The sequence below is a fragment of the Meriones unguiculatus genome, assembly GCF_030254825.1.
Source record: "Meriones unguiculatus strain TT.TT164.6M chromosome X unlocalized genomic scaffold, Bangor_MerUng_6.1 ChrX_unordered_Scaffold_30, whole genome shotgun sequence".
Taxonomy (NCBI): domain Eukaryota; kingdom Metazoa; phylum Chordata; class Mammalia; order Rodentia; family Muridae; genus Meriones; species Meriones unguiculatus.
Window position 1 is genome coordinate 10,569,029 of NW_026843706.1, and position 72,089 is coordinate 10,641,117.

General features: G+C 38.1%; 1 protein-coding gene and 1 pseudogene across 1 annotated transcript; both read left to right on the forward strand.

Annotated features, from left to right (window-relative positions):
- The first annotated feature begins 20,551 nt into the window (after positions 1 to 20,551).
- LOC132651513 (melanoma-associated antigen B4-like) lies at positions 20,552 to 25,934 on the forward strand (annotated as a pseudogene).
- Positions 25,935 to 66,363: 40,429 nt separating this feature from the next.
- On the forward strand, positions 66,364 to 67,362 carry LOC132651462 (melanoma-associated antigen B4-like). Its single transcript, XM_060376675.1, has one exon. The coding sequence runs from the start codon at positions 66,364 to 66,366 to the stop codon at positions 67,360 to 67,362; it is 999 nt and encodes a 332-aa protein (XP_060232658.1).
- Positions 67,363 to 72,089: the final 4,727 nt, after the last annotated feature.

Consider the following 72,089-nt stretch of genomic DNA (forward strand, 5'->3'; position numbering starts at 1 on the left):
CTCTAGATATTAGGAAATAACATTTAGAAATGGTTTGAGAAGGGAGACTGGGGAAAACTATAGGAAGGAGGAAAACGGGTTTAACCACCATGATATGCTTAGTCCTCTGGGAACCGAGGCAGAGAGTGTGGAGGAGTGCCAAGAGTCAGTCTGCTGCAGAGCTGGAAGGCTACTGGGGAATTGGATTTGGAGGACTGGAGCGAGAGCAAAGGTCCAAAGAAGTTCGCCCACAGGCTTCACTGGCCTATTTCCTTTTCTGGCAGGCTTAGCTGATAGGTACTCAGAGAAAGCCTACTGGAGTTGGGGGCTAGGATAACAGGAAAAATTGGGAGGATGGTTGTTGGAAAAGATCTGTAGGATCCACTGGCGATTCCTGCAGATGTGTGGGGGAGGCTGCAGCAATTGGTCTGCTACAGAGTTTGGGGTGAGATTCCTCACCTAGCCTGAGTGCCCTCTGGCTTCCCAGGGAATGCATGCTTCCATGAACTTTCATTTCATCAGCATCTGTACTTCTCGCTGATACTTTTATACATCTTTTATCTTTTGTTTGTCATTTAATATGCTCTAGATTTCAGACACTCATTGGGTTTTTGTCATCAAGGAACAACTGGTTTTGCTTTCTCCTTCCATGAACTCTGCTTTGTTTTTTCATATTTTGATATAAACTGTCTTTCATCAAGAACTTAAAGCCATGAAATTGTTAATTCTATGAATTTTTGGCTTGAGTAATACATTTTACATAATCCAAGGTTTAAATCTTCTGTTTCTTGTTTACAAATATTGATATCTAAATTTTAGTCAAAAATGTCACATCAAATCCATTTCATTAAATAAGTAAAAAATGTATTTGGGTTACTTGGCTAGTAGGTGTTTAATTGGTGTTAAGACTTGGAGGGGAAAAATCCATGCATTTTTATACTATATTTAATCTGTCAATCACTGATAAAATTTGAAGTTCAAACTGTGATGTCATTTTTTGTGTGTGTTTCCTCCTTTATTCTTGCCCTTGGAGTACTCTCTGCAATCTTGGTGCCATTTTTCTTCACAGGGATCTTTCTTAAAAAATAGGGGTATTGCCAAATGCTTAGACAAAACAGTGCAGCAGTCAAATCAATGCATAACCAATGGATGAAGAAAAGAAGAAGCTGAGTTTCTTAACCCATTTGCAAACTGAAAAGAAGTATCTAGATGGCAGGCTCCTGTTATGGTTCATAGGTAGTTTGTGGATGCATAGTTCTTTGTTTTAGACTTCTTCTAAAGTTTGTTAGTCACAAAATTTAAAACACTTTGAAAATAGCGCTAGCTCTGAGTGGGACAGATTATGCTATTTTGACAATTTTGCTTAATAGTTATTTGAAAATGTCCTGCCTCCTTTCAATGATAATTTTGAACAATAAACATAAATAGTTTTTAAGAGGCTTTTGTTACAAAGTGAAAACTCTGGTAGAAGAAATAGAAATATATTCTATACAATAAACTGGCACTGAAAATTTGAAATACATTTATACATTAATGTTTAATTTATTTTTTACTTTTTTACTCTATGATAAAAGAATAGCATGTGTTTGCCCAAAATTATAAAACTTGAAGTTGTTTTCTACTTGTAGTAGTTACTCTGTGAATACATTCCAACTGCAACATTTTTTTTAGCAAAATTACAATGCTCTGCCACATTTCTATGATACTTTTGTAACATATTAAATATTATGGAGGAAAGTAGTAAAATTCTAAAAACCAGTGAAAGAGACAATGCTAAAATATATGCTGGATTAACAGATTTTAGAAATTTCTATATTTAATATCTTTATTAGTTAGCTAGAAGGTTTCTGAAACAATATACAAATGACTTTTATGGGATTTATTCCATTGGAAGACATAGCCACTTGTGATCACTAAAACTGCTCAGATATGATAGTCTTAAGTATCAGCTGTTCTTCAAAATGCCAAATGTCTTTAGTCATTTCATTTCCTTGTACTTAATAATGTTTTGAAATGTACCATTTAAGAAAGTAACTCCATAAACTCTACAACTAATTGCCTAACATTTTAAGCACAAAACCACAAAATAAATATTTTTATTGGTTCGCATCTTAATCTGAGATATTATTATATTTTATATATTCATTTGAAGTCTGGGGGGAAAAAAGATGTGCTTCTTCCAAATCAGTTTCTGTTTTAATAGACAATATCTGGAACATTGCTCTGAATCCCAAACCCCATTCTCTAACTTTCTCTTTTCTAAACAAATATATGGTACATCATTTCTGAATGGTGTATCTATCTATATTTTCTGAACTAATCATTATTGACGTGAGAAAAAGAATATCAATAATCTCAGTTTCAATGTACACAGGGAGCCAGAATCAAGCAGTCTTTTGAGGGAAGTATATACCACATTATTTGGACAAAGTACAAGCACTTGTGTGGCTTCTATGTTATTATAATCTCATAGTTCCCTCTTTCTAAATAAAGCCATGTCATAAATTATTACTTTTTCTCTTTCAAATATTTTTTCTGTACTGAGGATAAATATTTGCCCTGAGCTTAATCTTTTCATTAAGAGTCCCTGAAGTTTAGTTGCTATGCCCCTGTGGAACTGAGAACATAGATATGTGCTTTGCTTACAATAGCCTTTGCACTGAATCATTTTAGAAGTGAGAATCTCACTATTGTGACTATATCTCTTAATAATCATTCATCTAAAGTAAATTTTAGATGTGCTGGAATTCTACTGTGTTTCCAAATTGAATTATTAGAAAGAAACTGGTATTTCATGTCATTTATTAAAATATCTTTTGTACTTCAGATATTCTCCTTATGGAGACTAAAAAATACATTTGGTTCTGAAAATGCACTTGAACTGTGTCCTTCTTCCTTCAAGGATCACTGAACTTTCACTGAAAATATTTGGAAAAGACAAAAACTGACTATCTCTTAAGAAAATCCACATTTTAATCTACAAATAAGCCTTAAGATGCCATGTGGAAAAACAGTAGAGGAGCATGGTTTTCATGGTCAGCTAAGGTTAGAAAACTCATACTCAAGGTATGTTGTCACCTTGAGAGTTTACCAGCACATAGAGATATATGGAGAGGTCAGGGAGGCCTTGAGGTGAAAACAAAATTGGAAGCAAAAACATATTCAACATTGATCAAACTTCTTACTCTAAAATTATTTGACTTTGTGTGTGGGGTGTGTGTGTGTATGTATGTATGTAGCCAAATATACTGTCTTCCCTATTATAAGAAATGCTGGTCCCATTTATTCATTGATGCTCTTAGAGCCTGTGCTGTTGGTGCTCTGTTCAAGAAGTTGTCTCCCGTGCCAATGAGTTCAAGGCTTTTCCCCAAATTTTCTTCTAACAGATTTAATGTGTCTGGTTTTATGTTGAGGTCTTTTATCCACTTGGACTTTAGTTTTGTGCAGGGTGATAAGTATGGATCTATTTGTATTTTCTACATGTAGACATCCAGTTAGACCAGCACCATTTGTTGAAGATGCTATCTTTTTTTCCATTGTATAAGAGTCTGGGCACAGGGGTCTTTTCTGAAACTGATACGTGAGCCAAGGACCACTCATGGAGATGGCCAGGAACCCCTGCACAGAGGTAGACTATGGCAGTAGTATCCAAGTGGCCTCCACAATAATGGGGACATGAAGTGATTGGCCTGCTCTTTGATCACCTCCCCCTGAGGGGGGAGCAGCCTTAGCAGGCCACAGAAGAAGACAATGCAGCCACTCCTTATGAGACCTGATAGACTAGAGTCAGAAGGAAGGGGAGAAGGACCTCTCTTTTCAGTGGACTTGGAGAGAGACATGGGTGGAGAAGAGGGAAGGTGAGATTGGGAGGGGAGGAATTAGGGATGTACAGGGGGGAAAGAAAGTGAATAAACTGTAATTAATAAAAATAAAAATAATTAAAAAATAAAAAAGAAATGCTGGTATAAATATCATTTCAATACTTATTGAGTGCTATATTTGAGTCTCAATATGTTTCCAAGATACCCATTGACTTCAACCCCTCCTTAATTCACTTGGAGGTCCTCAAACATGCTTGGATCTGAGTCCCATGATTTCTTCATATATTTGACCTTCCCATAAGAACTGAGAAAAAATATAGCTCCAGTGTCCTGCTTCACCATTGTTGTGAGACTTAAGAGTCCCAAGCAGAATTACAAGATGAAGTCTTTCCTATCCTTCTCAGGTAGGGTGCCAAGCGTCAGGAAGACATAGACACTTGTGATCACTAAAATTCTACATAGATACATTGTTTCTTTATCCAACATTATTTTCTCTTTATGGAGCATCAGTCCTTTGTCTGAAGGATTCCAAATTACTGGATGGAAAAAATTCTTATTATTTTTGAGAAGCAAGACAACGATTCTGATTGATGGCTCCAACAATATCAGAACAAATGATGCCACATAAAATTACACCCCAACTGTCAACCCAGAATTGACACAGAAAGAAGTCATATGAAATGTCTCCTCACTAGGGTCTTAAAGAAGAAACGACCTTGATCGGTAGAAAGATGATTTCAGGTCACAGAATGAATATCAAAAAGTAAGAGAATCGGGGCTATGACATGGACTATTTTGTCTACTTTTCGATCTTTTTCACCTGGTGGGGCTGCCTTGCCAGGCCACAGGGGAAGAAGATATACTCAGTCCTGATGTGACCTAAAATGCTGGATTGTGTGGCTGGGGAAGCTGAGGAGTTAGGGGAGGGGGTTTAGGGGAAACAAGGAGGGAAGTTGGGATGGGGAAGAGATGAGGGAGGGGACTATGATCAGGATGTGAAGTGAATTAATAAATACTGATTAAAAAATATTAAAAAGGAGCTACCTGGAATTGCAATGAATACCATAAATTACCAAAATTAAAACTGATCAGAGTACATAGAATTCAAATGTTATACCTAAAGTTGATCTCTGGAAAAATCTGCAGATGATTGAATGAGTACACCTTCCCGATGGTGAGTGCTCTCTGTCACGAACAACTCCACATTTGGCTAAGGCCGAGGATCTGGCTTGCTTCCATGTATGTGGACCTATCTGCATTGCCCCCGTGGCACGCCTGGGTTGGCTACCCAGAGGCTATTTAAGCTGTGGGCTGGCTTTCCCCAGGATCAGAAGATTGTTCAAGGTTCCTGAATAAACTGCATTGAAAAAAAAAATCCAAAAGCAAACAACAAACAAAAACAAAATCTCCTTTCTTCTTCCTTTAACTTCCTTTAAGTACTTATGGGGGAAAAAACAACAGGAGAATTATTAGTCAGATCAACAAAGTTGATTGTACTAGCTAAGTTTATTCACCTACTGCTTGTTCTTAGGCTATCATCTCCCTTTGCCATGCTTTCAACCAATACTTCTGACTGTGATCACCAAAAAGATATCATTAACTGTGTGCAAGAAACATTAGTAACAATTTGTAAAAGTACCTGGGCCATGGGAGGATCTCAATCCTGGAGGGCCTGTGGTCTTATGCAGTACTTAATTAATGAGTACTCAGAGCTCAAGAAGAAGATGAACTAGGAAGTCAAAGAAAGTTGCAGGCTATGTCAAACACTGAGAATTTTCTTAGCTCCCTTCTAGACTAGAAAATTGTTTTATCAGTGAATGACTGCTTTCTTCTCAGTAACCTAAGGAAAGAGACATACTGAAAAAAATACCATAAAAATGTAAAGGACACTTTCTGAGTTTCTCAGGAGAACCTTCAAGCTTATTCATATGGTCTTCTAAGATGTAGCAAAATGAGTAGGTCACTCTTAAGGCCCTGTCAAAAAACTGAACTTCATCTATAATCATCTATAATCATCAATTTTTTTTCTTTTCACAAGGATAAAACTACCTTCCAGATGACTGTCTTGAGTCTGATATTCTTACAGGACAACTGAGAAGATATTCTTGGAAGAGCTAAATAGAATGAAGATAAATTTTAGAGAGAAGTACTTCATCTTTAGCCATCCCAGGAAGCAAGATTTGGTCCAGGAAAGGTCACTGGAATATCAGCAAGTGTGTAGCATTGACCTACCACATTTCCAATACTGTGTGGTCAAAGAGCCCATACTCAAGCCACGAAAGTTAGAGGTTTAAAAGTTTCTACCCAATACTAGTGTCATAACTGCACCTTGCGATCCTGGTGTGAGTTTTGAGAGATTGGAGGGACACTGAGACAAATTTGGAGACAATCCTGTCAAAACTGAAACATGTTCTAGAGCCATGTCCATAAGCTTCTTCCAAGTCTAATAAATGCTATGAAAAATTTTCTGTTTGTGGTTGTTGTTCTTTCCTGGGGAGTCATTACATACATGTCTATACACCACAGATAGGAAATTCACATCAGTACAAATACCACCCGAGTATAAGTTGGTGAACCGATGAGTCTCATTTTTTTTTATTTTAATAGGGTTGTAGGTGAGAGGTTATTCACAAGACAGCCCACCCCAGCTTGTGTGACAGCTTACAAGAACTAGGAATCTAGAGTACACTGTATAGCCTTCAGGCAGCTCAACAAGTTGAATAGTGCCTTTTCCAGTGAATTTAGCTGTTCTGAATCTCTTCCAGACAGATTGTCTGGTCAGAGTGTTAGTAGCATGGATTGTGTGAGGGAGGTTCTCAGCAATTTTATTGTTACTTTGGAAGAGAGAGGCCTGGTGAATATGGTGCATTTCAAGAGCCTCCTGAAGCTGTTTTGATTGTTTACCTTATGGCTTAAGGAGCTTCCCTGCAGGATGGAATATTTCAATCTCAGAGGAAACTGCTACACAACAGTTCTTAGCAATGCAGGATGAGCAGGGTATGGTGGAGCAGCCTGTGATCCAAGTACTCCTGGAGGCAGAGTCAGGGAGATCTCTGTGAGTTCAAGGCCAGCCTGGTCTACAAAGCAAGTCCAGGACAGCAAAGGCTACACAAATAAACCCTGTCTCGAAACAACAACAACAACAACAAAAACAAAACCAAACAAAAAAACAAAACCAAAGAGAAAAGCAATACAAGATGCCTAGCACATAAGTCCTTTGTGTTATTGGTGTATATTGCTTTATGTATTTATCTATCTATTCATTCATTCATTTATATTTTTAATTATTTTTTTCTTTTTAAAGTTAGAATCTTGTTTAGATAGGGTCTCATTCTGTAGTCCAAGGTAGCTAAGAAGGCTGGTTTTCAACTCTCAGCAAACCTCCTCCCTCAGTCACCCTAATACTGGGATTATAAGCAAGAGTCATTATACCTGGCTTTAATGGATGATTTTCTTAACTCAGAATCTTATGTTTTGAGGTGGCATGGGTCACATGTTTATTTCTCTTTAACAAATTTAAAAATAAGACTTTTAGGGACTGGAGCTATAGTTCCACGGTAGGTCACTTACCTGATATTCTTGAAGAACACGGTTCAGTTCTCATTATGGAGAGAGAGAGAGATAGAGAATGAATTCTGGTTTGTAGCAAAACAGTGAAAATACTTGATCCACAACCCCCAACCAAAGTACAGAAATGAGGTAAACATTTTCTTGGAAATATGGAATAATGCTGAAAAGGAGTTCATTCCCCCTGCCTCTCTCCCAGAATATTCATATATACATTCATATGTATGTATATATCTATGCATATATATACACATATATGTGTCTGTGCGTGTGAATGTGTGTGTGTGTGCGTTATCAGGCCCACTTGAGGTGGTCAGTTATTGATTTACCTTATTCTACTTGGTGTTTCTTACTTTAAAATTGAAATATATGTATGTGTCTGAATTCATTTGGTTTATTCCACAGTGTAGAATAAATTACTCTGCTTTGATATAAACCTCTTGATCACTAGTCCATATCGCCCCCAGATTAATCAAACATCTGTTCTTTAGAAGAACTTTGTGTTGTAACCAAGTGTGGAGGACACTTCCTCTTAAGCATAAGAAAACAGCAACAGCCACATCAGCAACAAATCCCCCCAGGGGAAATGCTGGCTATTTCTTTCTTAAATAGCATCTTCTCTGAGTACAGTTATTTTGCTTTGGGGTTAGAGCATGTGGTCAGGTTCACAAGATTAGCTATCATCAGCATTTAGTGCAGGTTCTCAGTCTGGATTATTCTTTAGCCTACACGATTCCTTGCATACCCCTTGCACCTGAGTTAAAGTTACACCCCTTAATTCATGTTTCTTCATATTCATATTCTCAAGCACGGTGACTCTTAGGAGTATCCAAGGTCTTATTGGAAATTTGAAATATTGGTAAAAACCAGTATGCCCTTACTTAAACTTAGGTCTAACCTTTTTAAAAGATTTTGAATAATTCAACTCATAAAGCATTGAATTAGAATACAGACCCAAAAGAATTAAATATTATCATAAATAAAACTTTCAATAAAAGAGAGAAATAAAAAGACGATACATGGTGACAGTGGCATTACCCGAAAAGCAATGTTAAATGATTGCAAATTTAGGGACCACACAAGCATTCTGCACAGATATTTTGCATGACGAAGCTAAGTCAATCCAAGCAGGGGTACTGTAAAATGTATATTAATTGTTGTAAAGGAGTGTACATTGCCATCACCTTTCTTTGTGACCTCTGTACCTGTGGCTTAGAGTAGTGTGACACCTTCCCTGGAGATATCCCCATTTCAGATTAGACCCAGCGTACCAGCAGGCAACTTTACTGTAGAGACAATACTCAAAAAGTTTCACGGACACCCCATTTTCAAAAACAAATAAACAAAAACAAAACAAAACAAAAACCTCTAAGGCAAGGAGAAAAAGAACTCTGCACTAAAAATACACCAAACACCTCAAAAAATTATAGCCTCATTCAGTGATTCTGCACTTAGCCCTCAATTGCCTTAAGCAGGATATTCAAACTAAGCATCTCCCTTGAGCTGAGACAGAACATTTGCCTAGGGTGATAGCTACAGTTCAGCACAGCTATGATGCCTAGGGTGATAGCTACAGTTCAGCAGAGCTACGATCCTGAGGTTGTTAGATACCCCGTAGAAACCCTAATGGACACTATTTGAGGAAAGTGACAAGTGAGGTCTCTTGTGACATTGACTCTAATATCAGCTCTGTTAAAACAGAAACATCCCTGGACTAATTTGTCTTACCCAATGGGAAAATAGAGGGAAAAAATCATATCTGGAAAGAACTCACAGCAGGGGCAACAGGAGTTGCTGGCCTGCCCCAGTTCTTCTCTGTGGGAGAACACAAGGAAACTATGAGCTGAGATATGTGCTCAGTTGTGTTTTTTTTGTTTGTTTGTTTGTTTTGTTTTGTTTTCTGTATGGTATCTGAGAATAATAAAGATGTAAAAGAGTGAATTGGAGTCTTAAAAGTCATAAAAATGTCACTATATGGAGTCACAGTGAGAAGAGCCACCAGCACTCACTGCAGGACACCCCTGAAAAGAATGCTATACTAAAGCATCTGCCCTAAGTGGGTCACACAATGAAATCAAATGGCCTGATTCTGGGAAACAGACATATAGGGTAGGAAGTACGTGAGGGTGGTGGAGAACTAACTTAAATTTAGAGGAGGAAAAAAAAAAGCTCATACCAGAAACATCAATAGATTTTTCTATATCTGTGAGTGCTGAGAAAACAGTCTTTGCTTTCTTTTCTGAGACAGGGAATCTCTGTGTAGCCTTGGCTATCCTAGACTCATTTTATAGACCTCAGAATCACAGAGATCTGCATGCTTCTACCTCCCAAGCACTGAGATTACATCGTAGACAGTCTTAACTGAGGCAAATGTATACTTCCACTCACAAGAGTTAATAATATGTAGGTGGACTGAAAGAAACAGAAGAAATCCCAGGATCCTCAAAATCCAATCTATTGATCTTGCACAGAGACAAGATGTTGCCATTTCTATCCTGAAGGTACCAGCAAGGAGACTCATAGGATGTAGTGACCAAGGCCTCATTTCTGCAAGTTTTTTTTCAAAACTCAAGGACCATAAGTAGAAATGAGAGGGACTGCCCCCAAACAAGGAAACTCAAAGTCCTGTGGTCTGGCCTGAGAAACTCCACCTCATGTAAGGCTAGGCCAAAGTCTGGCTCTGCAACCTAGGAAGGTGTGGGCTTCTGTAAAGGTTGGAGGGCTCCAAAAAGTACAGTGAAAAATTACTCAGGCCTGCTAGACCACTCAAAAGAAAAATAAAAGAATACTAGGAAGATATGAAAAGACTTAATTCTATTTTCAGCCCTGTGAATCCAGAGAGAAGGCTGTGAAGCTTTATGTCATATCTAGACTTGCACTCCAAAGATAAAGAAATAGGAGGGCATTGTTTTCTGCTGGTGATTTTGAATCAATAGGGGAAAGGAGTCTAGGACATGCAGAAATTGTCCTTGATTGTGATATAACAGACAGCATTGCAATCTTGTTATTCTCACCTCTCTCAGAAAGCAGAGATGTTTATCTAAAGCTGAGAGGAAAGCTCCAATGAGTGAAGAGACATGCACTATGGGGAAGGGCTTCCAAAATGAGGGGGTTTGGGAGGATTTAAGAAACAGATGGACACATAGTAGGGAAAGTGGGACCTAAGATGCAATGGAGCTTTGGAGGCTCACACGAGGAGCTTTGGAGCCATGGACTGAGGGAAGTGTGAAGGTTTGAGGAGGCTCTGTCATTTATGAATAGAGGCAGGAATTCAGGTTTCCTTCCACATTGAACTGACAATGGGATTCCTAAGCAACCTGGCCCTACTGTGAACCTTCAGAGGCAGACCCTGACAGATGTGGTCAACTCTCTCTTCCTGTTGGAATGGAAGAAACTGGGTTGTCGATGCCCTTTGGCAGAGGTGCTGTATTGTATGCCTGTCCATAGAACTGCTGTCAGCAAGTCCAAGAGGAGTTTTCAGTAAAGACAGGAGCCTGAAGATGTACTAAGAAGAGCATGTCCCTCTGGTTATGAAAGGGGATTCATTCAGTTCTATCCCTAGGCATGTTCTGAGAAAGCTATGGGTTGCAATGTATCTTTTAAAGTCTCAGTATATGGAGGGTATCTTGTTCTTAGAAAGGAGCCCTCACACTGAAGATGGCGTGGTGTCCATGATTAAAGTCACACTTTGGACCCTAAGTGATGTTTTTCCACACTCAGCCACCTTTGTAATGGTGCCTAGGACCTCCCAGGTAGATTAGATGAATAAACGTGGAACACACTGACTAAATCCTCAGGCATTAGGGAGTGGAAACACTCCCTAACCCCCAAAAAGAAAAAGGAAAACAAAACCCAAACCGTAACCATAAGAGGAAAATAATTCAGAAAAACAATACAAAACAAACAAACAAAAAACAGAAGAAGAAAACTACTAAAAAGGCCCAAATATTTTGTGTTTAGAGAGACCTCAGGAGTCTTTGGTAGGTATTCGGAGGCAAGAGGAAATATCTTGAAGCACCAAGGCCATCCTGAATTGTGCAATGTTGAAATGTTGACAGCACATTGATATAATGTTTCAAGTACAAGATATAGAATAAAGAAAGCACAGTAGGATTTAAGCCTTTATTTAAGAACTACAAATTTATATGTAAGAGGTGCATTAGAAACAACAATCTCTGCAGAAAAGGAGGCTGGGGAACGAGAGGACAATGGCAGATGAATATGATCAAAGTATGATATATGTATGTGTAAAATTTTGTGATGAAACACATTTTTATTATAATCAGAATATCCAAAAAAGAAATGTCTCAGTTAAGAATGTTTAAGCACAGCAGTATTTTACATGTACTGGAAACAAAATAAAACACTTAAAGCAGCATATGAGTTTTTAAGTCTTTTGAAGGATCTGACAAAATAAAGTGCTGTCTCATGTCCTCCAGAGGGAGTTTCACAAAATCAGCTACTTTGGCCTACTGGAGTAGTCTCACTTAAGCCTTGGTATGCAGTACCTAATAGGAGTGAAGTATGTAACAATGAACTATGGTGAGGGACAATTTTCAGGAAGAAGAGACCCATTTAGAGCCCCAGATCGATTGTAAGCTGTGGACACACTAGCATTAATAGCCAGAAACACTGTTCCCAGGACATTTTCACCTTCAGAAAGCAAAGAGAAGAGCTGCAAGATTCAACACTTTCCTCATCTCCTTTTTAGTCCCAAGGGTGAATACCCTAAGTCTGAAAGTATAGTGTAGGGTGGATGGTGCCAACATTTACAGGAAGCCTAGGTAAGGAACCTGAAGGAAGAACAAAGACCCTAAAGAGTCCAAAGCAGAGCTTTGCTAACTTCTCAGGACTTTGTGTATCCAGTTAGTACAGTATACTGAAACTCCCTGAAGCACTCTCCCTCAGGGGTACAAAGGAACCTTTAAGCTGTCAAATCAGAGTAGTAGAGAGGAGTGGCCCAGAAGCTAAAAAAAAAAAAAATGTTGATATAATCCCAGAACTGAGGTTGTTCTAACAGTAGAAGACAGGGAGTCTTGTTGATCTCTGCAGTACCAGCAGACTAATCAGGTAAACAGGAGCCCTGTGGGTTTGGGGGAAGTTAAAGGAATATTGATAAAACAAAATGTATTCAAAACATAAGGTGCTCATATTATCTCATTCTCTCTATCCAGGTATCCACATCACCTGCTCTACAGTCTAGTCCTGCGTGATCATGTCCATCATGCCGATGGGACACATGAGTAAGTCCCAGGCAATATGATTTGAAATTTCTTATTGAAGGCAACATGGAACTAGAATACAAACATGCTTCGAAGTAGGAGAGAAAAGAAGACAGAGAAAAGGTAATAATAGGCTTTCAGTTCATGTTTTGTTTTACACCATACTCTCTTTTCAAACATGTAAGAAATGCATGTCTGCTTCTCTTACATTATTAAAGGATGTACAGGAAACTAAAAATTACATTGAATTGGATTTCTTGGTCAAGGTTTGTACTTTACCAAAACATTTAATTGAACATCACTTCTTGAGGAGTCTAACTAAAGATGTTTAGCAAAACAAGACCCAATATCTGCCTACACAACGTCAGGTTGTAGAAGAAGCTTTCATTACAGATGAGGGTCAAATGTAGTTTACTTCCTAAAAAAGAATTGGGAATGTATACTTGAATATAAAGCATTTTTTATTTTCCCCTTGCAGTGTGACAGAATGTTGTGGTTGTTTTTACTCTCTGTTTTGGCGCTCCCAGACTATATTTTTTTATGGCATCTCTTAGGTTAAACATGAAGAAAAATAATCACAGGTAGATAATAGCAATGAAATGGCTCAAAAAGCTCATATTAATTACTGCCACTCTTCAATAAGTGCATATAAGATGAATCAGATACTAATGCCACAGATTCAATACAAATCTTGCTGGTCCTTAGAGAAGGACTCTGTTAAATTCACTTCTTCTTAATGGAAAGTTTGAAAGTTATAGAATATCCCAATATTTCCAAGTTCAAAGGGATAGTAAGTAACAAAGTTTATACTGCACCCCTGATCTAGAGCTGACAATACTTTACTCCTTAGCTTAAAAACCCAAACTGAGGCTATTTTTTCAGTACTCCAACACACATTTTGATAAATGTAAAGAAAGAACTTGTGTGCAAATTGTGGAATTAGAAGCAAGGAGAGTCCCAAAGTAGAATGGAGGGCCTTCAAGATGGCTCAGCACCTGCTACCATACCTGGCAACCAGGTTTTATCTCTAGGATCCACATTGTGGAAGGAGAGCAGATTTCTATAAATTGTCCTGTGACCTCAATAAGCATGCCAACACATGCTTCCCGATTCCCCAAATAATTTTAATGAAAGATGTCTAATAATGAAATCATAAATTGTGAAAAAGTGAACATTTAAAGACATTGTAAATATTTAAATTTGGAATATTATGAAACTTCAAGTGATTAGATACTTCATGTCAGGATGGGGAACACATTATTGTAGAGCTATCGCCTAGCTGACATGTAGCCTTGTTTCACTCGGCATCTACTATGGACATCTGATTTACTCTGGAAACGTCTCTCATGGCAGAAGTTAACGTAGAGCTATGTAAACGTGCACGCACGCGCGTGCACACACACAAGCATACATAGAAGGCATAAGAAGGGGAGAGGTGATAGAAGGGACAGAAATGTGTCTTGGCCTGCCTATGAGGCTTTTCGATCATCTTTATATAAGATCTAGGGAAGAAAAAAATATTCAGCTGGAAAACATAGCCACCAAAAAGATCTAGTATATGCCAGTTACCATGCCATTTTTTATTTTATTTTATTACATTCTTTTTATTTCATTACAGGTTATAGAGAATGACTTTCATTTAATTTCATAGGTTTGGAACCTGAAGTTCAGAGGGTTTAAAAAATTATACAGTTTGTAGTTCCTTCAGTGACTGCACTAACATATCATCCATATTGTGAAATAATCTAATTCCTCAGTTTTCTGCTCTTATAAGGCAGAGACCATACACCCCATAATTTTTTTCTTTCGATTTTTGATAATTTGTAATAATATATAGGACATCCATACTAAACTACTACATATACTATGTGGTGAGAGCAATAAAACCACCAAAATGTGTGTTAGAGAATATTATTTGTTTGTCATTAGTAATGTATAGGCTAGGCTGCCCGGTAATTCAACATATAGCTGAGAGTGGCTTCAAAGTCTTTGCAATTCATGTAACCCACCTGAGACTTAATTCTGTTGAATGCAGAGATTACCATTGTGAACCAAATATTCTGGCTAACTTGAGGACAAAAAAAAAGGGAAACAAAACAGAACACACACATACACACACAATGTTGGATTGCCTCAAAAGATTAGGGAATTTTGCAAAAATATAAAAGCTAAGATATCCTTATCATTTTATAATTAATATTTGAAACTAAAGCTACTGGAAAAGACTAAAGATATTATATGAATTCTTTTTATAGACCTTTTAAATTTATTTTTGCTCTTCTTTTATTGAAAATCATTTTTTTTCAGACAATATGTTCTTACTATGGTTTCTCCTCCACCAACCCTTTCTAGATCTTCCTTACTTCTCCACCCACCCAAATACACACTATTTCTTCCTCTCTCTCATTTGAAAATAACCAAGTATCTAATTATAATAAAATAAAGTAAAACCAATTTGGAATAAGACAAAACAAACAAAAAATAAAAGTGTCAAAAATAGCAAAAGAAAATATTCAAATACTGAGAAGCACATATTTGACTATATGTGTACATATACACCTGTGTACATATACATATGAAGATATGTATAAATATACATATATGGCATTTTGGTCCAGACCGGGTGTCACTCTATAGATGAAGCTGGCCTGGAACTCACTATATATCCTAGGCTTGACATGAACTTTCCATCCTTCATAAATTACAAGCAAGAGCAATTCTGCCATGATGTGTGTTTATGTCTATATTGTCTTGTAACCCACATCTTTTAAAGCATTATTCCTTTTAGTTTTCTGAGATTATAATATGGTTACACTATTTCCTGCTTCCATTTTTTCCCACATATCCTCCTTGCTCTCTTTCAAATACATGGCCTTCTATTTCATTAATTTTTGTTACATACATATGTGAATACACATGTACATTGCATACATACATACATATGTTTTTAGGGCTGACCACTTGGTATTGGATATTTCTTCCCTGGGTAAGACTATTTTTTTCCATTCACAGTATTTTTCAGTTGTCCAAAGGTCTTTGTGTAGGACTGAGGCTTCATGAAATTTTTTTAAAATTGATTTTACACTTTGGCATGTCTATTGGTTTCATTCTTGTTCAGTGTGTTTAGGCAGTCATGTTGTTGAGACTTAATGTGTAGCTTATGATAACATGGTCTCATAGCAAACATTCTGTTCCTATAGTTCTTACAATATTTATTTCTCCCTCTCGCACAATGATGCCTGAGCCTTAGGTCCTGGAGTTACAGTGTAGGTGTAACCACTGGGACTGCAATTGATAACTCTGTATTTTGATTGGATATAGTTTTCTGTAATGGTCTCCTTCTGTTGCAAAGAAAAATTCCCTTGATGTGGGATGAGAATGAAACTTATCTGTGGGTATAAGGGCAAATATTTAGAATGTAGTTACTGATTATGCTGGTTTGTTAAAGTGGCAGTTGTAATAGGTTCTTGTCAGGTGCAATAGAGTCTTGAGCTGGCTAGTTTTATGTTAACTTGACACAATTGAAGTTATCTGAAAGGAAGAAACCTCAATAGAGAAAATGCCTACAGAAGACCTGGCTGTTAGTTAGTGATTGATATGGAAGGGCTCTCAGCCTACTGTGGGTGGAGCCACCCCTGACTCAATGGTTCTGGCTTCTACAAGAAAGCAGTCTGAGTAATCTACAGAAGAGGCAAGCCAGTAAGCAGCACTTCTCCATGACTTCCCTTGATAATGAACAGTGCTGTGGAAAGGTAAGCCAGATAAAACTTTTGCTTTTCAGTTTGCTTTTTGGTGATGGTGTTTCATCACAGCAATAATAACCCTAACTAAGACAGTTCTCCTTCAAGTTCTATGACTTTAAAACAGTGGCTTCCATGACTGCCATGGCTGCATGGAAATGATAGTCTTAGATCAGCTGCATGCTGAGGCAGATATTTTACTGTGGTTTCCAGATGTTAACTTTTAAGTAATGAGGGGCCATTTTGAACAAGAAACATGTTGCATTTTTTTATTCCTTTTTTTATTTTATTTTTTTATTTTTTTCACAATTTATTCATTGTATATCCCAATTGCAACCCCCTCCCACAACTCCTCCCAGTCCCACACTCTCCTCCTTTTCCCACCTATCCCCTTCCCCTAGTTCACTGAAAGGGAGAGTTCTCCTTTGTCATCTGCCCATAGCTTGTTAAATCTCATCAGGAATGCCTGGATTCTCTTCCTCCTTGGCCTGGCAAAGCCTCATCACCAGGGATAAGTGATTAAAGAGCAGGCAACCAAGTTCATGACAAAGGTAGCCCCTGCCCTCCTTACTCAGGAACCCACATGGAGACTGGGCTGCAGATTAGCTTCATCTGAACTATGGGGTCTAGACCATGTCCATGCATGGCCCTTGGTTGGTGCATCAATATCTGCAGGACCCCCTGGGCTCAGATTTTTTAGCTTTGTTGTTCTCCTTGTGGGGCTCCTGTCCTCTCCATGTCCTTCTAACCCCACCTCCCTCTTTTTCATAGGACTCCCTGCACTCTGCCCAACGTCTGGCCCTGAGTCTCAGCATCTATTTTGATCCCCTGTTGAGTCTTTCAGAGGACCCTCCATAATAGGCTCCCATCCTGTTTCCTCTCTTCCACTGCTTCTGGTGTCTATCCTGTCTGCTGTTCTGAATGAGATGTAAGCATCTTCCCTAAGGTCCTCAGTGTTTAGCTTCTTTAGAAATAGAGATTTTAGTATGTTTATCCTATATTATACAGCTAATATCCATTTATAAGTAAATGTATACCATGCCTGTCTTTCTGTTTCTCGGTTAGCTCACTCAGGATGATATTTTCTAGTTCCATCCACTTGCTTACAGATTTCATGATTTCCCTGTTTTTAATAGCTGAGTAGGATTCCATTGTGTAAATGTGGCACAATTTCTGTATCCATTCCTCCATTGAGGGACATCTGGGATCTTCTGTTTAGCAAAGGATACTGTCAACAGAACAAAAGGACAGCCTACAAACTGGGAAAAGATCTTTGCATTTTTCATTCTTATTTTACTGGACTAACTGGAAGTTTTCTCTTTAAAACATAGTCACCTTATATAAAATTATATAGTTTCAGGACTTGTGATTTTGAGAAATATGGATCATGTGACTATTTTCCATTTATAACATAATATTATTATTTACATCAACAAACTGAGAATAATTGAGTATCTTTTTGTGCCCAAAACAGAAAAAAAAACATTCTGTGAATAAGAATATTACTTCATGAGGTTGGGATAACTCAGCCAGCAAGAAGGGGCACCTGCTTCCAAGCCTGAGTTGGATTCCTAAAATCCATACGGTGGGAGTTGCAGCTGTCATTGATAATACCCTGACCTCCATAAGCCCAGTACTGCACATGCTCTAAATAAATAAATGTTTCAAAAATAGTTAGAAGAAATTAAAAAATAAATACTACTTTTGAGGCAAACACTCCTACCTTTCAAGCATAGTAATTTGAGTTCAAGCCCCAGAACCAATGAAAAGACAGGAGAACAAACTCTACAAAGTTGTCTTGTGACTTCTACATGGGTGCATAACATGGGGGTACACACATATATTATGCACACATACCTCATATACACATAAGCATAAAGAGAGAAGATGATATGGCTTGAAATTTGTGAATTTAAGGTATATATCATCATATTTTGACGTATGCATAAATAATAAATAATTTACATATAGTTCGGCCATTTAATACATGCATTTTGTCATTTTTTGTTTGTTTGTCAAGACAGGGTTTCTCTGTGTAGCCTTGGATGTTCTAGACTTGCTTTGTAGAACAGGCTGCCCGCAAATTCCCAGGGATCCACTTGTCTCTGCCTCCACAAGGATTATAGGCATGCATGTGCCACCACGCCCATGTATTTTTTTCACTACTTTATGTTTTTTTTTTTTTTTTTTTTTTTTTTTTTTTTTTTGCTAAGAGCATACACAAAAAATCTGTTCTGTTAAGAGCTTTTGCAGTACAAATTGCAAAATCATTAATAATAAGGTGATCTTTGCTCTTTAGAATCAGGAGATTTGGTCTTAACTGGAGTAAATATAAGAAGAGTTGCCAGCACTCACTAGAGAATGACTGCTGAGTAGAACAGCACCTCAATACACAAACAGTAAGTAAAACCATGTTTTTTACTTGTGAGGATGCCAAACTGATACTAACAGAACACTTGATCTGAGGAAGTAACAGATGGGCTCAGATCAGTGGATTCTCACTGGAGAATCCACTCTCTATTAAGTCAGCAAATAAGAGTTTAGCTTAGTTATGTCTGAAAGATAACAGCCAAAAGCATAATAGATTGTAATTGGTAGAAAACCAGTTATATTATGGAAAGTTCTAATTCAAAACCAAATTCAAAAGGAGAGACCTGTGCGAGGAGAGGAGGAGGAGAGGAGAGGAGAGGAGAGGAGAGGAGAGGAGAGGAGAGGAGAGGAGAGGAGAGGAGAGGAGAGGAGAGGAGAGGAGAGGAGAGGAGAGGAGAGGAGAGGAGAGGAGAGGAGAGGAGAGGAGAGGAGAGGAGAGGAGAGGAATTTCCCCCCAAATAAGGAGCCTTACAAGTAGACTTCTGGCCTATCTTGGAGAGTATGAGAAATCAAGCTGTGGGTGCCATGTGAAGTTTGCCCAGATGACCCTCTGACCCCCCCATCTCTACCCCATCCCCTCTCCCCCAACCCCTGTGAGTCAGGAAGATGTGCCTTCCTAAGGTGGCCAGGGTACTTTTATCAGTACAGATAAGAATCCATTGGTTTTATGAATCCATTCTTGAAAAGATAGGAATATTAGAAGATCCAATGACATTTCTACCTCTGTGAGGTCCAAGAGAAAACTGTCAACATTTATGATGTATCTAGACTTCCTCTCTAAGGGCTAAGGAAGAAAAATATGGTGTTTGTGGCTTGTAGACAAGGTGTCATAAAGAGAGGGATGGATCCTGGGGTGCATAAAAACTACTCCCAGCTGTGAGGGACAAGGGGGGAGCATTAGGACCTTGTTACCTTCATTTTGAAGGTATAGAAGAACAGAATACTGTCTGAAAGCAGAGAGTTAAACCCCAAGGTATCTGGAATGTGTGTGTCCATGAGCCTGTGTGTGTGGGTACGTGTGCATGCACCATCAGGGATGTGGTATACAAAATGTGAAGGTTGTGGTGTGTAAGAGAGTGATAGGAGCATGGCAGGATGGGTAGGGTATGTGCTAGTGTCAGTCTTCAGAGGCATGATGTTCTGTGTGCAGTGGACTGAAGAAGGTGTGATTGTGAAGGCTAAGAAGATTTACATAAAGTACACTGAAGCAGTTCAGTTTTCCCAGATTTGGGGCCACAGGAGTGTGGTTCTATAGAAACGTGGCCCCAATATCAATTTTTTTTAATTATTAAATTCTACATTTTATTCTAATTACAGTTTATTCACTTTTTATTACATTTTTATTTTTTACTAATTACTAATTATTTATTTTACTAAATATTTATACTAATTACTCCCACTGTCAATCTTAAGGGCCAGCCCTTGCCCCTGATGTAGTTTATTCTTTCTTTCCCTTGCCCCGCATGTAGTTTATTCTTCCTCCAGGAAGTGGAGTGGGTATTAGTACTCTTGGCACAGACAACTTGTGTGTATATATAGATCAGCAACCAGGATACTTGTAGACAAGGTCTGCAACCAAAGCAAGGACCCTGAATTAAGGGCACACTGTAAAGCCCTTAGAAAAGAGCCATGATTTAACAGATGGCAGAGTCCTAAGACAAGTCAAGATTTGGGCTTGGAATTGAGTACCTCTGACTAAATGTGAGTCCACAGGGAACTGCCACTTGGCTCTAGCATGTCTTAACCTAGAGCATAAGGAAAAGCTGGGGGTGCAGCTTCATACCCAGAGAAGCAGCATTAGAGAAACAGAAACACAATTTAAAAATGTGCCTCAGTTACTCAGCCATTAGCCATGCCCAACACATTGGATAGGACAGAGCCAGGAATGAGGATACCTCAAAGTCTCGCGAAATTTGGATTCCATCATGAAAGAAAAAATAAAGAAGACCAGCAGAGTGAACAGGTGGGTTGACAGGAAGCCTGCCTCAGAATAGTGTGAGGTTTGGGTAACATCGCAGAAAAAAAAAAAAAAAAAGAAAGAAAGAAAGAAGGAGGGAGGGAGGGAGGGAGGGAGGGAGGGAGGGAGGGAGGGACGGAGGGAGGGAGGGAGGGAGGGAGAGAGAGAGAAAAGGAAAGAAAGAAAGAAAGAAAGAAAGAAAGAAAGAAAGAAAGAGAGAGAGAGAGAGAGAGAGAGAGAGAGAGAGAAAGAAAGAAAGAAAGAAAGAAAGAAAGAAAGAAAGAAAGAAAGAAAGAAAGAAAGAAAGAAAGAAAGAAAGAAAGAAAGAAAGAAAAAAAAAAAGAAAGAAAGAAAGAGAAAAAGAAAAAGAAAAGAGAAAAGAAAAAAGAAAAGACCAGATCAGACCAGACCAGCTCACCATGCACATAAGATGGGACATTGCCTCAGAATATCGCGAGGTTTGGGTTCCATTTTAGAAAAAACAAACAAACAAACAAAACAGACCAGGGCAGTATGTATATGAGGTAGGGCACTGCTTCAGAGTATAACGATAATTGGATGCCATTTTAGGGGAAAAAAAAAACAAACAGCACAGCATGCTTGATAGATGGGGGGTGCTGCCACAGATTCTCGTGATATTTTTTCTTTTTAAGGAAAAAAAAATAGCACAATGTGCTCACTCGGGTAGTGGGGGTCACTGCTACAGAGTCTAACTAGGTTTGGGTGTCATTTAAAAAAAACAGCACAGTATGTACAGTAGGGTTTGGTGGGCTACTGCCACAGACCCTCATAAGGTTTGGGTGCCATCTTAAAAAACAAAAACCAGCACAGTTTGCACACAAAGAAGGGTCCCATTGCCACAAACTCCCCTGAGGTTTGGGTACCATCTTAACAAAAAAAAAAGTACTAGCACAGTATGAGACATGAAGTAGCAGGGACTGCCAGAGTCTGTCTTGGAGTTTAAGTTCCGTTTTTAAAATAAAAAAAGCTGATTGTATCTGCTTGGAAGACTGGCAGTTCCCACACTCAGGCTCCCACATTCGAACCAACTGGATTGTTTTTGTGCACTAGGTTCTATTTTATGAGAAAGAGATAAATCACAAGTAACCGAGTTAATGTGGAGAATTTGTTTAGAAGCACATCCCACGGCTAGTCTGTGGGAAGTGAGTTTATTCTCCCAAAGCTCTTAAAAAACGACATGTTTAATGTCGGCCCAGAGGCTTGTTACCCTCAAAGGCGCCTTCTGCTCAACATGGTTTTAATACTAGGTGTGCACACTGCCTTCTGTCTTTTTAAAAATTAGTCATCTCTGTATAGGACGAGTGTGAATCTTACGAAAGCAAAGGAGACAACGAAGCAGACAGCACGCTCTCACACTTTATGGTTAATCTGAGAATTGCAGTCTTATGGAAGCAAGTTTTGTTCACTTAAGAAATTAATTTTTTATTAATATTTACTTAATAAGTGGATCTTACTTGGCTCCAAGCAGACTCCCACATAAGAAGGTCTATGTGTAAATAATGAGAATAAACCAGTGTCTTTGGGCAACTTCAAATATCAGCCCCTGCCAACTCTGAAGGGACAATTCCCACTGTTAACAAACGGGACAGCGAGACTAGAGGCAGACTAACACGGAAAAATAACTGTTTTATTTTTATTTTTATTTTTATTTAACTGCCGATGTTGGTGCGTTTTACCTGTCCTTGAACTCTTTTTTGTCAGTATTTTATAATTACTATGTAATGTTGCCTCAGGTAAATCAGCTGTGCCATACTGTGACAACTTCCCAATCTGAACTGAATGATTTCAATTATTTCTATCATTTAGCTGTATTCTTGAGATAATTATTTAGCGGGAGAACTTTTCTCTGATCATTCTCCTAAAGAAATTCCTAAGAATTGAACTATAATCAGTGTCTTTAAGATAGCTTCTGAATACCTCCATGTCTCTATATGTGCATATGTTTTCCAAATCTGTTCACCATTTTTAATGTTGATTTTTATCACCATTTAACACTGTTGAAGGGCCATTTAACTTGATGTTTTTAAATTTTAACTTTTAGTCATTCTTCTTACACATTTCTCCTCACGGATTATATATTTCATCAACCTATGTGATTGGTTGCCCTGTAAATTATTCTAAATAAAAATAAATAGTATGAACACTTTTCAAAAAAAATAAATAAAATAAAAAAGGACCCATGCATTACACCAAAATAATAATAATAACAATAAATGGGTAGAGGTTGTAATATTACCTCAAAGTTTCCTTAGCATTCATAAAGCCTTAGGTTGAATTTTCATGGTGCTAAAAGCACAGGTTATTAAATAAACGTGTGAAATATTTGAAACCTCTCTCTAAAACTCTGATGTACAGTTAGATATGAGAGGGAAAGGGGAAATTGACCAGGATGAGGATAAAAGGAGGTGATGAAATAGAACAATAGGTGAGGGAAGTAAGCAGCATATGATCAATGTACAAGGTATACATGTATGGACAACAGTTCCTGTAACTTAGACAAAGAAAAGGTCAGTTGTTGTAGGTGTCGATTAACATTTACTATTGATATATCTTTTAGTAAAGCTGCTGTTAGTCCTAAACTGCTGTATAACCAAATCACCACACAGAGACTATGATTTATGTAATTAACCTAAAACACAGTGCTGGGCAATAGCTACTCCATCCTGAACCTCCAAGCCCTCATAGTTTCCTCACATTTAGATTTCCCACATTATACTTGCTTTTAGGGATATATTAGGTCAAATGCATCTCTCCAAGTCATTCCAAGACCTCTCTCCCTCTCTCTCTCTCCCAGCTCTCTCCTTCCCTTTGTCTCCTCTGGATGCTCCCCTCTCTTCATGTTTTCTTTCCATTGCACAACATTGTGGCTGGTGGCTTTATTTTGGCATGTTTACACAAAGTTGAGACAGGTGATGCTTAAAATAAGCATCACAATACAATGTCCAGATTGAAACCAGAGAGTGGGGGAGAGAAATCATCATTTGAATGAACAAGGGTAAAGTGTATACATTCCAAAAGAACATTAGAGCAACAGTCAGTTTAAAATGTTTGAGCTGGATGCTGGCATTCTTGTTGAATGCATACTGAAATGTGGTGCATTGCACAGTAGTGTTTAAAATGTTCATCAGTGAGGAGCTGACAAAGGGAGAGCTCACTCTGCTCCTCTGAAAGGTTGTCTGAGAAGGGACATCATTGGTGAAGTATAGGCCCACTTTTGTCTTGTTGTCTAGTACCTAAAATGTCATTGAAGGTGAATGAAGATAAGGGGAACACTTCTACAAATAATGGGGTCACTTAAAGCCCAGGCCCTATATTAAAAACTAGACATGTAGATACAGTCACTGTGCCCAGGGTATTTTCAGTGCAAGAGGACAAAGATGAGTATGAGTTTCAGCATCTCCCTCCCATCTTTGTGTATTTGTTTTCTGTCAGTGTGCATACTTGCAGAAATTTAGAAGCCGAACAGTGGTGACTCAATGTGTTAGAGCTTTGAGTAGCTTAGCTGACAGATTAAGTCCCATGTATCTATTTATCTCTACCATCCCAGCACTGAGATTAGATGTATAAGCCAGCACATCCTACTTTTTTTTTCTTTTTCTATTTTTAAAAACAACCTTCATTTATGTAGGTCTAGCTTCCCTGGAACTCAAAAGGTAGGGCAGTAATGGCTTTGAACTTAAAGAGATTCTTCTACCTCTACTTCCTGAGTACTGCTTTTACTTTTGATTATTTTAATATCATTTATATGCACTATATTTTATCATTTCTCCCTTCCTTCTCCTTCTTCCAACTCTTCCCATGTCTCCCTGACTCCCTCTCAAATTCATGCCCTATTTTCTCTAATTATTATTGTTACATGTAAAGCCCCATTCAGCAAGGTGTCATGGTTCATAAGTATATAACATGCCTGAATAGGGAACCTGATCAAACCTTGCATCTCAAAGAATGCAAACCAGAAATGACTTCAATGAATTTTCAGTCAGTGCCTCCAGATAGGGCATTGTTCTGACTATTATGGAGCTTTCTTCCTCCTGGGTACTATGAAACATTACAGTAGCACAGTACTAGATGTGAATAGAATTGAGAGTATTCAAACACTATAGAAAGGAAGCCATACTTTACTTCAGCAAATGTGTAAGCTTACCCATATGGTGAGGAATACAATGAGTTCTTAGATACTGATATCATCATACCCTGGGAAAAGGAGGACGTAAGAATTGGTGAAAGCCAGAATGTTCTCAACATGCTCAAAGTGGTCATAGTACATTATTTCCCTTATTGCAGTTACCTGCTCTACTACCCAGATTCTTTCCTGTTGTCCTTTGACAATAGTCATTGTGCCCAGGGAACAGAAGAGTAAGGCATGAGAAATGTCTCCAGGTTCTAGGGGATCAAGGATGCTCAAGCCAAGGGAGCCAAGAAAGGAGTCACCTGCTTGCTCTGATCAAGCTTCAGGAGATACTAGACCAAGCACTTCTAATGCTGGTTCCCTATAGCAGTCTCAAAACTCATCATCCAGCAAAAGCGTGGCCTGGAGAAAGCCCACGAAAGCTGCCAGGGCCAAGAGGATGAAATTCCTCTAGGGCCCTACTCGCTACTGGCAGCCCACAGATGGATCTCCTGACAAGGAGACAGAGATGTTGATGGAGTACATGCTCTGCAAGTACAAAGTGAAACAGACTGTGAGGAAGGCAGAAATGTTCAAAGTTATTAGCAAAAGGTTCAAAGAACACTTCCCAGATATCCTCAAGAAAGCTGCCTATTGATTGGATGTGGTTTTTGGTCTTGAGTTGAGAGAAATCCAGTCCCATGGTCAATCCTACATGCTGGTCAGCAAGCTAGATTTCCAGGATGATGGAAGTAGGAGCAGTAATCTATGTCTTCCTACCAGAGGCATTCTGATTTCTCTCTTAAGTGTGGTTTACTAAAATAACTACTGTGCCCCAGAGAAAGAGGTCTGGTACTTCCTGATGTATTAGGCATCTAAGATGGGATTTCACACCTCATCTTTGAGGATGTTAGGAAGCTCATCACTGAAGACCTAGTGTGTAAAAAGTGCTTAGATACCAACCTAGTAAAAGTGATGGACTTTTAAGATAAGGTCAGTGAAACTATGCCTAGTATTTATACATCTCCTCATGAACAGGCTTTGATTAAAGAGGAAGAGAAAGTTCAAGTTGAAGCTGCAGCCAAACATGGCACTAAAGGCAAAGCTAAGGAACATTGTAAGGTGAAGTTCAGCAATGCTACTCACTAGGGAGATACAAGGTAGCTTCCACAATGGAACTGAAAAGGTCTGTTCATCTTTTTGCTTGTTATGCTCAAGTAAAGCATTGGTAACTGTTTTTTTGTTTTGTTTTGTTTTTCAAAATGCTAACTTGGAGTTAGACTGAATACTGCTACATTTTATGGACTGTGCTTTCACTGATGTTTACCAAGTTGAGTGCTCAAAATTTTTGGATTGATTTGAAATACAGTCTATAATTTGAAATGTTCTAAGTATTTCTTGATGTTCTGTAAGATAATATGGTATTAGTGCTAAGAACCATGAAAAAAAGATATTCTAAAATATTGAGTTTTCAGTGAATGTTGTCTTTTAGTCCTTATCTTTTCAATGATGTCAGAGATGTATACTGGCTTTTTCTTATGGTATTAAAGTATGTCTGAAAACTTAAATCATAGAGAAGTAGCTCTCTTTTTAAAGGTTCATGCTTTACTCAAACACCAAGTGAATAACTATTCATATGGAACTGTCACTCTCTATACTGGAAATGTTTCTTTTGAAAGAAGCAGCATGTATAGCATATGCAATGATAAATTCTCTGAGAAGCTCTCATTATTGGAGGGAATTGAATAAGGACTCTACTTCTTAAAGAAATAAACGTCTGATGTTTTGTTCAACAAAAAACATTTTATGTCTTCATTGCTAATTATCTTCAGGGAAGAAAGTTGTGGTTGTACTTTTTGTTCTTTCGTGACATGTAGCACTTTCTATAGAATCTTCTAGATAAAAAATAAAGAAAAATATGAATGGTAAATTAAGTTAAATTGCTCACATTAATAAATGGTACTTTCTGAAAGTCAGTTTGAGAGAGATATTACCAGAGATCTTTTGTATTACTTATACACTGGTATCCCTATCATATAAGAAAGAACTTACCAAAATCACTTCTGAAAGGAGAGCAAAGACTTTATGAATTTACGCGTTCACATGTTTATAAGTGAAAGAGTTGGTATTGACCATATGCTCTAGAGACTACACTACCCCATTCCTTTTATGTTGAGGCACACTGTAGCCCTTACTTCATTTTATTTTCAACATTAATAGCTTAGTGTGTCTTAGCTCATACTCCCTTCAGCTCTAGGGGTCTTATGCCCTCTTCTGGCCTCTACAAGCAGCTATACACTTAACACACACACACACACACACACACACACACACACACACCTGTTATGGAAGTTTTGGTTTCTTTAAAAACTCAGTTATGTTATGTTTTTGTTTTAATCCCAAGTGTGGGATTTCAGTTTGGGCTTTAGTTTGTCTATAGCTGATAATTGCCTCCTGCAGTGCATGCTCTTTGCCAGCTTGTAACAACCTGCTTCATGCAGCACAGAGAGGGGTATGATCTAAGACTCTGAGGGATAAAACTACAAGAGCCCAGGAAGAAAAAATGTGGCAGTTTGGAGAGACCACATGTACACTGTTGCAGCTTGGAGGAGACAGGCATTTCAGTGCAGAAGCTTAGAGGAGACTGCTTGCTGCATTTGCTGTTGATGGAGAATGGAATAGCCCCAAAGAACCCATTGACCCTAAACATCTGGGAAAAGCAAATGTATCTGCACCTCCTCTCCCCACTAACCTCTTTCTTACCTAAGGTTAAAGGGACGGTGGAAGGGAGGTAAAGGCTTAAGTACTCCAAATAAAATAAGAGTTTAAAAAAAGAGTGCAACATATACCCACACAGATTCTGAGGGATGTCGTGGCCCCAGGGTGAGTATTCTCATGTCAGGTGCAAAAAGAGTGCTGGACTCTGATAGGAATATGCTAAAAAACCTGAATTAGAATCATGCAAGATCCAAATAGAAACATTTGAAAGGCCACATTGTGGACCTAAAGATAAACAGAGAATTAGGTCATCTCACAAAGTCTCATCTATATCTTCCGGGACCTTGAGAATTAACCCCTTTGCATAGTAAGAAGTGTTTTTCAACAGTAGGATCTCCTGGGATTGACAGGGATGGGCTTAAATCAACAGAAACATGTGTGTATGTGTGTGTGTGTGTGTGTGTGTGTGTGTGTAATACTGCCTAACAGGAGTGAATATGATTCCAAATGTGAACCAAGGGAACAATACGGAGAGAAATGGATATGGTAACATAATGGAGCATGTTCACTTCCTCCTAGGGCATCACAAGACCTTCAAGAACAAAGAAAGTGTTCTGTGTCAGGGCAGCAGAGGTTAAGTTTCTAGCTTGTACCAAGAACCTGATAACTCCCTATACACATACTTCTTTGACTGCCATTCTTCTTGGGAGGTCTTAGGTATTTGAGGACAATAAGGCACACTTCACTTCTACCTAGGGTGTATCCGAGATTCGAGGCTATTGGAATGAGACCAAAGGGTATAGCAAAATATCATTAGGAATCATTTCACTGATTTTTTTTTTTTTGCCAGTCATGTTTGATTCTATCCTATGTCTCTGGACCATCCAGTCTCTAATTCCTGGCCATCCAGGCAGTATAGGGCATGCTTTCCCTCTCATTGCAAGCGTCTATTTAAATCAAACATTAGCTGGCCAACTCCCACAAGTTTTGTACCAACATTGCTCCAGTACATCTTTCAGGCAGGACAAATAGTATGTTGAGGGTTTTGGATTGAGTTAGTGTCCAAGTTTATCTTTATATAGCCTGCAGAGTAGCTTTTCTCCATTGACATGTCCAGTCATCATCACAGTGGCTTCATCGGGCAACATATGGGAGCAGTGCAGAGACCCACAGATAGACATTATGCAGAGCCCACCCTACCATATCAAATCGTTATGGACAGATTGCATCCTCTTGCCCTGTGTCCTGGCAAATGAACCCTTCCAGAGAAAAGTAATTGAAAAGCAGGCAACAGAGTCCACATGAGAGGCAGCCCCCATTCCTCTTACTAGGTTACCCCATATGTGAACCAAGATGCCAATCGGCTACATCTGTGTAAAGAACCTAGGTGCAGTCCATGTGTGGTCCTTGGTTGGTGCTTCAGTCTCTACAGGCACCCAGGGTCTGGTTATCTGTCCCTATTGGTCTTCTTCTGGAGTTTTTGTCCCTGTTGGGTCCTTCTATCCTTACCCACACTCTTCCACAAGACTCTCTGAGATCCACTCAGTGTTTGGTTGTGGGTCTCTGCACCTGTTCCTACAAAGTGCTTGTGGAACTACTCAGAGGAAAGCTATACTAGGCTCCCATTTGTAAGCATAGCAGAGTGTCATAAACTGTCAGGATTCACCTCCCATGGGGTGAATCTCATATTGGGCCAGTCATTAGTTGGTCGTTGCCTCAACCTACTTCATTTTTCCTCTGTACATGTTGTGGACAGGGTAAATTTTGGGTCAAAGTTTTGTGGATGGGTTGTTATTCCCTCCCTCCACTGGGAGTCATGTCTAGCTAGAGGGTGGTCTCTTCAGTCTCCATGACTCCAATTACTAGGAGTCTCAGGTAGATTCACGGCCATATTCTCCCAGGAGCCTACCCTATCAGAGGTCTCCAACTTGTCACAGGAAAGGCACCGCCCAAGGTTTCTCTTCTGCAGAAAGAGTCTTGATTGAACCTCAAGGACTTGGAAGAGGAAAGACTGTAGAAATCAGAAGGCATGGAGGATGCCAGGAGAACACGGTCCACTGAATCAACTGTGTCGGACTCACATGAGCACACAGCAGCATGCATGGTGCCTGCAAAGGTCTACACCAGGTCTTCTATGTATATTTTATGGCTGTTGACTTTTATGAGACTCCTAACAGTGGGAGCAGATGAATCTCTTACTCCTTTGCCTACTCTTGAGACTCTTTTCCTCTTATTGGGTTATTTTTTTCCAGCCTCAATTTGAGAGCTTTTACCTTGTATTGTTGTATCTTGTTTTGTCCTATTTGGCTGTCATCTCTTGGAGGTCTCCTCTTTTCTGAAGAGGAAATAGTGGGGGAGATTTGTGAGGATAGCTGGGAGGATTGGAGGGAGGGGAATCCAGTTGGGATGTATTATATAAGAGAAGAATATATTTTAAGTGGAAGGAAGGAAGGAAGGAAGGAAGGAAGGAAGGAAGGAAGGAAGGAAAGAAGGAAGGAAGGAAGGGTGTGTTCATTATAGTTGCACTAGAATTTTTCTTACAAAATAAATTAGTATATAATAAATTACCAAATAAAATTAACATACAAATTTAGTAAAACACAAACAAGAATAAAGATATTTAAAGTCTATCAGTTCTCATCAGAAGTGGCTGCATTGTCAGGGTTCTAGGTTACCTCCATGAATAGTCCTTGGTTGGAGTATGAGTCTCTGGGAAGGTCCCTGTGTTCAAATTTTCTTGTTCTGTTGCTCTCCTTGTAGAGTTCCTGTCCTCTCCAGCTCTTACTATTTCCCATTTCTTACATAAAATTCCATTCACTGGACTTGGGGAGGGGCATGCATGCAGAAAGGGGGGGAGGGTGGGACTGGGAGGGGTGAAGGGAGGGGCTTATGAGGGGATACAAAATTAATAAAGTGTAATTAATAAAAGTTAAATAAAAAATTTAAAAAAAGATATTGAAAGTCATTTCATATGAAAAAAAAAAAAAGTCAGGGAAGATTTCCAGGTGGTGCCAGGAGTTGGGTCAGGTTGATTAAAGAAAGAATGCATGGAATTTTATCTCACATTGATGAGTGCTACACAGAATCCTCTTTATTGTTACCATCTGGAACTCAAGGTAATGACAGGCAGAAATGCTTATCAGTTATCACTTTAGGTGAGCTGACAGTTCAAGGCTTGGTTCTTATTGTAGGGTCTGCTTAAATCAAACAACTCAAACACCAGGTCAATGCAGATGACAAAAATGTATTGTAATAAAGCTGCTATTGATCTCTCAGGGCTTCAGAACAGACTCAGGAACTGAACTGCAATGCAGAAGGGATGTTAAACAGCATATTCAAAGTAGAAAACAATAAAGTGAGGGGGTGGGGTGAGCTGTGGCATTGTCCAATCATATTTTGGCATAAAAGGTTGGACAAGGGAGTTTCGATCAATGAGGATAGGAGTTAGTTCCTGGACCTGGGAACATAAACTTAATTTGACCCTGCCAGCAAGATGGAGAAGTTGTCCTTGAGATGTCCGGACTCAGACAACTCTTTCCTTACAAGCTGTATCTGAGATGGCTGGACTCAGACAACTGTTTTCTTACAACAGAAGCTGTTCATATTGGCAAGTCCCCAGTTCCCCTAGGGCCTGAAACCTTTAACTCAGTTTCTCCCTTTGGTTAAATGGAGTCTGAAAATGAAATTATAGTCCTTAGAATAAGTTTCTTTTGCTTGTTCTCAACATCTCCCCCTTGTTTTTGTACCTTAATCAAACCTTTGATGTTATGACTTCTGTCCATTATATAAGGCATTATTATGCCCTCAACAACATAAATTTCCAAGTTCTGGCTATCACAAATAAAGCTGCTACAAACATGGTTGAGCAAATGTCCTTGTTGTGTACTTGAGCAAATTTTGGGTGTATGCCTAAGAGTAGAATAGCTGGATCTTGAGGAAGCACTATTCCTAATTGTCTGAGAAAGTGTCAGATTGATTTCCAAAGTGGTTGTACAAGTTTACATTCCCACCAGCAATGGAGGAGGGTTCCCCTTTCTCCACAACCTCTCCAGCATGTGTTGTCACTTGAGTTTTTGATGGTAGCTCAGTAACCAAGTGGGTTTTTCCTAATAAGGGGAACAGGACTGTTTTTGACAGGAACTCAATGGCAGGCTCTTTGACCTCCCCACCCCCCAAAAGGAGGAGCAGTCCTGCTAGGCCACAGAAGAGGACTTTGCAGCCAGTACTGAAGATACCTGATAAAACAGTGTCAGATGAAAGGGGAGGAGGACCTTCCCTCTCATCGGACTTGGAAAGGGGCAGGGAGGAGATGAGGGAGGGAGGGAGGGATTGGGAGGGAATGAAGGAGCAGGATACAGCTAGGATACAGAGTTAATAAAATGTAACTAATAATAAAAAGAAAAGAAAAAAAACATAAATTTCATAACATTAACGCAGTCTTTGAAAAATGTAAAATGAAACTTATGCAAGGTACATAAAGCATAACCAGCAGGAACAGGATTAAGGGCCCAATCAGACTGATGGTGAGAGTGGTTAGCCCTGGGAACCAATTGAATAAAGACTTGAACCAGTTTTGATCATTCATCTTGTCTGGTTCTCTATGCAAGTAATTCTTCTTAATTCTGGAAAGAGTGTCCTTATCAACCCTTGAATGGTTAGTATAGAAATAATTATTTCTTGTAAGCTGTATAACTTTTTGTTTAACAAAAAGCAGGTTAAGTGTCCTAGTATATTGTAGAACTATTTTAGTTAATGAATCTATCAGTTGACAAATATGGACCCATTTTTAGCATATCAGTTGGCATTATAAGTAGTCATTTGTCTCTTATTCCAGGGAGCTCCTTTTGACTTCATATTTCAACCTGTTAGGTGGGAGAATGGACGATGTGTTCTCTTTTGTAATTACTTCCAGATGACATTAGGACATTGTTAGGGGTCTGGGAAGTGTGAAATGCTTGTCAAAGGCTAGACAATAGGGCATTTATCAGAACCTGATCCAGTTGAAAGACAGGGACCAATCACATCAGCTGGACTGGTTTACATCATCTTTCAAGAAGTCCAGAGCTCAGCAGATTGCAGTCTGCCAGTGATGCCTGGATGGAGTTTGTCAGCCAAGTGAAAATCTACTGAGACTAGGGAAAGAATTAACATTTCTTAGTGAAGGATACCAAGACCAGAGGAAAAGTCCCATTTTTCAGAAACAGATAGGTATACTTATCTTGAATCCATTTGACCTGTGCAAGATAGACTCAAGTCATTTTGTGAAGCTTACAAGAATGTTTTCTTTTTAAATTTACAAAAAGAGATAAATTTTAGGTATGCTAGTATTATAATTATTTGTAATCTGTTTTGAAATCCACATTACAGAAAAAGCAATAGACTCATATCTTTGTATCATAGTAGAAGCTTGGGAATAATTTAAATTTTTGAGCTTGTGACTATGATATGATGGCTCTCTAATGTAATGTTTTAGCAGAGTTAGACCAATAACTTACCAGAATTCAACTGATCAATGTTAAAGCTCTGGACTTTGAAGTCTCAATATAATAATAGCATAGTGAGAAGAAGAAATCTGAAGTTTTAAAACTTCTTTTATATACCTGAAATTATTTTCTTATCATTTCAGGATTCATATACTTTAACCTTCATAATACGCATTTATCAATCCTAGAATATATTCTTAGACCCTAAAACATTTTCTTAGATTCTTATAATTTAAGCTTCTATATCCTCAGACTTTATAGAAACTGTAAATTTTCTAAAGAAACAGTCAATATTTTAAAGTTATCTATCTATCTATCTATCTATCTATCTATCTATCTATCTATTTATTTATATGTGTATAGTTGTTTTGCCTGCATGTATGTATGACTGTGTAATGTGTGCATGCTTGGTGCTTACAGAGGCTAGAAGAGGTGGCAAATTCCCTGGAACTGGAATTACAAATGGTTGTGAATTGAAATGTGGATTCTGGGAATTGAACCCAGGTTCTCTGGAAGAGCAGCCAGTGGTCTTAACCACTGAGCCATCTCTCTAACACAAACTTAAAATTTTTTATATCTAATTATTTACCATGTGTCACAAGTGGTTGATTGATTCTTGGGGCAGTCATTGTAAAGTGAGTTTCTTTAGGTAAAGGAATAGTTAAAATGTTACCTTGAGACCTGTTTTCTGATTCTGGGAAGAAAGCAAAATGTGTCTAGACCTAATAGTGGCAACTCTAGAGGACTGAGGCTTGAAATCTGAAATTTACACATGAAGAGGACTGAAAGGCAACTGATGCCTTGGTTTCTGTTGTTAAACTGATCTTCAAACCCCCCAGAGACCTGAGAAGTATAAATTTTACCTGAGTAAACAGGAAGTGCAGAACAATCAGCTTTTGAATCTACTAAAAATGACACACACCAGCTACCTGTAACCCAGGGTTCCTTTGTGGCTGGGGGAAGGGGGGCATTTGTCTTCTGCCATCAGGTTAAGAAGACCTGACAGGCTTTGCTGTAGAGCAGGAACTTAGGGGATTGTCATACTTTATATATGCAAAGCCAGTCAGTCATCTTCCCAGTCTCCTGTCTGTCCACAGTTTGGACAGCATAGTGACAGCAGTCAAGTTAAGGGCAGTTATTGCCCAGTGAACAGCTTTGCCACAACTGAAGCAAATTACAAGTGGAGTATCTTTGGAAGCCATCCTCTTTGGAGGAGATTTGAGGTGCTGTCAGGAGCTGGTATGTCTCTATTATGAAAAGGTTTTTTAATTACTCATTTTAAATGCCATAACTGCAGATCTCTGACGTGTCTGAGGACCGTCTGTCTATCTCAATTATATCTAAATAGACAAACATTGTTTGTTTGTTTTTTTACCTTTTTGTTTTAGCTTTGAAAACATATATAGGAGGCTAAATGAGGCTTTTTCCTATAATTAAGTACATTAGTACATTAAGTACATTCTTAGCCTGATGCTAAATATATTTTTAACATCTTAAAGAGTTTGATCATTAATAAGGTAACTGATTATTAATTTGTATAATTTTTTAATAATCCTTAACAGTTTATAATAAAATACCAATTTTTGAATTGAAGCTCTTTCAGTATCAAGATAAGATTTTTAAATATAGAGACTAGGAACTTTTTTAATCCTTAAATGGTATATCATTATAGAACGTAACAGTTACTTTTATGAGTTCACAGAAAATAGCTATATCTTAATAATGGTAGTAAAAACAAGGAAGTTAAACATCTATCTTTAATCTGTGTCTGTTAGCCTGAATAGACTTCATGAGGTACTGATTCTCATTTTCTTTAATTTACTTTTTTAAATGTTGTGCTGACATTAATTATAAAATAACCATTGAATTTGCAGACAATCCAAGGCTACCCCTGTAAAAACAAGCATTTTGACCCCCAAGGTGTCATGACCCATAGGTTGAGAAAGTGTTTCAAGTTTTTGTCAGACTGCCCAAAGTCTTTGTATTATTGCATTATAATATTCTTTAATATTATCTGGTACCTAACGGTGGCCCTATTTTTAGTTTTTTAGTCATAGATTCATAAAGATCATATATTAATAAAGACATTATAATAAAATACCTGATAAACTTTAAATTTTTCTGTCTCCTTATAAATTTGAACATTTTTAAAAGCTGTTTTTTAATCTAATTTTAATTTTCTGTAAAATTCTAAATTTTTTTAAAGACGTTGTTTAAAATCTCTCAATGGTGTATTTTTGCAAGATCAAAATAAAGTACCCCTTTAAAGAGTGAATTCACAGAGCATAACTACAATTATTAGAAGATAAAACCAAACTTTAACAGTGTAGTTAAAAACCAAATTTTAAAAGTTTAGTGCCTCTAAAGTCAATGACAAGTACATTATTTTGATGTTATAAAGTTTGGCTGCCAGCAAGAAAATTTCTTGGATAAGAGTGTATGGAGGTGCAGCTTTAATATTTCATTAATCAAGCATAGTTTTAAATCTTATTCCTTTTATAAACTTGTTTTTTAAGACAGGACAGAAATTATGTAAAATCTTATCCCAATTTAAAAGTATCTTTGGAAATCTGTTTATTTGGTTGGCTCATGCCATTTGTTGCTGCCCAGAATGGCTTCAAACTTGGGTTATGAGTTTAAACTAACTTTTTTTCCTGATGTTACAGATTTTTAACCATATCTAATAATTTATAACCAAGATATACAGAACATAGTAAATTCATACATTAAAGACCAGTCAGACATTGTTGTCCTGTGATGAACAACCTATCCTAAAGCCTTGATTTGCTTTTCACAAATTTCTTTGTGGTACGTAGCCAGGAAATGCCTTTTTTACTTCCTTTTCCTGGGTCTCAGGGAGACACAAGCCTCATTTAGAGGGTGTACCTTAACATACAGAGTGGAGGATGGCTATGGAGATGGCTTAGCTGGTAAATGTCTCTTGGCCCAAGAATGAGTACCTGAGTTCTATTCATAAGCACTCATCTTAAAACCAGGCGCTCTGGGAGGCTCATGAAGCTTCAGTACACAGAAAAAGAGAGATAGGGCATTTCCTTTGGTTTGTGATAATCATTGACTTGCAAATATTTGAAAAAGGGAAGATCTAAAGGTTCTCTAAGTGGTTCATCCTGAGTACTTAAAAAAAAAAAAGTCCTAGGCAAAGGTTAAAAAAAAAATCACAAACAGGCAGTCTGCTTTAATTAATGTGTAAAATATTGGTTAACAAAAATAAATAAATAATAAAACTGGTAATTCATTTTCAAAAAGAAAAGCTTTAAAATATGTAAGTTCAATGAGATGCTCAAAACAAAAACCCACCTTTTTTTAGAGTTTATATCAAAGCCAAAGATAAATACTAAACTATCTCTCTTTCTTTGCCTGTGCTTCTTCATCTCAATTTATTTCACAGCTCTCTTTGAGCTCCTGCCTCCCCCTTTTTACTCCCATGCTTACATTAAAGTCTCTTACACAATCCAGTCCTAAATTTCCTTTCAGCCTTAAAGCCAAATGTCTTAGTTTGGCCTGAGTGGAGGTTCCTACAGCTTAGGGGAACTTCCTCAGGCTGTAAAAGATAAACTAAAGAAGCTAGATCAGTGTTCCCACCCCAACGTTCCTGGGAATTTATGCTGAGACCCATCTTAACAGTTGGGAAGTTTCCCTGTCTGTCATTTGTCTGACAGATCTTGTTAAACATGGGTTCTGTGTTCCTTGGTTTCTGTTTTTTTTCTAACGTGAAACCCACTAAATGTTTGAGTGTCACTAAAATCAAAAATAGACCTTTCCAGCAGGGTACCGTGGCACATATTTGTAATCCCAGCACTTGGGGAGGCAGAGTCAGGCAGATCTCTGTAAATTTGAGCCCAGCCTGGTCTACAAAGCAAGTCTAGGACAGCCAAGGCTACACAGAGAAACTCGGTCTCTGGAAAACAAAACAACAACAACAACAAAAATATTTCCTAGACCCATCCATAGTCTGCTGTTGGATCATATGTAATAACACACTGATTTTTTTTTCTGGGGAACCCCTTTATAAAATCTGATTCCCCCTTGCCTATCTGACAGATATAAAGATCTAAAAAAGACATATCAAAGAATGGACCATAAGAATAATGGGATTATCCCAGGAATCTCATTCTGGGGAAAAGAAAGACAGCAGTAGAGGAGGAATTTGTCTTCCTGAGATTTCAAACAATTCTAGCAACTTCCCAGACCACCTTACATGTCATGAGATTAAACCCCAGATAATGTTGAGTCAATGGTGCCTGTAACTGCACCTTGAGTAGGAATCAGTGGGTACGCATATACTTGGCCCTCTATTAAATTCTGATCCCACTTCAGGACCCTAAAAGTTGACTTGAGGGATATACTGGATCTCTTTATCCCCCTCCTCTTCCCAGTATTACCATATTAAATCTTTGCTTTCCATTTTTTAATTGGCTTGTTGAGGAAGTGTCCCCAGACCTAACTTGACACCAATTGTAACTTCAGATTACCTGCTAGAAAGTAGTCTGTGGCACAATAAAATGTTTCCTCCCTCAGCTATTTAGAAATAGAGAGGGGAAAAAAAAGAGAAATTATCATGTCTAGAATAAACTTCACCTTTGGATCTTTTATGTTACTAAGTCTTTCCCATATCTTAAAGAAATGAGATGAAATTTCTAACATTTTTTTTCTCAACTGGGTATACCTGATTTCATGTAATTGTTTAATGTGTCTATGATAATTGTTTTTGTATGTTTCTGGTTGTGTTTCCATGTTATTTATTTATTGTTTGTCAAAATTTTAATACACTGATGATTTCAGTTCTCTTTTAAATTCATTTTATTTATTATTTATTATGTATGTTCTGCCTGAATGTATTCCTGCAAGCCAGAAGAAGTCACCAGATCCAGATCTCATTATAAACGGTTGTGAGCCACCATGTGGTTGCTGGGAATTGAACTCAGGACCTATGGAAGAATATCCAGTGCTCTTAACCTCTGAGCTATCTCTCAGATCTTTTGATAAAGATTTTGATAAAATCTTTTGATGAATATTTTCTTCCAAAAAAAGGTTCTAGTTTATATAATGGGTAAAATGAAATTAATGTGATTTCTTCAAATAAAAAGATAAAACTACTAAATGTAAGATATTTATTATGGATGAATTGTATAAATGAATAGATTTATAAGTTTACTAATGATTTCTACATAAAATTTCCTTTTCACAATGAGGATCACAGAAAATATAATACAAACAAACAATAGCATTCAAAATCTAGGTTTATTAAAATACAGCTTATATATAATTATGTATACAAACTGTCTATATGCAGTTATGGTTTATTTTTATATAATATACTTATTGCCACATTGGCTTATAAGTAAATGCTTATGTAAATTAATATTGATAATTTGTATTGTGACAGAGCAACACAATGCAGAGGTTCCTCCATCTTGTATTCTTGCTGAGGCCATTTCAGGTTTCACTAGAATTTGATCTCCTTGATGGAGAATCCCCTGAAAAATGTCCCAATTATATTTTAGCATCCAAGACCAAGAGAGCTCAGCTAACTTAGCTTAGCTTCTGTCAGACTACCTGCTTCACAAAACTCCTTCTCCAGCCTGACTTAGCTTCTGTTAAATTACTAGTTAGTGCAAACCTACCCAAGAGGCTGCAGAGCAAAGTACCAGGATGTAAGGTTTGCTTTTAAAAAGCCTTTTGCTCTAAATCATTGGTTTGTAATCTTCCTAATGCAGTAGCCCTTTACTCAAGTTTTTCATGTTGTGATGATCCCCCAGCCTAAAATTATTTTTATTACTACTTCATAACTGTATTTTTGCTACTGTTATGAATCATGATGTAAAAGTTTTTCTGATTATCTTAGGCGACCCGTATGAAAGCATCAGTCAACTCCCAAAGGGGTAGCAACCCACACATTGAAAACCACTGCTCTAAGTGAGAGAAACTACACTTAGGTCTCAAATACCTGAGTACTCCCATCTAGCTGGAATACATACTTTGAATTTCTAATAAATTATGCCTCAGTGAACATCTCAGTAGACTCTATAAGAGGTTCAGCTTCATTTTGGCTCATACTAAACTAAAACTTTAAGAAACGAAATGAAGATTCAAAGACAAAAGGATACATAATCCATGTGACCACATAGGTAAAACACATAAAGATTGATAATGCTCCTAAACCTTTCTTTGGGACAATTAACGCGGGTTTTTAAATCTAAAATTTCTAAATCTGCTTTTAAGGACAAGACATGCAAAATCATGCAACACAGACCAAGATCCTTGATCCTTATTTCAGTTATGGTTCTATACTATAGCCTCTATTGCTTGAGAATATAAATTAACTTTAAGATATGCTACTCCTGGGAAAGATTTTCCTATCAGACAATTTCCCTCCCTTGAGATACTAAATTATTTATTCCAAAGATTAAAAAAATGACTACGTTAGTGTATATATGAACACAAACATTTTAAGTAATTTAAGGATTTAAAAAAAAATCACTACTGCCTCTTTAAAAACAGACAAGCATGATTTTCAAGATCCTTATTTTATAAGAGAGTAAGAGAAAATACCAAATAATTTTAAAATGTCATTTTCAAAACCCACTTTGAGCTTATGTAGACATTAAAAGATTTTCACATCAACTTTATGTGTTATGCCATAATGATATATTTTAAATTATTCAACTTTTTAATTAAAAACTATGATAGGCATAATTGCCAGACTTTATCCTGATCTGCATGCCTTATCCTACTTTTGATTATAAACACTAATAAAAAGTAAACGCTTTTCATAATAAAAAATATTTTGAGGTACCTGTTATAATTAAAAATACTTAACAAGTAATTAAAATTAGCTAAGATAAATATACTAAAATCTGTACACCTAAGGAAGCTAAGCAAAAAGGAAGACCCTGGGTAAGATGATCAATCCTCATTCAGAAAGACAAACGGGATAGACATTGGAAGAATGAGAAAACAGGAACAGGGCAGGAGCCTACCACAAAGGGTCCAGGAGGGTATCAAAGCAGATGCTAAGTGCAGGGAATCATATGAAAGAAGGAGGAGATAGGAAGACCTGGAGAGGAGAGGAGCTCCACAAAAAGAGCGACAGAACCAAAAAATCAGGGCACATAGGCCTTTTCTGAGACTGATACTCGAACCAAGGTCCATGCATGGACATAACCTAGAATCCCTGCTCAAATGTAGCCCATGGCAGCTCAATATCTAAGTGGGTCTATAGTAAAGGGAACATGGACTGTCTCTGACATGAACTCAATGGCTGGCTCTTTGTTCACCTCCCTGTGAGTGGGAAACAGCCTTACCAGACCACAGAGGAGGTCAATGCAGCCAGTCCTGATGAGACCTGATAAGCCACGGTCAGATGGAAGGGTAAGAGTGCCTCCCCTATCAATTGACTTGGAAAGTGGCATGGGAAGAGATGAGAGGGGGGTTGGGATTGGGAGGGAATGAAGAAGGGAACTACAGCTGGGATACAAAGTACACTGTAATTAATATAAAAAAATAAAAATTTAATTAAACAATTAGTTAAGAAAAATCTATTAATGCACTTTACTTATTTTTATAAATGTGATCTAAAATACCATATGTTTTCTGTTTTTTAGATACAACCAATTGAGCTTTTATTTAAAATTACCTTCTTAAATTTATTTTCTATATTTTGTAAGAACAATCATAATGTTAAGATAACAATATATTTTAAAATATTGTTTAAAAATTAATATGGAGCCAGCATGGTGGCACATTCCTGTAATCCCAGCACTTGGGGAGGCAGGGACAGGGCGATCTTTGTGAGTTTGAGGTCAGTAACTCCAGGACAATGAAGGTTATAAAAAGAAACCCTGTCTAAAAATTAAATAAGTAGGTGGTCCAAGATGGTGGCAACCAGCAAGCACTGTATCTGAGGGGCACAGGCTCTGAAATTCAGAAATTGTTGAGTGTTTGGGGGTGGGGGTGCAGCTGAAGCCTGAACATCAACACTGAGGCTTCCTGAGTGAGAGAGGGGACAACCCGTAAGCTGAGACCATTTAGATCCAGGTCACACTTGGACAACATGGGGACTGAGAATGACAAATAATCAACCCTCCTATACTTCCCCCTGCCTAAGCATGGGCCTACCTTCTTAGCAGAGATGGCCTCCAGTGCCCTCTGCTCCAAAGATGAGCCTGCTGGCTCTGCTGATTGACCCAAGCATGAGCATCCTCCATGCTCAGTAACTGAGACAGCAGAGTCAGACAGCTGTAAGGGCCTCCCAACCGGCAGCTTACAAGCCTCCCACGGTCTCCCAGGGCATGGCGTACAAGGCTCCCAGGTCTGCAGCTGCTGCAGTGTGGCAGCAGGCCCTACAGGAGCCTCCATGCGTGGTGACTGAGACAACAGAAGTGGCTACCCCATGTAAAGGTCTCTGGGGCTAACAGACAAACAGTGGACACCACAGACCTGATGGATCTCAACACACTCATTTGCCCCTGCAGGCCAAAATCTGAGAGCAAAGAACAGGGGAACCCCTGTGCCTCCTGATTAGACATGAAGGTGAGTGCACCTTCAAGTGAGTGCATGCAGAGCCCCAAAATCAGGGTCCCTCTAATCTAGCAGTTAGACATTGGATTCCTCCAATCCACACCTCCACTGGGATTGGGCAACATAGGGATCCTAGGGTCAGCATTCTCAACTTCTCAACACAGAATACCCTGTTCTGTGGGTCTACCAGTGGATTCCAGGCAAACAATTCCTGGAGCCCAGATAGATTTGAATATCAGGAGGACAGTACAGCAGGCCTGTAGGCCACTGAGGTATTCAAGCGCATTACACCTATGAACAGCACCAGCAATCTCATACCCTCCAACTCTTAAGCTCCACATTCCAGGCATCTACATGTTTTGGCACACTGTCCTTCAAGGCACACACACGCACGTGCAGACACTTACTCACCCTCACTTGCTCTCCCGCAATTGTGCACCTGAGCCTGTGACATTCTTCCCTTAGCTATGGTGGAAACACCAACATCCACTCTCGAACTGGTGTACTTCTCTCATCTTTCTGAAAAATACTTCCGAGACCAGAGAAAGATGGACCCAAACTGAAAGACCCAGTCTGAAGTACAGACTCCAGGAACAAACAGCAAACATTACAAAGCAGAAGGCTAAGGCTCAGCTTAAGAACTCACCCCCCCAACAAAATCAGGACATCATGGATTCACCAGCAATATGCAAAATCAATGGACATGCTAATTCATTGGAAACACAGGAAAATTATCTCAATTCTAGGCTTATCTAGATATGAGAGGTACATAAAGAGGGAACAAATAAAGCTCTCAAAGAAATACAGGCAAATACAGCCAAACAAACAGAGGCAATATTAGTGGCATATGAACAAAACCACAGATGAAATGAACAAAACCATAGAGGTCATCATGGAAAGACAGGAATTCACATTCAAACACATGAAGGAAATGGTGGAAGACATGAAAACAGAATTCGAATCAATAAAGAAAACACAAACAGAGAAAACCCTGGAGCTGGAGAACTTAGACCAAAGATCAAGAACCACAAAGGTAAGCATTACCAATAGAATACAAGACATGGGAGAGAGAATCTCAGGCACTGAAGATAGAATTGCAAAAATTTATGCATCTCTCAAAGAAAGTCAAATCAGAAGAGTTCCAAACACAAAACAACCAAGAAGTAAAGGACACCATGAAAAGACAAATTCTAAGAATAATAGGAAGAGAAAAAAGAGATTCCATGCTCCTAGGTCCTGAAAATATTTTCAAGAAAATCATAGAAGAAAATTCCCCTAACTTAAAGAAAGAGATGGCCATAAAAATACAAGAGGCCTACAGAACACCAAATAGATACACCAGAAAACAAACTCCTCATGTCATGTAATAGTCAAAACACTAAATCTACAGAACAAATAAAAAATGTTAAAAGCAGCAAGGGAAAAAGGCCAAGTAACTATATAAAGGTAGAACTATAAGAATCACACCAGACTTTTCAACAGAAACCATGAAAGCCAGAGGGTCTGGGCAGAGGTAATGCAACAGATGCCAACTCAGACTACTATACCCAGCAAAGCTTTCAATCAACACAGATTGAGAAAAAAATATTCAATGACAAAACTAAACTTAAACACTATGTACAAAGCAACACAGCCCTACAGAAGATACTGGAAGGAAAACTCCAATTCAATGAAAAAAAAAATTCATCCAAGAAAACACAGGACAGAGATAACTTCACAACAAAAACAACAACAAAAATTAAAAGAAAACAAGCATTGAAACACAGTAACACCACCAACTCCACAATAAAAGGAACTGACATTAATTGGTCACTATTATTTGTCAACATCAACAGACACAACTCTGCAGTAAAAAGACACAGACTAACAGAATGGTTGTGGAAATAGGATCTAACATTCTGCTGCATCCAAGAAACACACCTTTGCAACAAAGATAAACAGTACCTAAGAGTAAAGAGCTGGAAAAATATTTTTCAAGTAAATGGTCCCAGAAAACAAGTTGGGGTAGCTATCCTAAGATCTAATAAAATAGACTTTCAACGAAAATTAACCAAAAGAGTTGAAAAGGGACACATCACTCTCATTAAAAGAAAATCCCACCAGGAAGATGTCATTATTCTGAACATCTATGCCTCAAATAGAAGAGCACCTATCTTTGTAAGTGAAATATTATTAAAGCTGAAATCACACAACAATCCCAACACTTTAACAGTAGGAGACTTCAACACTCCACTCTCAACAAGGGACAGTTCTTTTAGACAGAAGCTAAATAGGGAAATAATGACACTTACAGAGGTCCTAAATCAAATGGATCTAATAGATTTCTACAGAACTTTTCACCCAAACTTCAAATAATATGCCTTCTTTTCAGCTCTTTCTTAATGGAATCTTCTCAAAATTTGACCATATTGTTGGGCACAAAGCAAACCTCAACAAATACAAGAAGATCGAAATAATCCCTTGTATCCTACCAGAAAACTGGCTTAAAACTAGACCTTAACAACAACAGAAATAACAAAAACCTACATACATATAGAAACTAAATGACTCTCTATTCCATGACAACTTGGTCAGGAAAGAAATGAAAATAGAAATTAGACACTTCCTAAAATTCAATGAAAATGAAGGCAAAACTTATCCAAACTTAAAGGTCCATAAAAGCAGTGTTAAGAGGAAAGTTCATAGCATTATGTTCCTCCATAAAGAAGTTTGAGACGTCTCGTATAAGCAACTTAATGGCACACCTACCAGTCCTAGAAATAAAAGAAGCAGACACACACAAGAGGAATAGATAATTGGAAATAATCAAACTCAGAGCTGAAATCAATGAATTAGAAACAAAAAAAACAATTCAAAGAATCAATGAGACCAAGAGCTGGTTCTTTGAGAAAATTAACAAGATAGACAAACCATTAGCCAAACTAAATAAAAGGAGACAGAAACTATGCAAATCAACAAAATCAGAAATGGAAAAGGGGACATAACAACAGACACTGAGGAAATCCAAATAATCATTAGGTCATACTACAAAAGCCTATATGTCACAAAATTTGAAAATCTAAATGAAATGGACAATTTTCTTGATAGATTCCATTTAGCAATTAAATCAATATCAGGTAAGTAGATTGAATAGTCCTATATTTCCCAAGGAAATAGAAGGAGTCATCAAAAATCTCCCTTATAAAATAAAATAGCCCACACCCAGATGGTTTCAATGCAGAATTCAACCAGATCACCAAAGAAGTGCTAACTCCAATTCTCTTCAACGTATTCCACTAAATAGAAAAACAAGGAACATTACCAAACTCATTCTATGAAGCCACAGTCACCTAGATACCTAAACCACACAAAGACCCAATAAAAAAAAATAGAACATCGGTCTTATCTCTTTCAAGAACAATGGCGCAAAAATACTCAATAAAATACTTGCAAACTGAATCCAACAATATAAAAGATATCATCCACCATGACCAAGTAGGCTTCATCCCAGGCATGCAGGGGTGGTTCAATGTAGGGATATCCATCAATGTAATCCATCATATAAACAAACTGAAGAATAAAAACCACATGATAATCTCCTTAGACACTGAAAAAGCATTTGACAAAATCCAACACCCATTCATGTTTAAAGTCTTGGAGAGATCAGGGATACAAGGCACATACCTAAACATAGTAAAGGCAATATACAGCAAGCCTATAGCAAACATCAAACAAAATGGAGAGAAACTTCAATCAGTTCCACTGAAATAAGGGACAAGGCAAGGCTGCCTAGTCTCCATATCTCTTCAACATAGTATTTGAAGTCCTAGCTAGAGCAATAAGACAACTAAAGGAGATCAAAAGGATATAAATGGGAAAGGAAGAAGCCAATTTATCAATCACTATTTACAGATGATGTAATAGTGTAAAAGAGTGACCCCAGAAATTCTGCCAGAGATGCCCTGCGGCTGAAAAACACCTTCTGCAAAATGGCTGGATATAAAATTATCTCAAAAGATTTCAGTAGCCCTTCTATATATGAAAGACAAAAGGGCTGAGAAAGAAATTAGAGAAACTATACCCTTTACAATAGCCACAACATAAAGTACATTGCTGTGACTCTAACCAAGCAAGTGAAAGACCTGTTTGAAAAAAAATACTTCAAGTATCTGAAGAAAGAAAATGAAGAAGATATCAGAACATGGAAAGATCTCCCATGTTCATGGATCGATCCGGAGAATCAACATAGTGAAAATGGCCTTTTTGTGTACTTGAGCCTCTTTTGGATATATGCCTAGGAGTGGTATGGCTCGATCTTGAGGAAGCACTATTCCTAGTTGTCTGAGAAAGCGCCAGATTGATTTCCAGAGTGGTTGTACAAGTTTACATTCCCACCAGCAGTGAAGAAGGGTTCCCCTTTCTCCACAACCTCTCCAGCATGGGTTGTCACTTGAGTTTTTGATCTTGGCCATTCTCATGGGTGTAAGGTGAAATCTCAGGGTTGTTTTGATTTGCATTTCCCTAATGGCTAATGGGGTTGACCATTTCTTTAAGTGCTTCTCTGCCATTCGATATTGCTCTATTGAGAATTCTCTGTTTAGCTCTGTTCCCCATTTTTTAAGTGGATTACTTGGTTTGCTGCTTTTCAGCTTGTTTAGTTCTTTATATATACTGGATATGAGTCCTCTGTCAGATAAAGGGTTGGTGAAGATTCTTTCCCAATCTGTAGGCAGTCGTTTTGTTTTGATGATGGTGTCCTTTGCTTTACAGAAGCTTTTCAGTTTCATGAGGTCCCATTTATTGATTGTTGCTCTTAGAGCCTGTGCTGTTGGTGTTCTGTTCAGGAAGTTTTCTCCTGTACCAATGAATTCTAGGGTATTCCCCACTTTTTTTTCTAGCCGATTTAATGTGTCAGGTTTTATGTTGAGGTCTTCGATCCACTTTGGACTTCAGTTTTGTGCAGGGTGATAAGTATGGATCTATTTTCATTTTTCTACATGTAGACATCCAGTTGGACCACCACCATAAAGGACATTTGCTCAACCATGTTTGTAGCAGCTTTATTTGTAATAGCCAGAAGCTGGAAACAACACAGATGCCCCTCACCTGAAGAATGGATGCAGAAATTGTGGTACATCTATACAATGGAATATTACTCAGCAATGAAAAATAAGGAAATCATGAAATTTGCAGGTAAATGGTGGGATCTGGAAAGGATCATCCTGAGTGAGTTGTCCTAGAAGCAAAAAGACATACACGGTATAAACTCACTCATATAGACATACAATGTAGGACAAACCCACCAAAATCTATGTATCTAAAGAAACTAAGCAAGAGAGAGGACCCTAACTAAAATGTTCAATCCCCACCTGAAAGGCAAAGAGGATGGACATCAGAAGAAGAAGAAAATAGGAAACAACCTAGAAACCTGCTACAGAGGGCCTCTGAAAACCAGAAGAAGAAATCAGGAAACAAACTAGGAACATACCACAGAGGGCCTCTGAAAGCCTCTGCCCTGCAAACTATCAAAGCAGATGCTGAGCCTGATGGCCAACTGTCGGGCAGAGTGAATGGAATTTTATGTAAGAAGTAGGAAATAGTAAGAGCTGGAGAGGACAGGAACTCCACAAGGAGAGCAACAGAACAAGAAAATTTGAACACAGGGAACTTCCCAGAGACCCATACTCCAACCAAGGACTATTCATGGAGATAACCCAGAACCCCTGCACAGATGTAGCCCATGGCAGGTCAGTGTCCAAGTGGGTTACCTAGTAATGAGAAGAGGGACTGCCTCTGACATAATCTGATTGGCCTGCTCTTTGATCACCTCCTCCTGAGGGGGAGCAGCTCTACCAGGCCACAGAAGAGGACAATGCAGCCATGTTTGACGAGAACTGATAGACTAAGATCAGAAAGGAGAGGAGAACCTCCCCTATCAGTGGACTTGGAGAGGCGCATGCATGCAGAAACGGGAGGGAGGGTGGGATCAAGAGGGGAGGAGGGAGCTGCGTATGGGGGGATACAAAATTAATAAAGTGTAATTAATAAATAATAATTAAAAAAAAAGAAAATGGCCATCCTGCTAAAAGCAATCTACAGATTTAATGCAATCCCCATGAAAATACCAACAAAATTAATTACAGACCTTGAAAGAACAATTCTTGATTTCATATGGAAAACTTAAAAAAAATCAGAATTGCTAAAACAATCCTATACAACAAGGGATCATCTGGAGGTATCTCAATCATTGATGTCAAGCTGTACTACAGAGCAATAGTAATAAAAACTCCATGGTACAGGAATAGAAACAAGATGATGTATCAGTGGAATAAAATAGAAGACCAAGAAATAAACCTAAGCACCTAGGTATAATTGATTGTTGAAAAAGAAGCCAAAACCATACAATGGAAAAAAAGACAGCATCTTCAATAAATGGTGCTAGTCTAACTGGATGTCTACATGTAGAAAATGCAAATATAGCCATATTTATCACCAAACTAATGTCCAAGTGAATCAAAGATCTCAACATAAAACCTGACACACTAAACCTCTTAGATAAAAAAGTGGGGAAGAGACTTGACCTCATTAGCACAGGAGAAAACTTCCTGAACAGAACACCATTAGCATAGGCTCTAATATCAACAATAAACATGATGGGACCTTATGAAACTGAAAACTTCTGAAAAGCAAAGGATACTGTCATCAGAACAAAACAACAGCCTACAGAACAACCATATATCTGACAGTGTGCTAATGTCTAGAATACATAAAGAACTCAAGAAGTTAAAAAGGAACAAAGCAAGTAATCCAATTAAAAAATGAGGTACGGAGCTAATCAGAGAATTTTCTGTAGAGAAATACAGAATGGCAGAGAAACACTTAAAGAAATGCTCAACCTCCTTAGTCATCAGAGAAATGCAAATCAAAACGAAATTCCACCTTGCACCCATCAGAATGGCTAAGATCAAAAACTCATGTGACAATACATGGTAGAGAAGATTTGGAGAAAAGGGAACCCTCCTCCATTGCTGGTGAGAATATAAACTTGTACAATAAATTTGGAAATCAATCTGATGCTTTCTCTGACAAATTGGAATAGTGGTTCCTCAAGATACAGCTACATCACTCCTAGACATATATCCAAAATTTTCTCAAGTACACAAGGATATTTGCTCAACCATGTTTGTAGCAGCTTTATTCGCAATAGCCATAACCTGAAAACAATTCAGATGTCTCTCAACTGAGGAATGGATACAGAAATTGTGGCACATTTACACAATGGAATACTACTCAGCAATTAAAAACAAAGAAATCATGAAATTTTCAGGCAAATAGTGGGAACTAGAAAAGATCAGCCTGAGTGAGGTATCTCAGAAGCAGAAAAACACACATGGTATATATACTCACTTATAACTGATTATAGACGTATAATATAGGATAAAGATACTAAAATCTATACACCTAAAAAAGCTAAGCAAGAAGGAGGTCCCTGAGTAAGATGATCAATCCTCACTCAGAAAGGCAAACGGATCCACATGAGAAGAGGGAGAAAACAGGAACAGGACAGGAGCCTACTACAGAGGGTCTCTGAAAGATTCTACCCTGCAGTGTATCAAAGCAGATGCTGAGACTCATAGCCAAACTTTGGGCAGAATGCGGGGCATCTTAGGAAAGAAATGGGAGATAGAAATACCTGTAGGGGACAGGAACTCCTCAAGTATAGGAAAAGAACCAAGAAATCTAGGCCCAGGGATCTTTCCTGAGACTGATATTCCAACCAAGGACCATGCATGGAGGTAACCTAGAACCTCTGCACAGACGTAGCCCATGGCAGTTCAGTATCCAAGTGTGTTTCCTAGCAAGGGGAATAGGAACTGTCTCTGACATGTTCTCAGTGGCTGGCTCTTTGATCACCTAACCCTAAGAGGGGTGCAGCCTAAACCAGGCCACAAAGGAAGACAATGCAGCCAGTCTTGATAAGACCTGATAGCCTAGGGTCAGAGGGAAGGGGAGGAGAACCTCCCCTATCTGTGGAGTTGGAGACAGTCATGAGAGGAGATGAGGGCAAAAGCGTGGGATTGGGAGGGAATGACTGAGAGGCTACAGTTGGGATACAAAGTGAGTAAAGTGTAATTAATATAACAAAATAAAATTAAAAATTAAAAATATATTGAACATAGTATCATTATTGTTACATAAAGCAATTGTCATCACCTCATTTTTCAGGGGTTCTTTACATCAGGCAGTGTGCACTTAAGACAAGGCACACAGGTACAGTCTACATTCAAATGGAGGAAAGAATAAGTATAAAATAATGTATAGAGATAAAAATGTTATAACAGGTGTATGTATGAATTTAAATGAAGAGTGCAGAAAGATTTTTTGTTTGTTTCTTTGGTTGGTTTGGTTTTGGTGTAAAGCCATTCTGGAAGAAATTGTGAGACAACATGGCTTAAAAATGATTAAAATGATTTCTTTCTTTTGTTTCATATTTTTTAGGTCAAATGTATATTACTAAGTTACATATCTATCTCCTTGTCTATACTGTGTGAGATGCTTACAGATAGAACATATGTTGAATTCATGCTGAATTTTCCAAATCCTGGAATGTCAATGAACATAGAAGCTTGACACAGAAATGGTGGCCAAATATCTTATTTTCGTGTATTGGTTTATAGTAAAGTATCTGATTAACTTATAGAAATATTAGGAATACAAGCACATTTCTCTGAATTGCATTTAAAATATTAATGAATTAAGAGATTATTTAAGAGATTGACCAGTAAAATTCACTAGGTTATTCACTGTTCAAAAATATGCTGCACAAAATTTGACTGTATGCTTACTGTTTGTAATTAGCATACTCTCTTATGTTAATGGAATACAGGTAGTAAATAACTTATATTAAGTTCTTATTTGAACTATTGCATCTTTTGTCTTCTCCATCTTAGCTTGTATTTCCATGGACATTTGACCACTGATATATCTCTACTTAAGGTTTTAAGCTGCATGATAAATAAATTCCATAAAGCAACTAAAACTATTTTGTTCAACTGCAAATCAATTTCTGTAAGAATAACTTGATTATAGAATAACTTTCTGAAATCTTTTTATTGATTTTCCTTCAAATAACAAAGATGTAAAAACAGTTTTGTAAGCCAATAACTTTCCCACCCACAGCTATTGCCATGGAGTTACATGGTATTTGTAAATCTAACTTTCCTGATTAAATGATTGTATTTTAGGTAAATGCTTTCTGTGATTCTACAGTTTAATGTGAGTCAGTTTTGAGTTTTTGATCTTCTGTATTAACTTTATATATGGGTAATGTAAGATGCCTTTCAAAGGCCTTTTTGCTTGTTCTACACTGCTATTTCATTTGAGCATTTGCACTTGAATGCTCAATAGAAGACATCAAGTAATAAATTTACATTGCATAGCAATAAAAATATAAATAAAGAAAGATCCAATGACAAAAGATACAAGTAACTATAAAAAGAAGATTAGGAAGAAAAAATGAGAAGAGAAAGGATTAAGATTAGAGAATACAGTAGGTTTGAATGCTAAAAGTATTAGGGAACACTTTCAAAGTAATCCTCTAAATTTAAGGGAATATGGGTTCTTTTGGGAATCTGGTTAAACAAAAGACATTTTTATGGATTTGGAAGTAAGATGTAAACAGATATAATCAGTGTCTGATGTGAAATCTTCCCCTGCTTCTCTTTCCTCTGCTCAGCATTCCTGCACTCCTCAGGACTCTTGTTACACTCCCCCTGGGGGGGAGCAGCCTTACCAGACCATAGTAGAGGACAATGCAGCCACTTTTGATGTGAACTGATAGACTAAGATCAGAAAGGAGAGGAGAACCTCCCCTATCAATGGACTTGGAGAGTGGCATGCATGCAGAGGGAGGAGAGAGGGTGGGATCGGGAGGGGAGGAGGGAGGGGCTTATGGGGGGATGTAGAATGAATAAAGTGTAATTGATGAAAAATTAAAAAAAAAGAAATCTTAAAAAAAAAACAAAAACAAAGGCAGTGCCAGATCTCTGATTCCTCTGCCTCTCTACCCCAGCCATGCTGCACTCTCTGGGTGTTGAAAGATGGTATGAATAGGGACCTTTTCTAGTTCCTGTCTTAGCTCCCAAATCCTTGACACAGAAGCCTATTAGATTCATTCAACAAGCTTTAAAGCTCTATAGCTGAGCAGGCATTCATCTATTCTAGCCCAGTTAGGCTATCTGGCTATTTCCCAGCCACATGCCCTTTCGCTTTCCATCTCTCTCTTGCTCTGGAATGTGCTTTTGCTGTACCTCTCTGTCCCATCACAAGTCCTCATGGCTTCCTCATCTCTCTGGTCCCTACCTGGAATGCCCCTGACTGGGAACAGAAGTTCTGCCTTCTATCTTCTCTGCCTAGTTATTGGCTAATCAATTTCTTTTTTCTCACTTTTTCTGGACAGGTTTTTTCGGCTTAGTCTTGGCTGTCATGGACTTGCTTTGTACATCAGGCTGACCTGGAACTCACAGTGATACCCCTGCCTGTGTCTTCCAGAGTGCTGGGATTAAAGACTTATACCACTATTCCCAGCTGTTAATTACCTTATTTATTAACCAAATAGAGATTACTCGGTAACATTGTTTATACAACATTGATACAGGAGATTCCTTTTTTTAAAAATATTTTTTAAACAATTTTATACATTCACTTGTATCCCAGCTGTAGCCCTCTCCCCCTTTTCCTTCCAGTCCTCCCCTCCCTCCCTCATCTCCTCCCTGCCCCCTTCCAAGTCCACTGAGAGGGGGTGTCCTCCTCTCCTTCCATCTGGCCCTAGTTTATCAGGTTATTTTCAGGATGGTTGCAATGTCTTTATTTGTGGCCTAGCAAGACTACCCCTCCCTCGGGGGGGGAGGGGAAGCTCAATGAGCCAGACATTGAGTTCATGTTAGAAAGAGTTCCTGTTCCCCTTACTAGGGAACCCACTTGGATACTAGGCTACCATGGGCTATGTCTGAACAGGGGTTGTAGGTTATATACATGCATGGACCTTGTTTGGATAAACAGTCCCAGATATATTTGGACCTTGTGGGGTTCTCTGTCCCCTCTATGTTATACTAATTCCACCTTCCTTCATAGGATTCCCTACACTCTACTGAAGACTTGATTATGGGTCTTAGCATCTGCTTTGATACACTGCTAGGTAGCGTCTTTCAGGTGCCTTCTGTGGTAGGCTACTGTCCTGTTACTTGTTTTCTCCTACTTCCAGTGTCCATCCCCTTTGTCTTTCTAGATGAGGATTGATCGTCTTACCCCTGGACCTCTTTCTTCTTTATCTTCTTTAGGTGTACATATTTTAGTATGTTTATCTTATCTAATAGGTCTAGTACCCACTTATAAATGAGTATATACCATGTGTCTCTTTCTGCTCCTGTGATATCTCACTCAGGATGATCTTTTTTAGATCCCACCATTTGCCTGCAAATTTCATGACTTCCTTGTTTTTAATTGCTGAGTAGTATTCCATTGTGTAAAAGTACCACAATTCCAATTTCTGTATCCATTCCTCCATTGTTGGACATCTAGGTTGTTTCAAGTTCTGGCTATTACAAATAAAGCTGCTACAAACATGGTTGAGCAAATGTCCTTGTTGTGTACTTAAACATATTTTGGATATATGCCTAGGAGTGGTATAGCTGAAACTTGAGGTAGCAGTATTCCTAATTGTCTGAGAAAGTGCCAGATTGATTTCCAAAGTGGTTGTAGCATTTTACATTCCTACCAGCAATGGAAGAGGGTTCCCCTTTCTCTACAATCTCTCCAGCATGTCTTGTCACTTGAGTTTTTGACCTTAGCCATTCTGATGGGTGTCAGGTGAAATCTCAGGGTCCTTTTGATTTGCATCTCTCTGATGGCTAGGGATGTGGAACATCTCCTTATGTGTTTCTCTGTCATTCTATGTCCTTGTACAGAGAATTCTCTGTTTAGCTCCATACCCCATTTATTTAATTGGGTTGTTTGAATTATTGCCTTTTAACTTATTTAGTTCTTTATATATCCCAGATATAAGCCCTCTGTCAGATGTTGGGTTGGTGAAGATTCTTTCCCAGTCTGTAGGTTGTCGTTTTGTTCTGATGACAATGTCTTTTGATTTAAAGAAGATTTTCAGTTTCATGAGGTCCCATTTATTGATTGTTGCTCTTAGGGCCTGTGCTGATGGTATTCTGTTCAGGAAGTTGTCTCCTGTGCCAATGAGTTCTAGGGTCTTCCCCAATTTTTCTTCTATCCCATTTAGGGTGTCTGGTTTTATGTTGAGGTCTTAGATCCACTTGGACTTTAGTTTTGTGCAGGGTGATAAATATGGATCTATTTTCATTTTTCTGCATGTAGACATCCAGTTGGACCAGCACCATTTGTTGAAGATGCTGTCTTTTCCATTGAATAGTTTTGGCTTCTTTGTCAAAAATCAAGTATTCATAGGTGTGTGGGTTTATTTCCTGGTCTTCTATTCAGTTCCACTGATCCTCCTTTCTGTTTCAATGCCAGTATCAAACAGTTTTTATTACTATTGCTCTGTAGTACAACTTGAGATCAGGGATGGAGATACCTCCACATGATCTCTTGTTGTACAGGACTGTTTTGGAATTTTTGGGTTTTTTGTTTCTCCATATGAAGTTGAGAATTTTTCTTTCAAGGTCTGTAAATAATTGTGATGGTATTTTGATGGGAATTGCATTGAATCTGTAGATTGCTTTTGGTAGGATGGCCATTTTCACAATGTTAATCCTACCAATCCATGAGCACAGGAGATCTTTCCATCTTCTGTTGTCTTCCTCAATTTCTTTCTTCAGAGAATTGAAGTTTTTTTCAAACAGGCCTTTCACCTGTTTTGTTAGAGTCACTCCAACGTACTTGTTGTTTTTAATGGCTATTGTGAAGGGTGTTGTTTCCCTGATTTCTTTCTTGTCCCTTTTGTCTTTGGTATACAGGAGGGCTTCTGATTTTTTTTTTTTTTGAGTTAATTTTGTATCCTGCCACTTTCCTGAAGGTGTTTATCAGCTGAAGGAGTTCTCTGGTTGAGTTTTTGGGGTCACTCAGGTGTACTATCATATCATCTGCGAATAGTGAAACTTTGACTTCTTCCTTTCTGATTTGTATCCCCTTGATCTCCCTTACTTGTCTTATTGCTCTAGCTAGGACTTCAAGTACTATGTTGAAGAGATATGGAGAGACTGGGCAGCCTTGCCTTGTCCCTGATTTCAATGGGATTGATTTAAGTTTCTCTCCATTGAGTTTGATGTTGGCTATAGGCTTGCTGTATATTGCTTTTACTATGTTTAGGTATGTGCCTTGTATCCCTGATCTCTCCAAGACTTTAAACATGAATGGGTGTTGGATCTTGTCAAACGCTTTTTCTGCATCTAAGGAGATGACCATATGGTCTTTCTCTTTCAGTTTGTTTATATGGTGGATTACATTGCTGGATTTCCTATACTGAACCACTTGCATGTCTGGGATGAAGCCTACTTGGTCATGGTAGATGATATCTTTGAAGTGTTCTTGGATTCGGTTTGCAAGTATTTTATTGAGTATTTTTGCATTAATGTTCATAAGAGTGATAGGTCTGAAGTTCTCTTTTTTTTTTGGATCTTTGTGTGGTTTAGGTATTAAGGTGACTGTGGCTTCATAGAATGAGTTTGGTAATGTTCCTTCTGTTTTTTGTTGTTTTTTTTTGTGTGTGTGTGTGTGTGTGTGGAGTAATTTGGATATAATTGGAGTTAGCACTTCTTCAAAGTCTGGTAGAATTCTGCACTGAAACCATCTGGCCCTGGGCTTTCTTTGGAAGGGAGACTTCTGATGGATGCTTTAATTTCCTTGGGGGATATAGGGCTGTTCAATCTTTCTACCTGGTCTTGACTTAATTTTGATAGATGGAATCTATCAAGAAAATTGTCCATTTATTTTAGATTTTTAAACTTTTTGGCATATAGACTTTTATAATACAACCTAATGATTATTTGGATTTCCTCATTGTCTGTTGCTATGTCCCCCTTTTCATTTCTGATTTTGTTGATTTGCATAGTTTCTCTCTGCCTTTTAGTTAGTTTGGCTAAGGGTTTGTCTATCTTGTTAATTTTCTCAAAGAACTAGCTCTTGGTTCCATTGATTCTTTGAATAGTTTTATTTGTTTCTAATTGATTGATTTCAGCCTTGAATTTGATTATTTCCAGCAATCTGCTCCTCTTGGGTGTTTCTGCTTTTTTTTCCCCTAGGGCTTTCAGTTGAGCCATTATGTTGTTTGTATGATATGTTACAAATTTATTCTTAAAGGCACTCAATTCTACCCATAAATTTGGTATGTTGTGCTTTCATTTTCATTGAATTTTAGGAAGTCTGTAATTTCTTTCTTTATTTCATCCTTAAACCAGGATAAAGGAGATTCTTTAATGATCATTGCAATGCCCAGATTAGAGTAACTAGATCTCAGTGCACAGAAATAAGCATCTGAATACACAGTGCACAGAAATATCCTCCAATACCTCCCTCCCCCCTTTTTTTTAGCACAATAACAACTTTCTCATACAATAATAAACTATATCCAATAAGAACAAATTCAGAATAATATGAAAACTATCATGTAAACATTATATTCACAATGTCTTGTCCATTCATATTTGGCAACTTAGTAGAAAATACTCTACTATCTACTCTATCTTGGTGAGTGCAGAATTCTGTACTTAAATCATTTTCTATCATAGCTTGCATTTATCAACCAAAAAACCTCCTTAGATTTAAAAAGGTCATTTTAAAAATATTTTCTTAAATTATAAAATAACTTAAATTTAATTGTGAGAATATAACTATCTAGTCTTCAACCCCATCAGAAACTCGCGAAGAAATAAATATTACCTTGAAGTGGAAATTTCTGGTTTCTTTGAAGAGTGAATTTTGTCGTGTTATGTTTTGTTGCAAGCTGGGTACATGATGTTTTGCCCTGGTTGGCTTGTGGGAGGGCACATGATGTTTTGCTGTGACCCTCACATCTGAGTCGCATGACTTTGGCCAGCTGAGAACATCCGTGGGTGGATTTTGAGGAGAAGACATACATAGAAGCCCACATACATGAGACATTGCTGTGTTCATCTTCATGCTTCAACGCTTGTTTTTTTACAGAGAGAGTCATTCCAGAGAGCTTCTCCTGGCAATCCAACTGAGTCTTTTGGCTTTCACTGCTCCATGTTGGCCTTTTACTGGACTGCTTATATCCTGATGACTGAGTCTGGAAAACCTGTAATGACTAATAGATCCTCTTCATTAGGAAGTAGATAAAATAGGACTATAGCTGTTTTCCCTGCTAATCTCCTACCTAAGGTTGGAATTGTTGGAAGGGAGTTAAAGGTGCTTAAAACCCCTAAATAAAGTAGGTTTGGTGAAACTTCTAAGCCTACATAACCAGAGTATGCAGTAAGTGCAAAGAAAGCAGCTTTCAAAATTATAGAAATGACAAAGAAACTTGGCAGTCTGGACAGTCCCCCAATATTTCTCAGGAACATTGGGGCATCATCTTCAGCCTTCTGGACCAGTATATCACAGACTTCTGTGAAGCAGGAATTATGAAAGACTGCCTCCCTTGTCTTGGCAAAGCTCAGCCATCAATTTCCCTATGTGTCTTGCATCCCTGGAGCTTGGACAGCATGCTGTCTTCAGTTAAGGCAAAGGCAGTTTATTGTCCAGTGGCTAGCTTGGCACTTTTTAATCAAAATCCATCTGGAGGTTCTTTGATGCCCATCATCTTCTTTGAAGTAGAGTGGGGATGCTGCTAGGAGCTGACATTTTTCTCTATCAAGAAAACTTTTTATTAATAAAAATTTTAATGCCATATTCTGTAGATGACTGGGGTTTAAAAGACTATTTATAGCAGTTCTGAGTAGTCAAATGTTGCTTGTTTCTAGCTATTTAATATCTGATTAATTTTACAAACATTTATAAGAGGCTAAATAAAGCTTATTTTATGATTAACTAAAAATGACAGAATTTAATTGACTGACCACTAACTTGTGTTTTTTAATTATCCTAAACAATTTTTAATACCATCTTTTAAAATGATGATAGATTCCATTGCATTTTCAAGTGAGTTGCTTAGATACAATAGCTTATATGAGAATTGAAATATATATATATATATATATAATGTTGTAACAGAAATAAACTTAAATTTCTTTCAAATATTCAACAATATATACCAATGTAAAAAATATTTGAGACTAGAAGTTTCTCTTTAGTTTAAAAGTAGGTTCAACAATCTACCTTTCTATATCATTCCTATAGTCCCTCCTCATTTTTTATCCCTTTCTCCCATCTTTTCCTTAATACTAGATAGGAGAGAAAGAAGGATAGAAGAAAGAAAAAGAAAGAGAAAAATCCCTGAATCTAAACTTTATTTGTTTCCTCCTTGAATGATACCATTAACAACTTGAAACCAGTCTCCTGACATCAAGTATCCATCACCCACTGAATGAACAAAAACCACCCACCCCACTCTTTTGGGAATGAGCCATATTTTTCTTAAAATTGCTGCCTACTGTTTGGGGGCAATGTTTCTTGGGAGGGCAAGAATATTGGACTAATGGCTAAGTCCTGAGAGAACTAGCTGTATTATTTGTTGTCTAGTCTCTGTGTGCTAGGAAAGTGAAGGGCTTAATGGAAGTCCTGACTGGAATAGTCTGTAATGTGAGATGATCCAGCTAGCCATTTTGAAGTTGTTCTGGTTGTAGAGTTTTGAGGAAACAGCTATTAACATAGTCTGTGATACAGAATCAAGCATGATACTGGAATAAATACGTCTCGGGGTCTCAACATCTTTTTCTGCATCCTTGATGGAAAATCTTGTCAGGTCCTCTTTAACTTCATCGGTGTTTGGTCCTTTGTTCTGTAAACATATAATTTTAAAAGTAATATACATTTTTACATTAACACATGTATGGAATGTGCAGTGTGCACAATTTAGCTAAAGATGATTCTCTTCTTTGATCAGGTGAAAGACATCTGTTCTCCTTTGTAAGTTAGTTTGAACTATATAACCAAACTATAATATAAATTTTCATCCACACCATATGAAAGGATGGCATGAAGAATCTGTAGCCAACAAGATTTATTGGCTATGCATAATTTAAGTCTTGGCTAGAGACATTTTCATGTTTCAGTCAGTCTCAGAGATATTCCCATGTAGAGGGATCAGCAATCTACATTGTTTTGTTGGTCTTCTTGATTTCATTCTTTCTGTGTGCAGCCATGATCTTCAGGGGGTCCCTCCAGTCCTATCTGCTTTTTGTTAATTTAATTAAGTAGCTAATTAATTTAAGTTAGCATTTCTTTTTCTGCTGAAACAAATACAAAACCTCTTTTCCAATGTAATACATTTCCTGATTTCCATTCTGAAGTTAGCATATCTACAGGTTAATCTAAATCAGCAGTCTTTTCTAAAACCCAGTGTTTTTCAGCAACTGTGCTACCTGTCTCATTGACATTTAAAAATACAAAGTCAATAGAGTATCATTTAATCTGTATTTGGGAGATCCTTTATCCCCCTTCTGCTCTAAATCTATTTTTTTTTACCGTCCTGTTAGATTTCTCCATAATAGCTTGTCTTATAGGATTGTAAGTTATAGCTGTAACTTTTTTATGCCATGATATTTAAAACATTGTTGTACCTTACTGGGTACATTTATTGGCATATCATTAGCTTTAATCTGTAAGAGCATTAAAAAGATAGCTATCACCTAATAATAAATGTGCAATCTAAGAATCATTCCTTTCAGAATTCAAGGCAACAGCCTATTGTAATTCTAAATATGAATCTATGGTATGGTGCACATTTTCTTATTTTCTAAACTCTGCAAAATGAAACATATAAGTTGATATATGACATTTCTCTAAGGTGACATTATTGAATAGAATTTACATTTTAAATTCAGCATATAGACCTTTAGTGATTGATCCTTGACAATATAAATATAATATACAGTCTGAACATGTTGGTTTATTACTGAAGTTTCTTTATCTAGTCTCTCAGTGGACTGCCATTTTGTAATTTTCTTAAGTCTTGTATATTTCTCCCGACTGGAACTATCTTTTTCGTTGTAGGTTTCAGATTGGATTTCTCTGAAGTTTTATATTCTGATTTAAAGAGTCCTCTAATCCATGTCCTATGGCATCCACTCTAGCATTTAAGTTTTCAGTATTTTCCTTCTGCAAGTCTATTTTCTTCTGACCTGAATTAAAAAGGATATATAAAATTGCTATCATTGCTGAAAATATAATTATTTCTATGCTGACAGCCAAATCAAAATCTCTTTGGGGTCCAGATGCCTTCGATTGCATTTTCCATTTTTTAATATGGAAAATATTTTTTAATTTAAGTTTCTCCTGTCTATGGAGGCTTTATTTTATTATTTAAACTTAATATTTCTCTCTATGCCTCTGTAGGTTTAGTCTGTTTATATTTTTTGCCTCTATGTCCTGTGAAAACATTTCTAATTTTTCTTTTTCTCTCTTACAGAGACTTTGGTTATCTGTTATTTAATTTTATGTAAGTTTTTCCCATCCTCAAACAGCTTATTCTTTTTATATTATTTAACTTTCTTTACCAAGACTTTACTTAATTATTTTTAAACTATTATTTTTCTAAGTCTATAGCCAGTTTCCTTTCTTTTTTCAGCAGGAAGGCATATTTTCAAACATACTGTACCTGTTCAGAGGTTTTCATGGTTTGGACCTGCCTTTCTGCATGCCTGCAAATGTTCTCTGATCATGTGAGCCAACCCTTAAAGGGCTAGGCCACCAGCCACAAATATCCAGACAGAAAGGGACAATTGAATGCAATGAGGGAAGGAGCTATAGCTGGGATGCAAAGTGAATAAACTGTAACTAATATAAAAAATAAAAATTAAAAATAAAAAAATAATAAAAACAAAAAACAAATTAAATAAATAGATGAATAAATACTGTACCTAAGTTAAAATAATGTGCATGTTTAAAACATTTAAAGTTAATTTAATACCCTGAGATATAATGCATGATTTTCTATAATATTGACCTGTTCTAAATATTTTTCCATTATGTGGACAGTTAAAACTTACTACTAAATTTAGGCTTTTAGAACTGTCTTCTAATTGGGGAAAGATTTTGCTGTTTGGCTTGTCAGTTATTGCTTTAAGCATAAAAAGTATTCTGTCTAGAAAGTGATAACTACTTAATATATCCCTAATAAATTATGTAGTGAGTGTAAAACTTGTTTTCAGGGACAGATATTCAAATCTGTGTACATGATTTGCTCTATTAGATAAACAAATAATATGCAGTATTATAAAAGAATTTTAACCATGAAAACTAAAGCTCAAAATTAGAGTATTCTTCAAAGGTCAACAAAAATGATACCATCATCTAAAAGGGAAAAGAGGATATAATATCAAAGACTCCATTCTGACTTACACATTAAGATTGTCTCCAGGTAATTCTCATTAATTCTTAGGAGGTGGTGCACTTTCTCACATCAACTGAGAGCATCTTCATTTGCAGTTTGAAAATGCTGGATGATACTCATCTTCATCTACACTGACTGTTGAAAACCCTGAATAACTAAACTGTTTTATCACTTTTTATGTTTCTTGACTATTTTAGTACTTACATTTTAAAAATTATTTAGGACATCTGATAGTCTACTTGATGTATTTGTAAATGAGTATATAATACTAGTCTTGGGTTTAATGAAGTTACAAATGAAAATATCATGTAATTTCATTTGATCATACTTTTGTTATAACCCTTTTCTCACCTTAAACCTCTAACTTATACAAAACTCATGTTTGAAACACTCAAGTTTGTCACTGTCTATATAAACATATAAATACATATTATATCCTCATTACTAAGGATAATTTAGATAAAAAAATCTAGATTTTAAATTAATCTTTAAGTTTCTTTGCTCTATTTAAAGTTATTCAAATATTTCAATGAATTCTTACCAAATTACATAAAAGACATCAAGATTCAACAACATTTGAGGTATTTTATATCTCCAGTACTGATATTTCTTGAATTAATTAGTATCGAAAATGTTGTATGGTACAATTAGCCATGATATAAAACTTAATTCAACAGTTTCGTATTTTATTAATAAAAGACAATACTAGAGTTATTCGTTCAAAGATACCATGTCTAGTCATCTAAATATAGGGAGGTATTTAATTGACTACAAACAACTGTAAAAAGAGGAGAACTATATTGTCAAACTTTTAAAAAAATATGTATATTTTGGTTATTGTAGATGTTGGCTTTATCTGTTACCTTCACTCTATTAGGCTAAACTGTGTTCTTGATTACTTAATTTTAAGTACAGTAATCTTATATCACATGTAAATGCTATGCCAGATACCGAGGATGGAAAAATAATCCCGATCTGGAGCATTACGGCTAATTGTTATGATATGATCCAAGATGTGTTTTCTTAATGGCTTTTGCCTGCTGTTTCTCTCTTTTGGAGACTGCTGTACTGCCCACTATGTATCCTCATCTACATCACCTCCTATGAATGAGGCTTCCTAGCTCTAAGGGACCTTATAATATTTAATAAATTGTATGTGGCCCCTGCATGCACAAGCTGTGGTGCTTAGCTAACAGGGAGAACCGTGTCTGGCTGTGAAAGATTAATTCCTGAAAAGAAACAGTCCACAGAGACTCATCAGCTGATTGAAATTTCAGTGCTGTTGAGAGATTGGAATGTTACAGGTCTGAAGACTAGTTACTTTAGGCAAGTTCCCCTCCTCCTGAACTTGCCTTCATCTGTATCTGAACCAACAGCTTGTGACTGAGAGAAAATTTTGGACTCTATTAACTAAAAGACCACTATTTTCCACTAACCCAAAGCTGAGAATGTCATCAGATAGCATTTTGGGCATATAAAAAAAGCTTCCCTCATCGTGCTGTACCTGCCTCTCTGATGTTCCTACCAATGCATTTTAAATTTGCCTTTCAAAACTTCATGAAACCTCGTCCATACAGGAACATGAAATTTGGGGTAACGCACATCACTGTTCCCAGGCCACGGACACTCAAACTGGCTCCAGAATAAACTATCATATTTCCTTAAAGGTACTTTCTAAACTTTATGTGTATGAGTATTTTGCTAGTTGTCTTAGGGGAGCATAGTGAGGAAGTCAGAATCTCCCATGCTGCCTCCAACTGAGTGGGGTCCCATAGCAACCTGGTTGAGCTGTCAATCTTCAGAGCCTGCCCCTGGCCGGATGTGGTATGAAGGCTCATCCTGTGGGGCGGGGAGGAACTGGGTCTTAGTGCCCGTGTCTGAAAGGCTGTGTGTGCTGCTCTCGGCTGTCTGTCTGCAAGTTCTGAAAGAGTTCTGCGGAAAAGGTAGGGACGCTGAGTGTGCACCGAGGAGTGCACACCCCTGGCATAACCCCGGGAGCTGTGCTTGCTCTCCTGGGTCTGTAGGCTTGCTCTGGAAAAGCATGGGATGCGTGTTTCTGGGAGAAGACAGGGACCTCGGGCTTACAGAGTAATCTTGATACTGGAAATGGCGACCTCCCCGATCACAGTTCAAGCAAAGCTTTGGCTTCTAAAGGGTACGAAGAGAACCTTGAACCAACTGCAAGTCCACTAGGCTGCAAAATGCCCCGAGCAGAGTGCTTGGAGTTGGACCGGACGTAACCACCAGCAACATAGGGAGTTTTTTTTTTTTTTTTTTTCTTTTTCTTTTTGATTTTTTCGAGATAGGATTTCTCTGTGTAGCCTTGGCTGTCCTGAGCTCTTTTTGTAGACTAGGATGGCTTCGAACTCACAGAGATCCTCCTGCCTCTGCCTCCATGAATGCTAGGATTACAGGTGTGCACCAGTGTGCCCGGCTTGGGAGTTTTTTTTTTTTTTAAGAGAAATTTAAATGTCGTAATGTTTTCTTAAAACCACTCATACTAATGGGATGAATCAAGAGCGCAAAAGCATTGACTTCTGAGCCTAAAATGAGCGGCCTAAGTAAAACCTATTGACTGGAATGAGAGAAGGGACTCCTGCACTTTTGTTCTGGTTTCTAAATGCCCGAGGTGGCATTTGCAACCCCCACCCCAGAAAAATAAGACAATGTAAAAAGCCAGAAAGTCACAGAACTGACCACGCCCAACACGGGATAGTGGGTGGTCTCAGGGAGCCTCAAGAAAGTGATACAGTGAGGCTTTGTGCAGCCAGGCCCAGCACGTGGGAGTGGGGGAGGGCATAAACAGGTAATCAGAGGCTTAAAGTGGACTTGCCTAGCAAGTGGGAGTCAGAGTGGGCCAAAAGTAGGAGGTGATCAGAGGCTTAAGGTAGCCACGCCCTACACGTGGGAGACAGAGGGTGATGCTCAGAGGCTTAGGGTAGGCCTACCATGCATGTGGGAGTCAGAGGGAGCCAAAAGGAGCAGATGCCCAGAGGTTTAAGGTAGTTCTGTCCTGCATGTGGGAGTCAGAGGGAGCCATAAGCTAGACACACTATGAGGCTTACAGTAGCCATGACTAGCAGTTAGGGGTCAGAGGAATCATAATTTTGGGTAGCCACACCCAGCAAGTGGTATTCAGCATGAACCAAATACACGGGACACCCTGAGGCTTTTCTATTCTAAACCACTTTAAAAATTACAAAGGGAAGCAAGGCATGTTGGCAGATACCTGTGGCAGCACTCAAAGAGGCAGAGGCAGGTCGATCTCTGTGAATTCTGGCCTGATCTACAAAGTGAGTCCAGGACAGCCAAGGCTACACAGAGAAACCCTGGAGACCTATTCTGGAAAAAAAAAAAAAAAAAGGAGGGACAGACAGAGCACATCTAGGGAATAGGTTCGCTTAATATTCTTGAAGCCCTAGGTTGAATTTCCAGGTTGGTAAAAAGCACAGGTTATTGAATAAATGTGTGAAAGAGTTGAAACCTCTGTCCAAAACTCTGATGTACAGTTAGATATGAGAGGGAAAGGGGAAATGGACAAGGACGAGGATAAAAGGAGGTGATGAAATAGAACATTAGGTGAGGGAAGTGAGCAGCATATGATCAATGTACAAGGTACACATGTATGGACTTCTACAACAGTTCCTGTAACTTAGACAAAGAAAAGGTCAGTTGTTGAAGGTGTCAATTAATATTTACTATTGATATATCTTTTAGTTAAGCTGCTGTTAGTCCTTAACAGCTGTATAACCAAATCACCACACAGATGCTATGATTTATTTAAATAATCTAGAACACGATGCTGGGCAATAGCTACTCCATCCTGAACCTCCAAGCCCTCATAGTTTCCTCACATTTAGATTTCCCACATTATAGTTGCTTTTAATATTATATTAGGTCCAATGCATCTCTCCAAGTCATTCCAAGACCTCTGTCCCCCTCTCTTTCTCCAATTCTTTCCATCCCTTTCTGTCCTCTGACTCCTCCTTCTCTTCCTGTTTACTTTCCATTGTACATAATATTGTGGCGGGTTGCTTTATTTTGGCATGTTTACACAAACTTGAGACATCAATGTCTGGATCGAAACCAGAGAGTGGGGGACAGAAATCAGCATTTGAATGAACAAGGGTAAACTTTATACATTCCAAGCGAACATTATACCACCAGTCAGTTTAAAATGTTTGTGCTGGATGCTGACTTACTGAATGCAAACTGAAACCTGGCACTTAGCACAGTAGTGTTTAAAATGCTCATCAGTGAGGAGCTGACAAAGGGAGAGCTCACTCTGCTCCTCTGAAAGGTTGTCTGAGAAGGGAGAGCATTGGTGAAGTATAGGCCCACTTTTGCCTAGTTGTCTAGTACCTAATGTTAGTGAAGATGAATGAAGATAAGGGGAACACTTCTAGAAATAATGGGGTCACTTAAAGCCCAGGTTCTGTAGTAAAAACTGGATGTGTAGACACACTCACTGTGCTGGGGTATTTTCAGCACAAAAGGACAAAGATGAATATGAATTTCAGCATCTCCCTCCCATCTTTTTGTTTGTGGAAGAAATCTGTTTTGCCTGAGTGAATATGTATGTGTGTGTGTTCCAGTGTGTGACTGTATACTTGTGGAAACCAGAGGCCAAATTAAGGCATTTTTCCTCAGGAGTTATGCATCCTGTGTTTGAGATGAGGGTCTCTTCATGGCTTAGATCTGGCCCGTAGGCTAGATTTGCAGTTTGCTGATCTCCAATAATCCTTCTGACTCTGCCCCAGCATTGATAATACAAATGCAATCCACCACACTTAGCTTTAGGTTTGCTTTTTAATCATGGATTCTAGGTTTACAAGTCAAGACCTTAGGTTTGCAAGACAAGCTCATTATGGATTGAGCTACCATCCCAGCCCATCAGCATCTCTTTATTTCAAACCAGAGATAAATTTGCTTGTCTAATATTGTAGGGCCTGGTTAAAAGGAGGGTAATGGTGCTATGCTTAACAGGGGGCTAGAAAATGAATGTCAAGGAGGGTTGAAGATACCCTTGAGTCTTAGAAAGAACATTTCAGGATCCTCAGTTATTTCATTAGACTGAACTCTCTGAAGCTCTTATCCCAGCCCTTAGGCATTTGATGGGGTAAGGCGAATAGCAGTTCTAGGTGTGAGTAGAACTGAGAGTGCCCAGAACCTCTGTAAGTCATAGTGACTGAAAGCTGTTGAGAATTTGATATTACACTCACAGCCATGTTCTACTCAAAATGTGGGAAAGAAATATAGACAATCAGAATACTTGAAGTCTGCAAAAGTGCTTATAGAGTATTATTTTTCTGACCCAGGTCACAAGAACACCTGCTCTGTTTGCAAACTACTGTTTTCTGTTTTTTGATCCACAGCCATCATGCCCAGAGGAAAGAAGAGTAAGGCCCGTGCTCGTGAGAAACGTCGCCAGACCCAAGATGAGACCCAGAAGCCACATGATGCTCAGGCAAAGGCAGTAGAGGAAGGAGAGTCTTCAGGAGATGCTGGGCCAAGCACTTCTGTTGCTTGCTTCCCACAGGGCAAAGCACCCACTGCCACTGCTGGTACAGGCTTAGGTAGCGAAATGTCTGGTAAAGGTGCAAAGGGGCAAGAAGAGGAAAATGGTAGTTCTTCTAGGGCCCCACTCTCCACTGAAGCCAAACAGATGGATCTTTTATCAAGGAAGACAGGAATGCTGGTGGAGTACATGCTCTGCAAGTACAAAATTAAACAGCCTGCAAAAAGGGGAGAAATGCTGAAAGTTATCAACAAAAGGTTCAAGGAGCACTTTCCTGAGATGCTTAAGAAAGCTGCCTATCGATTGGATATGGTTTATGGCATTGAGATGAAAGAAGACCGGCCCCATGGTCAATCCTATGTGCTTGTCAGCAAGCTAGATTTCCGAGATGATGGAAGTGGGAGCAATACACTGGGTGTTCCCAACAGGGGCATTCTGATTCCTCTCCTAAGCGTGATCTACATAAATGGCTACTGTGCCCCAGAGGAGGAGGTCTGGCGCTTCCTGAATATGTTAGGAATCAATGATGGAGTCCCACACCTCATCTTTGGGGATGTCAGGAAGCTTATCACTGAAGACCTAGTGGAGGAAAAGTACCTAGAATACCGTCAGGTTCCTGGCACCGATCCTGTATGCTATCAGTTCCTTTGGGGTCCAAGAGCCTATTGTGAATGCAGCAAGAAGAGAGTGACAGACTTCTTAGATAAGATCAGTAAAACCATACCCAGTGTTCACACATCTTATGAGCAGGCCTTGATTGAAGAGGAAGAGAAAGCCAAAGCTGAAGCTGCAGTTAAGCCTGGCAGTAAGGGCAAAGCCAAGGGACGTTTTAAGTCCAAGTTCAGCAATGCTACTCACTAGGGAGATAAAATGTGGCCTCCAATATTGGACTGAAAAGATCTGTTCATCTTTTTGCCAATAAGTTGTTGACAAAGTTTTGGGGTGTTGTAGCAAAACATTTACTTGGGATTAGAATGCATATGACAAATTTTGTGGACTGTGCCTTTATTTCTGTTCATCAAGCTAACTGTTCAGATTTTGTACTTACTTGAATTACAACTTGGAACATGGCATCTATAGAGGAAAATTCTTGGTTGCAGAAAAATATTTGAGAATGTACAAGATTAAAACTTGGTTGTTTGTTGATTTTTTTTTACTCAAGTTGCTTTTTTCAAACCTAGAAATGTATACTTACGTTCGTTTTTGATATTAAAGAGTGCATGAGAAATTCAATCACAGTGAATCAGATCTCCTTTTTCAAGGACTGTTCTCTACCTAAACATTACACATTTAATCTTGGGAAGTCTTCAGAAGACATTTATGAAAACTATGTCCCTCATCTACCCATGCAGTTGTAGATTCTAGAAGCTCTCATTATGCATGAATATAAAAAATTACCTTCTTCCTACTGAATTAAGAAACAGGTTTTTGTGGGTATTAGACAGAAAACTTTTAAAAGAACTTTTGAAAGAAATTTTTCTGATAGTTTCTTTTATTGTAATTGCAATGCTGTATACTCAGTGGAATCTAATTTCAAATGTAGAAAAATAATCCCAGATCGAAAAATATCAATGAATTAAATCAAATTATTTACACTAATGATTCTCATGATTTATGCAGGTCATACAATGCACCTAAATGCACAAATGCTGTCCATTCAGTACTGTTTTCTTAGTCCTGCAAGAAGCCTCTCAAATTCGTTTCTTGATGTTGTGTCATTTGTTTTTTCCCTGTGGAGAGACAATGTCTGTTCAACCCAGATAGGGAGCCTACATCATACCAAAATACAGATAATACCAACATCTAACTTGTGGAACCCTGAGTTTTATTGGTGTTTCTAAACAAGAATATGGGTGACAGTTACATACAGGAACAAAAATGACTCAAAGATAGCTTTATCACCAAAGGCTCCCTTCCCCATGGGTGACTGGTCAGAATAGCTGGGAACCTAGACTACACTGCACAGCCTACAGACAGATCAGCAGTCAGAGAGTATCCTTTCCAGGTGCTTCACTTGCTTTAAACCACCTCTAAGCAGCTCGTCTGGTTTCTACTTCTTCCAGGCAGCTGTTCTGGTCTCAGAGTCATCTTAGCACCTTTTCTCCTCTGAGAGTAATTTTAGCACAGCTTGTCTGAGTCTTGGCAGTTTGCCTTGTCTGAGTGTCATATTTGAAGTTCTGTTTCATTTTGTCTTGAGACACTCACCTTTTGTTGTTTCAAATGAAAGGGAAGGTTCTAGTGAATCTGGTCATTTTCAGGGACTTCTTGAAACTTTTTTGTTTGCCTTTTTAAGTAGTTTCCTAAAGCCATTTTGAGTTAGTTACCTTCTTGTTTAAATAGCTTCCTGTAAAATGGAATATTTAAGTCCTCCAATATTCACGGTAAATTTTTACACAATACAGTGGATAATGAGAGGCTTAGAGTGTTTTATAATAGTTCAAAGTTCACAGGGGTATTGAGTTATGAGTTGACTCGTATGAGTTCCTTTTCTAAAGTGCACACTGTTCCTCCTAAATTTAGATGTATGCTGTGGCTCTTACTGAATTCTTATACTCAGTATTCCAACATGTGTCTGATGTAAATGATTGACCTTTTGATCAAGGTATTAAATTAAAATACATAGAGCTACAATAATTTCAAAATTTATATGAAAAATGAAAAGCAAATGAAAAATAGAGCATTTAGTGCCATACTTTTATACCCTCAAATGATAAGGTACATCAGGTCATGATCCATAATACTTTATTCTAGAGCTATTGCTAGCTCATATGCTCCCTCTAATACATTGCAAACACTTGTCACTGTGTACTTGTGTTTCACTGTGGGGAGTAATAATCATAGAGCAGAAGTAACACCGAAACTGATTTTTCTAACAAAGAGTGTTTTTATCAATTGTTTCTTTTATATATCTTTGGCTGTTGTCCAGTGCTATAACTTCCCCACCTTATACAATGCATAGTTCCTCTTATGGGTTACATGAAGAGAAACCACCTGAGAGGCCTGAATAATTGATATGGAACCTTTATTCTCTCCCAATGGAGCTCTCTCATACAGAGTAGCTCAAAACAGTCTGTCTTCCAATTTGCTTGGGCTCTTAAAAGCAAAAACTGCAATTGTGTGACATATACAGAAAGCCAGCTGTGGACATCTGCTGGAAGCAAGCTGTCATTGTTTACAGAAGTGAAAAGTTAGTAGCTACATATAACCTTAAAGACTTAGACAGATTATGTAGAAATTTAAGTGACCAATAACCAGTTTCCCAAGATAATTTCATCACTTAAAGTTTTTCTTTAGAATAGTTTCACAAGATGCTGGAAGTAATTCAGTAGCCCACTATATTCCTTGGTGGTTCTAGAATAGGTCGAATCACCAACCAGTAGTTTGTAGAATTTATTAGGATCCCTTGTCTCTATAGTATATTTTCTTTTGATTAATTGGAAGGCAGGGGACAAAGAAACACTGAGACACAAAAATGAGCATTAGAATCCATAAAAGAACAAGACACAAAAATACAAATACCTATTTACCAGGTAAAATTTGGTAACCCTGAAGTGGACCATCCAATCAGATCCCAGGCACCACCGTGAGTAATGCTTTCTGCAAGTTTTTATAACTCTGATTTTTCCATTAATTGAGTTGCTACTGTCAGATTAAAACAGAGCAGTTTTCTAACTTCCTGGCACTCGTGATGGTATAGTAATAGTAGGTAATCAATAGTGGCCCTGTTATCTATTATAGCCTGTCTGTGTATGGTCCTGGGGATCTATGGAATTGGTAGAGCCGAACTGGAGCAATGAGGTGTATCCAAACCTTGAAAATCTCATCTTGGGACTGGCAGAGGCAGAATTAGGACAGTTCCCTCCCTTTCTGGACCTGCATGTCTCATTACATGTAGCCTTACAATCCCAGCATGCATGTAGCCATATGGCCCCCACCTTTGCCACCCTTGATCTGGTCATGAAGCCTGGTAGCCAGGTTACAGCTTAAACATCCTCTCTCCTTACAAAGTATTGTCCAGCAGCACCTGGAATTCCTCATCATGCAACTAAGACATTCCCAGCACATTGGCCCTGGTCAATGATGTACATTCATCATGAAAGCCTCTACCCATGCCCCAAGGTTTAAATAGCATTTGTGCCTCCACCAATCAAAAGAGCTGTCCCACTGAAGCTGTTTCCCAAGAAAGTTGTTTCTCTCACACTCACAGCCAACCTTGATCCTGCATTACACTCACCAGTCCCCAGCTAAGCTTCCCTCCCTCTAATCAGTGTACAATGAACCTGGATACCCCAAAGGGGAAAGTAGACACAGGGTAATATCAATGTACTTTTTGTTCATTATTTAATAAGGCAATATCCATGGAGGTATAGTTTAAACCTTTAGCTATTTTATAAGCCGTAGTGCTAAGTTGCTCATTAGTGTATACAGACTAAATGGGGAGAACTATTGCAGAGTATAATGGCCACAGCCTCAGTTTTGAGAGGAGGGCTACATTTACCAACAGTCTCCAGTCAGGGGCTCACTATCTCTGATGCTGGTTTTTGTTCTTCCTAGACAGTCAGGAAAATTAACAAACAGCTTAAATATCAATAGGTATTATGAAACAAGTTAGCAAGAAGATAATTATAAAGTTTAGAAGTGAAAAATTATCCTTTAGGCAAAGGAATATGGTCTGTTATGTTCAACTGAAGGCCTCAGTGTGAGAACAAGTTATTTGTCCCTTGGGTATGTGTAAGCATTTCTCAGTGCAGTTTTGTATTGTAGCATATGTGTCACTTGTATGTACCATAAAATAGGTAGTATGGAGTTCTGTTGCATCCTCTGAGCAGATTTAGATGTAATAGCCAGAAACTGAAAACTACTTAGATGTCCCTCAAATGAACAATGGATAAAGAATCTGGTACATTTACACAATAGAATACTACTCAGCCATTAAAAACAATAAAATCAAGAAATTTGCAGGCAGATGCATAGAACTAGAAAAGAGACAACACAGACTCAGAAGTATATACTCACTTGTAAGTATATAAGTATATACTCATTTATAAATGGATTTTATTCATACAGTATAGGATAGAATACTACAATGTATAGATCCCAAGAAGTTAAGTCTGATGGGCATCTTAGGCTTCATGTAAGCCTACCCATTAGGGAAGTGGGGTATATCTCTGACATGGTCTATGTTGTCTGCTTAGTTGATCACTGCACCCTGATGGGAATTCCCGACCAGGCTGCAAGGGAGGAAGAAGCGCTATGTCCTCATATGAATAGATGAGCTGTGGTATCTGGGTAGGGGGCCTCCCCTGTTCTGAAGAATAGTGGGAAGGGGATTCAGGAAAGAAAATGAGTTTGGAAGGAGAGGAGGGAGGTGCCTGTGATAGATGTGAATTGAATTAATAAAAAGAAAAAAGAAAAGTAACCCTTCCCCACTTGGAATACTCTTTATAACTGATAGGCTTAGGAATACCCATTAATTCCAGGTTATGGTTATTATGAATAAAGCTGCTACAAACATGATTGAACAAATGTCCTTTTTGTGTACTTGAGCATATTTTGGATGTATGCGTAGGAGTGGTATAGCTGGATCT

What these genes read in the sequence shown, in the direction of transcription:
- LOC132651462 (XM_060376675.1), top strand. Translation starts at nt 66,364, where the DNA reads ATGCCCAGAGGAAAGAAGAGTAAGGCCCGTGCTCGTGAGAAACGTCGC.